We start from the raw sequence: 52981 nt of genomic DNA, 5'->3' as shown, positions 1-52981 counted from the left end.
TTCAGACTCACAACAATCCTCATCTCCAGCATAGTCCCATACTCACGCACTCCCTATGAACCAAACTTCATCCACGTCCCATGAACCCAGCCAACAAATCCCACAAACAACAACTGGAACCCAATGTCGTCACCTGTTTCAACAAAGCCGAGTCTCACAAAGTCATGCAGCAGTACTCATCCTGCTCCCCAGCAATCTTCCGGCCCTATCCATCCAGACCCAGAGCACTGCAGCCCGTCTCGCCACCCCTTGCCCCAACCCCCTTGCCTCATCCCCTCTTGTCCCCATCCCCTCTTGTCCCCATCCCCTCTTGTCCCCATCCCCTCTTGTCCCCATCCCCTCTTGTCCCCATCCCCTCTTGCCGCCCCCCCAGCCCTGCTCGCCCCCCCCAGCCCTGCTCGCCCCCCCAGCCCCGCTCGCCCCCCCCAGCCCCACTCGCCCCCCCCCCAGCCCCGCTCGCCCCCCCAGCCCCGCTCGCCCCCCCCAGCCCCGCTCGCCCCCCCAGCCCCTCTCGCCCCCCCCAGCCCCTCTCGCCCCCCCCAGCCCCTCTCGCCCCCCCCAGCCCCTCTCGCCCCCCCCAGCCCCTCTCGCCCCCCCAGCCCCTCTCGCCCCCCCAGCCCCTCTCGCCCCCCCCAGCCCCTCTCGTCCCCCCCAGCCCCTCTCGCCCCCCCCCCCCCCCCACAGCCCCTCTCGCCCTCCTCGCTGCCCCACCCTCTTCACCCCAGCATCGCCGCCAGCGCAGGGCTGCGCCGCCCTCGTCGGGGCCCCGCCTCCCTCACCCTCCCAATGCACCCCCACTACACTGTACTACGCTCCCACTTCACCTCACTACTTCCCTACTGCCCCACAGTCACCCCCCCCCGCCCCCCCCCACCCCCCGGCTACCCATCACATCCCTGTCTCCCTCATCGCAACCGTGCCTCCCTCATCACAGCCCCACCCCTCATCGCAGCCTCAGCTCGTCTACCCATTTCCCCATCCCCTCATCATTCCCCCACCAACATATCCTCATCCCTCTCCTCAGTGCCCCGTTTCCATTCCCCATACACCTGCCCTCTCACCACAGCCCCAACCCCTTACCAAACCCCCGGCTCCCCTCACTACCCCCCCACCTCTCTCACTACACCCCCAACCGCTCTCACAACACTCCCGCTCCTCTCACCATACCCCACCCCACTATCTACACCCCCTCACTGCACTCCCACACCCCCTCACTATACCCTCAACCCCCCTCACTGCACCCCCCCGCCCCCCTCACTGCACTCCCACCCCCTCACTGCACCCCCCCGCCCCCCTCACTGCAACCCCCGCCCCCCCTCACAGCACCCCGCCGCCCCCCTCACTGCACCCCCCGCCCCCCTCACTGCCCCCCCCGCCCCCCCTCACTGCAACCCCCGCCCCCCTCACTGCACCCCCCGCCCCCCCTCACTGCACCCCCCGCCCCCCTCACTGCACCCCCCACCCCCCTCACTGCAACCCCCGCCCCCCCTCACTGCACCCCCCCGCCCCCCCCTCACTGCACCCCCCGCCCCCCCTCACTGCACCCCCCCGCCCCCCCTCACTGCACCCCCCCGCCCCCCCTCACTGCACCCCCCGCCCCCCATCACAACACGCCCCCACCCCCCATCACAACACGCCCCCACCCCCCATCACAACACGCCCCCACCCCCCATCACAACACGCCCCCACCCCCCATCACAACACCCCCCCCGCCCCCCCAACACCCCCTGCCCCCCCCCACAACACCCCCCCGCCCCCCCTCACAACACCCCCCCGCCCCCCCCTCACAACACCCCCCGCCCCCCCATCACAACACCCCCCCGCCCCCCCATCACAACACCCCCCGCCCCCCCTCACAACACCCCCCGCCCCCCCTCACAACACGACACCACCCCACCCCCCTCCTCGACACCCCCCGTCACGACACTCCCCCTCCCCCTCTCACGACGCCCCCCTCCCCCTCTCACGACACCCCCCTCCCCCTCTCACGACGCCCCCCTCCCCCTCTCACGACGCCCCCTCCCCCTCTCACGACGCCCCCTCCCCCTCTCACGACGCCCCCTCCCCCTCTCACGACGCCCCCTCCCCCTCTCACGACGCCCCCCTCCCCCTCTCACGACGCCCCCCTCCCCCTCTCACGACGCCCCCCTCCCCCTCTCACGACGCCCCCCCTCCCCCTCTCACGACGCCCCCCTCCCCCTCTCACGACGCCCCCCTCCCCCTCTCACGACGCCCCCCTCCCCCTCTCACGACGCCCCCCTCCCCCTCTCACGACGCCCCCCTCCCCCTCTCACGACGCCCCCCTCCCCCTCTCCGACGCCCCCCTCCCCCTCTCCGACGCCCCCCTCCCCCTCTCACGACGCCCCCCTCCCCCTCTCACGACGCCCCCCTCCCCCTCTCACGACGCCCCCCTCCCCCTCTCACGACGCCCCCCTCCCCCTCTCACACGCCCCCCTCCCCTCTCACGACGCCCCCCCCCCTCTCAGGAGTAAGCCCCCCTCCCCCTTCCTACAACACACTAAACTCCCAAGCTCTCAACAACCCCCACCTCATCACACCCCCCACCGACACGCCCACCCCATTCACACAACAAAACCCCTCAGCACTCACCCACCAACCCCCTCATCACACCCCCCCAACCCCCTCATCACACCCCCCACCCCCCTCATCACACCCCCCCACCCCCCTCATCACACCCCCCCACCCCCCTCTCACCCCCCCACCCCCCTCATCACACCCCCCCAACCCCTTCATCACAACCCCCACTCACCTCACCACACCCCCCCACCCACCTCACAACCCCCCCCCACAACACCCGCCCACCCCCTCACAACATCCCCCATCCCGCTCACAACATCCCCCCACCCTCCTCACAACACCCCTCACGACACCCCCCACCCCACCTCATGACACGACACCACCCCACCCCCCTTCTCGACACCCCCCTCCCCCTCTCACGACACCCCCCTCCCCCTCTCACGACACCCCCCTCCCCCTCTCACGACACCCCCCTCCCCCTCTCACGACACCCCCCTCCCCTCTCACGACACCCCCCTCCCCCTCTCACGACACCCCCCTCCCCCTCTCACGACCACCCCCCTCCCCCTCTCACGACACCCCCCTCCCCCTCTCACGACACCCCCCTCCCCCTCTCACGACACCCCCCTCCCCCTTCACGACACCCCCCTCCCCCTCTCACGACACCCCCCTCCCCCTCTCACGACACCCCCCTCCCCTCTCACGACACCCCCCTCCCCCTCTCACGACACCCCCCTCCCCCTCTCACGACACCTCTCACGACACCCCCCTCCCCCTCTCACGACACCCCCCTCCCCCTCTCACGACACCCCCCTCCGCCTCTCACGACACCCCCCTCCGCCTCTCACGACACCCCCCCTCGCCTCTCACGACACCCCCCTCCGCCTCTCACGACACCCCCCTCCGCCTCTCACGACACCCCCCTCCGCCTCTCACGACACCCCTCCGCCTCTCACGACACCCCCCTCCCCCTCTCACGACACCCCCTCCCCCTCTCACGACACCCCCCTCCCCCTCTCACGACACCCCCCTCCCCCTCTCACGACACCCCCCTCCCCCTCTCACGACACCCCCCTCCCCCTCTCACGACACCCCCTCCCCCTCTCACGACACCCCCCTCCCCCTCTCACGACACCCCCCCTCCCCCTCTCACGACACCCCCCTCCCCCTCTCACGACACCCCCCTCCCCCTCTCCCGACACCCCCTCCCCCTCTCACGACACCCCCCTCCCCCTCTCACGACACCCCCCTCCCCCTCTCACTACACCCCCCTCCCCCTCTCACGACACCCCCCTCCCCTCTCACGACACCCCCTCCCCCTCTCACATCACCCCCCGCTCATCACACCCCCCCCACCCCCTCATCACCCCCCCCCACCCCCCTCATCACACACCCCCCCCACTCCCCTCATCACACCCCCCACTCCCCTCATCACACACCCCCCCACCCCCTCATCACACACCCCCCCCACCCCCCTCATCAACACACCCCCACCCCCCTCATCACACACCCCCCCACCCCCTCATCACATCCCCCCCACCCCCCCCAATCACACCCCCCCCACCCCCCTCATCACATTCCCCCCCATCACATCCCCCCCACTCTCTTCACCACACCCACCTCACCAGAACATACCACCCCCACTCAGCACATGCCCCCCACACCTCACCACACATCCCTCACAAGGCCCCTCCCCATCCCACCCCCTCTCCACCCCCCCACTCTCCACCCCCCATCTCTCCACCCCCCCATCTCTCCACCCCCCATCTCTCCACCCCCCCATCTCTCCACCCCCAACCCCATCCCTTCCTCTCCCCCTCCCCTTCCTCTCCCCCCCTCCCCCCCCTCTCCCCCTCCCCGCCCCCTCTCCCCCTCCCCCCCTCTCCCCCCCCTCCCCCTCTCCCCCTCCCCGCCCCCTCTCCCCCTCCCCGCCCCCTCTCCCTCTCCCCCTCCCCGCCCCCTCTCCCCCTCCCCGCCCCCTCCCCGCCCCCTCTCCCCCTCCCCACCCCCCTCTCCCCCTCCCCACCCCCTCCCCTCCCTGCTCCCCCTCCCCGCCCCCTCCCCGCCCCTCTCCCCCTCCCCGCCCCCCCTCTCCCCCTCCCCGCCCCCCCCGCTCCGCCCCCCCGCTCCCCCTCCCGCCCCCCGCTCCCCCTCCCCGCCCCGCTCTCCCCCTCCCCGCCCCCCCGCTCCCCCTCCCCGCCCCGCTCTCCCCCTCCCCGCCCCCCCGCTCCCCCTCCCCGCCCCGCTCTCCCCCTCCACGCCCCGCTCTCCCCCTCCCCGCCCCGCTCTCCCCCTCCCCGCCCCGCTCTCCCCCTCCCCGCCCCGCTCTCCCCCTCCCCGCCCCGCTCTCCCCCTCCCCGCCCCGCTCTCCCCCTCCCCTCCCCACTCTCCCCTCCCTCTCCGCCCCTGTCTCCTCATCCCTGTCTCCTCTCCCCCTCCTTTCCCCCTCCCTGGCCCTTCTTCCCCTCCCTGCCCTGTATCCCTACCATTCCCTTTCTTCCCCTGCCCTCGCCCCCCTCCCCTTCCCCTCTCCTGCTCCCCTTCACCCCCTCCCCCTCCTGCTCCCCTTCACCCCCTCCCCTTCACCCCCTCCCCTCAGCATCTCCCTTCCAAATACCAGCCTTCTCTCACCAGCCTCATCCCCGATCCCCTCCTTCCACACCCAGCGGCTTCACCCCCACCCGTTTCATCCAAAGTTCTGTCCACTTAACTGCAGCCCATCTCCTCTCGCACCACGCACCAGCTCCCTAGCCCTGCCACCGCTCACCCTTGCATCACGCCTGCCCCATTGCACTTGCAACCTTTAGTACACTTGTCACCCGATCTCACATTACCCTACCATACTATTCAATCCCACTTCACACCCCCTAGTTCTATCTTTCCCTCTGTCTATTTCAGATCTAATTCTGTTCTGTCTAGGCCTGGGCAGCCACTCAAGGCATTTTAGCTCCATTCTCTTAATACACCACCATGCCTGCTCGCTTTGGCAATAAACTCTAATGCCCTCAGGGGACTCTAACCACACCCTCCTGCCCTCTGCAACCATGTGCCCCCCGCCGATCTGCAAATGTGCCCCGCCGTCTGCAACCACCCCCCCCACCCCTCTGCAGCCGCCCCCTGCCCTCTGCAACTCCCCCCTCCATTCTGTGTAACTGCCCCTGGCGACCGCGCGCCCTGCATTCTGTAGCCACATCCCATTCCTTTTACCATGCCACCATCCTCTGTGGCCACACTCTGCACTGGGTAGCCATGTTCTCCTGCCATTTGTAACCACGCCACTCCCCTCGGTGGCCCATCTGCCATCGGTGGCCACGTCTCCCCATTACACTGGCCTCACGCTCTGCAGCCACACCTTGCCCTCTGGAACCAGGCTCCACCCTTTTCCCCCCTCCTGAATCGCACCCCACCCGCCCTGACCCCTTCAAGCCTCCTCCCTACTGTCCCCTCTGTGTGACCACTCCCTCACACTGCCCTCCTCATACCCATCCCCTTTTGAACCCCTCCCCTCTTCCTAGCCTCCTCTGACCCTCTCACGCCCACTCCCCGCCAGCCACCCCTTTCTGAACTTTGGATATCATGTCTTCGTCCATTTTGACAAACATGCTTTCACTACTATTTTGGAAAAGAATTTGGAGCTGGAGTCATTCATGTAACCTGTTGAGCCTGCTCCTCCATTTAGCATAATCTTGGCTTCTCCTGGGCTTTAGCTCCACTTTCCTGCTTTCTCCTCAAACCCTTAGATTTTCTGAGAAACCACAAATCTATCTCAGCCTTGAATATACACAGGAACGGAGCATTCATAATCCACTGTGGTAGAGAATGCCGAATATTTACAACCGTTTGAATGACAAAACTTCTCCTAATCTGTCTTAAATAATTGCCGTCTTCTTCTGAGACTGTCCCCAGATTCCAGGCTCCCCAGCCAGGGAAGCATTCTCTGTGTGAATTCTGTCTACCTTTGGAACCTTTCATGTTTCCGTGAGATCACCTTTCCATTTTCTAAATTCCATAGAACCCTGACAGTGCAGAAAGCAGTCTCTCCACAGAACTCAACAAAAATAGGCCCAATTTCTTCAGTCTCCCATCACAGGACAAGGGACCAACCTTGTGAATGCTCAGTGTACTGGCTCCACTTTGCACACATCACTGCTTAAATCTGGAAACCAAAACTGTATACAGTATTCCAGGTATGGGCTTGCCAGTGTCCTTTACCACTGTGGGAAACTATTCTTATATTCCAATTCACTTGCAATAAAGGCCAACATGCTGCTTGCCTTCCTATTGCTTATTGTACCTGCCTGCTAACTTTGTGTTCGCTGTATGAGTATACCTAAGATGAGGTACTATTTTCTAGTGTCATGCCTTTTAAAATATATTTTGCTTTTCTTTTATGATCAAAGTGAAGAACTTCACATTCCCACCATGCTGCCCACGCACTTAACTTATCTACAACTCTTTGCAGACCTTTTGTATTTACCTCATAGCTTTGTATTGTGAGAAAACTTAGATACTGCTTGGGTCACTGTGGAGTATGCACATTCTCCCCCTGTCTGCGTGGGTTTGCTCTGGGTGCTCTGATTTCCTCCCACAGTCTGAAAGACGTGCTGCTGAGGGCATTGACCCGAACAGGAGCTGGAATGTGGCAACTAGGGGAATTTCACAGTAACTTCATTGCGGTGTTAATGTAAGCCTTACCTGTGACTAATAAATAAATAAACTTTGCTTTTACTTTACACATTACATTTGGGCCACAATCTTATCATTTTGCCCAGCCGAAGGGTGAGGTGAAGCCAATAAGATCACGAGAGCCGAGAAATTGGCTTCATTTCTCACCTCTCGTGATTAACACCAGATGTCCAATGAGATAAGTGACGTGTGTGAAAAGGGCATGAGGTTGATTGTAATATTTAAATTCCGTTTAAATTAGAATTAAAATATTATAAGTGAGCCCAGGACACAATCATCTAGGCTCACTTGCCCCTGCAGCCTTGCTGGTGAAGATTGTCACCGGTGAGGATCACGTATGATCCTCAATGATATCCCATCAGCCAGAACCAGATATGAGGGAACACCAGTGGGACCAGAGGCCATGGAAGCCCAACAACACCCTACCCCCCCCCCCCCCCCCCCCCCCCGAAGGTTGGGGAGCAAGGGGATTGCCCCCTGGCACCGTTGCACTGGGCATGCTGACACTGGCAGTACCAAGGGAATGAGACCTGAAGGGGGCTGGCTGATCTCGGTGTGGAGGAGACACATACTGCACTCTTTGCAACCGTGATCGGGGTTGGGGGAGGTGGTGGACGTGCTGTGCATTCCGGAGCCACGATCGGGGTTGGAAAACGCTGCGTACTCTGCAACCCGGATCAAGGCAGAGGTGGCATACACTGCATACTCTGTAACTGGTGATCGGGTGGCCCATGCGCGGGGGCTGTGAATTGGCCATGGAGCCTGCAATAACAGGGAGGGAGGTGCGTGCAAGTTGGGGGATCGGACAGACCATGCGGGGGTTGGGGTCGGAGCAGTGGGTCTGGCCAGGGGGTGGTGATGGGGGATCTACCACGGAGTCCTGCGATAGTGGGGGGCAGAGTGCAAATCAGCTACGAAGGTCAGCAGTAGCTGGGAGAGGCAGGCAGTGATAAACAGATACCTGTGTTCACAGAACATGTAGATCCAAACATGTGCAATGGCCTTCTCTGCTGCAAGCTGCCTGCTTTTGGCAGGCGTTTGCCCTGCCTATTCTCCCTATTGGCAGGATTTTACTTTTTTCCCCCACAGAGTAAGATTGAGATTCTAATTTTTACTCGCCCAAAAAAAAATCCTCTGCATTTTTATGCTTGTTTGGCACTTCGAATTTTTTTGGTAAGATCGCCCCTTTGGTCTTTTTTTATTATTATAGATTGTGACTAGCTGAGGCCCCAGCATAAACCTTGCAATACTCCAGATGTCACAGCCTGGCAACTTGAAAATACCTCATTTATTCCCATTCTTTACGTCCTGCCCATTAATCAATTCTCTATCTGCGCTAATACATTACCCCTAACTTCATAAGTCCTTATCTTACCTCTTATGTTTTACCTTATTAAATGCCTTTTGGAAATCCATTGTATACTGAATCTACTATGCTTTTCTCAGTGCATTTTTACGACTTCTTTAATAATTGATTCCAGCACTTTTCCACTGACTGATGTTAGGCTAACTGGCCTGGAATTCCCTGTTTTTGCTGACTGTCCTTTCCACAATAGCAGTGTTACGTTTGCTTGCTTTTAGTTTACTGGGATCATTCCAGAAGCTAAGTAATTTTGGAAGATTATAGCCAGCACATATGCTATCTCTGCAGCTATCTCTTTAGAACCTCACCTGTTGGCCTTCAGGTCCTGGGATTTGTCAGATTTTAGTCCCTTAATTTTTGCCAATGCTTTTTCTCTGCTGATACTAATGACCTTAATTTCCTCATTCTTTTTATCCCTTATGTTATCCTGTAATTCTCATATGTAATTTGTATCTTTCGCTGTGAAGAAAACACAGAATCTTTGTTTAATGACTCTGCTAACTCTTCATTCACCCATGATAATTTTTCAGGTTTCGATTTCTAAGGGACCAACATTTACGCTAGGTACTCTCTTCCTTTTGACACGCTTGTAAAAGCTGTTGTCTATTTTTTTACCCTGACGAATTTGCTCCCTTATTTTTTCCTTTTTATCAATTTTTTGGTGGCCATTTTGCCATTTTCTGAAACACTCCCAATCCTCAGACTACCTCTTAGTCATTGTAATGTTATGAGCTTCTTCTTAATTAAATACTGCCCTTAAACTTCTGAGTAAGCCATGGGTGACTCTTTCTTGCTGAGTTTTGGTTTTTCAGTGGAATGTCTATTTGTTAAATATTTGGAATTGTTTCTTTAATTTGTTTCCCATGCTTTATTTATTGTCATACCTATCCACTTATTGACCCAGTTAACCATAGCCAGTTTTTCCTTCATACCTCATAATTGGCATTTTTGACTTTGTTCAAAACTTTTTCTTTCTTGTCAGCCAACTTCATGACTGCTGCCACTATCATTTTTATACGATGGGTTTCAATTTTGCTGGCAAAGTCTATTATGTAGTACTTCCCCATCCTACCCCTACATTGTCACCACCTGCATCCCTGCCACCATGGAATCTTTTACATCTATCTCAGAGGATGAGCCGTCTGAAAGAGGGCATCTTGGATGGTACAGCACTCCCTCAGTACTGCACTGCAATGTCAGTCTATGTGGTCAAGTCTCTGGAGTGTGACTTGAGCAGACAGCCTTGTGACTCAGGTGAGAGTGCTAATACTGAATCACAGCTCAACATCCTGATTACACTTCAAACATATTACTGAAGTTGTGATAAGGTGCAATATAAATGTGAGGTGTTTCTTAATACTAGTATTTTTCACTGTCCACATGAACACAGTAGGAACGTTTCTCTTGCTCTTATTTGTATTTGACTTTAAATCCCTGTGGCAACACCAAGTAGTACTCAGAGCAACTCAAAACCAATTGCAAAAATATACACAAAAAATATGCAATTCTTGTGGCCCCTGCTGTTTACAGCTTTTTTTGTAATGAGGCAGTGATAGTTGGCTCTATGGTCAGCAGATATTAACATGGACCTACCCTTGGTTTAGTCAAATATGCAGATGTTTAATAAAGAATGAACCTGCATTTATATAGCGCCTTTCACAGTCTGGGGGCCTTCAGCAGTGCTTTTTATGTTTAGTAATTGAGTAAAACACAATGGCAGACAGCTGAGGTCCAATAAACAGCAACGAAGGCTGGAGATTCATGTTGGGTATTACGCACCCCAACTGACCATTTTCTGTGCAAAAGGGGGAAAGATCAGCAGTGTACAAATTCCTGATATAATTGGGATGCCAAAGCAGGTGGATGTCTCCCTTTTGAGGCCAAGACAGCCTTGTTTGCAGTGTTTTTGGAGGGGCTAGAGAAATGGCTGGATTTGGGGAACTAAGTCTGTAATGGTTAAGAATCTTGGAATCCCATGTCATAACATTTGTCTTTTTGTGTCATTTAAACTACCATCTTTGAATGTGGCTCATCGTAGGTAATAGGACACTCATCCAACCAAAATATTGGCATCAACTTCCCATCATGTGGAGTATAGTGAGCAGAATATGGAGTTGAGCAAGAACATCAAAAGGACAAATTATGCTGTAGTGAATGACTGAGTAACTGGAGAGACGACTGGGACTCAGAACAAATCTGGACTTCTACAGTTTAATCTCCTGTTTGGTGAATGAGATTGAGGGGAGAAGAGATTTGCCTTATCTCCCACAGGACATGTTGATATAACATTTCACTATTTTAAAGAGCTGTGGGTATACATGAAACAAGCCCACAATAAATGTTTTCATCTGTAGATATCTGCTGAATGTTTCAGCAATTTAATATCAACAATAAACTGAGACCATGTGCTGGCTAGGTGTAATTCTTTTAGTTCTGGCAGCATCTCATCTTCAGTCCAGTGCTTGGTGTTGATGTATATAATGCTGTACTTTGGTGTATTCATTAGCCTAGTGCAGATATACTTTTCAACAGTCTTAACCTATTTCTTGCAGATTATTTTTATACAAGGAACCCAGACGAGGGTTTAGAAAAGCACCAAAAAAAAACGAGCCTCGGAAAGTGGAGCCCGATGAAAAAGCCCTGAAGGACTTGGCCACACGTGTGAATCAGACGAGCAAAAGCAGCCTTACCCCATTGTTGGATAAGCCTGTCTTATCTCAGTCATCATCACACTCATTCAGAAAGCTCATCAAACCTTTTCTGTTTACTGTTGGGGTAAGTTAGAATTGAAGATGAAGTTATTTCCTCTTTTGAAGACTCTTGAGAACTGCTGAGGTATTGTTCCATAAGGCGGCGCAATTGTTAGCACTGGTGCCTCACTGCACCAAGGACCTGGATTCAATTCCGGCCTTGGGTGACTGTGTGGAGTTTCATGTTCTCCCATGTGTGATTGGAGTTTGCACATTCTCCTGTGTCTGTTTGTGTTTCCAATGGGCACCCCGGTTTCCTCCCACAGTCCAAAGATACGCAGGTTCAGTGGATTAGCCGTGGTAAATGCAGAAGATTATGGGGATAGGGTGGAAGGCAGGATCTGCATAGGATGTTCTTTTGGAGAGTCGATGCAGGCATGATGGGTCCATTGGCCTTGTTCTGCTTAGGGATTTTGTGGTTCTACGAGTTGACTACCCCTTTGGTGGCTCTCCTGAATGTTCATTCCTCGCATTTGAGTCTGAACAGTGCATGCCATTAAGCCTTTAGATGACTGGACATCTTGTCGTGTTTGCATGGGGCCATGTAATGTTACTGCATGTTGATCAGGAGCTCAGGTTGGCCATTTCCTCTCCCTAACCTGGAATGCTGAGATCAATTTTTTGTGGGAACACGTGTCAGCCATTGAATCTAGTGCTCCATGGTATTTTTGTGATGGCATATTCAAATTGCAAATTCCCCACATCCTTACTTTTCAGTGAAATATTCTCCTTTCACACATCTCTGTGGATTCTGTTCCTCCAACCGTCTGGAATAGTGCACTCTACATTTTCACAAAACTTTGCTGTGTAGAAGATTTTCCCAGATTTCCAACCAGTTTAGCTCAAATTCTAAGTGTTATGACCCAGGCCAAAGAGTCCAAAGTATTTTGTGAAATTAGCCTAGACCCTAAATTTTATATTTGATATTGGCATTGGTGAGCATAAGGTGTTTCACTTCAAGTATGATTCACGTGACCCACTAAAAAGCTTTTATCGAACTATGTTTATTTAAGAACACAGTTAAAATATAACAAAAGAAAATAGCATAACTTTTACCAGTTACAAGATTTAAACATGCCACAGTATAACTCAAAACAACTAGCTATCTCTGTTGTTCCAAATTAAACATCATTCCACAGACATACACCCTTCTTCAGACTTGATACAGAAATAAGTATGCTATTGCGATGCTGATTTTTCAGCTTTGTAACACCTATGGACTGAAATCCAGGCTAGCTGTTTCCCGAGAAGGGTATATCCTCAAAACAGCAAAACCTCAGAGAGAGAAACTTAATCTCTGGTATCTTCGAGAAACAGACACAGAGAATAGAAACTCCAACTCCAGAGAGAGAGAAAACACTGCTGTCTCTCTCAGCTTCAAGCCACTTGTGAAAAACAAAACTAAAAATGAAATGCTCTGTGAAAAATAGCTGTCCTTAGCCACATGACATGACCTGTCAATCACCCAATCAAGCTCCACTCAGCAATCTCAAGGGAACGATCAAAACCACAGAACACTGCATTAGTTCAGATTAAAATCAATACATCAATTATACTGCCTCAGTAACAACAAAGGACATTGGCTACAGCCAACACTGTGCCAACAAATAATTCTGCAGACAAATATGATTAAATTACGTTTCTTAAAGGCACAGTATCATCACACTTCCTCGCTTAAGGAAAAAAGAATTATTAATATTCAAAGATGGCTTCATTTCTCAAAACCTGTTAGTGTCACACTACTAGTACTCTACAATAGGTATATATACATTTTATAAGATCAAAACATGCAAATATAACAGTAGTACAATCCATTTCAGTCCTTGCCTTCCACCATTGAACATTCCTTCTTTCTTTTCTCGACAAGCTGCTTTTGTTCAGGTACTTCTTGTTCCTCTCCAAAATCATCACATAAGATGTCCCCTTGTTCTGGAGGGTCAAGTTGAACACTATTTTATCAATTTCCTTTGTTCTGCATGCCTCAATTAGATCACTTCTTAGCAACTCATCCTCAGGGAATATGACACATTTATTCTGTGTTCTCTCATAATTCAGTCCTTCCAAATTAGATTGTATCCTAGGGAAATAGAGTGAATCTTCTCCAGAGTCGTATCCACTTTTTAACTTGCTCTAAAATTCTCCCAAATGAATCTGCCCACAGCCCCATGGATGCAGTGTTTCTTCCTTAATTTCGTACTCTGTTACCATTAATGAAGTAAAAAGTCTGACAACACCAGGTTTTAGTCCAACCGATTTATTTGATGATAGACTCACAAGCTTTCGAGGTTTCCCTCTTCGTCAGGTGACCTGACAAAGAGGGAAACCTCGAAAGCTTGTGAGTCTATCATCAAATAAATTGGTTGGACTAAAACCTGGTGTTGTAAGACTTTTTACTGTGTTTACGCCAGTCCAACGCCGGCATACCCACATCATGACCATTAATGAAGCACAGGGCTATGTTAGTTTGATCATTTTTCTACCTGTGGACATTGCCATTTGATTGTAGCTTCCAAATTTTGTTCATCTGGTATTGCTGATCTGATGGAGGGCAGACAAGTCAGCACAGAATTCTCAGCCCTCCTGATCTGCAGGGCCTAATGGCTTTTTCCTGTTTCAAATAGTTCTTGCATATATTGCACATTTTCCATTATATGTTTCTAATCTCCAATTAATCTCTGGTACCTTCCAGAAACAGACACAGAGGATAGAAACTCCAACTCCAGAGAGAGGGAAAACAATGCTGTCTCTCTCAGCTTCAAGCCACTTCTGAAAAACAAAACTAAGAAATGAAATGCTCTGTGAAAAATAGCTGTCCTTAGCCCCGTGACATGACCATTGTGCCCACATTGTGAACTTCCTCAAATGCCGATGAGGGGTGGTTTAGGAGGAGATGGTGGTTGAAACATCCTGGGTGAAAGGTTGAAAGCCCCTTTATATAGAGGCCAAGCGTTTTCATTATTCATTAGAGGAAGATGGAGGGGGCATGTAGACTTAGCTTCTCTTCCATTGCACCTTAGTGATGTCACATACTATGACCTTTCAGCTGGTGCCTAGACTGAACCTTTATGTTATATTATTGACCTGAGCCCTTCGCTGGGTATCCTGCTGTATGGACACTGGTCTATTTACCTTGCATCATGTATTATGGGACTTGCTGCTTTACCCAGTAGATCGTACTGTTGATCTTATACTTTGACAGGACAACAGTACAATTGAACATAGTGGGAGAAAAAAACTGGGCTAATCTAGCAATGCTGCTAATTTTAAATGCTATGTATTAAACTGAGTTATCAGTTGGACACTGAGCACTAACTTGTGTAGTTCACAGGATCCTCATTTGGGGTAGCAGCCATCTGGCAGTATGAGTCTCTCAAATCCAGAGTTCAAAGTTACTTCAATGACCTCCGACTGGATTGGTTGGAAAAGCATCACCCACCCAAAGCTGGTGACATCAGAAAGCAGGTAAATAGTTTGTGAAATTTGCTACTTTGCTTTTTTTTAGTTCATATTTAAGCTTCTGTTGAGTTATAGACTCATAAGAACATGAGAACATAAGAAATAGGAGCAGGAGTAGGCCATCTAGCCCTTCGAGCCTGCCCCGCCATTCAATAAGATCATGGCTGATCTGTTGTGGCTCAGTTCCACTTTCCCGCCCTCTCCCCATAACCCTTAATCCCCTCTCTTATCAAGAACCCATCAACCCGCTTCTTAAAAATATTTAGCGAGGCAGCCTCCACCACTTCAACGGGCAGAGAATTCCAGAGATTCACCACCCTTTGAGTGAAGAAGTTCCTCCTCAACTCCGTTCTAAACCGCCTCCCCTTTATCTTGAGGCTGTGCCCCCTAGTCCTACTGTCTTTTTTGAGCGGGAAGAGTCTCTCCACCTCTATCCTATCCATCCCATTCATCATCTTATACGTCTCAATGAGATCTCCCCTCATTCTTCTAAACTCTAACGAGTACAAGCCTAGTTTATTCAGCCTCTCCTCATAGCTCAATCCCCTCAACTCCGGTATCAGCCTAGTAAACCTCCTTTGCACTCCCTCCAGGGCCAAAATATCCTTGCGCAGGTGCGGCGCCCAAAACTGCACACAGTACTCCAGCTGCGGCCTCACCAATGCCCTATACAGCTGCAGCAAGACCTCCCTACTTTTATATTCAATCCCCCTCGCTATGAAGGCCAGCATCCCATTCGCCTTCCTGACCACCTGCTGCACCTGCAAGCTGGGTTTTTGCGACTCATGCACAAGGACCCCGAGGTCCCTCTGCACCGTCGCCTGCTGCAGTTTTTCGCCACGTAAGTAATAGTCCTTCCTACCATTCTTCCTACCAAAGTGGACCACCTCACACTTGCCAACATTAAATTCCATTTGCCATTTCCTGGCCCATTCGCCCAGCCTATCTAGATCCTTCTGCAGACTCTCCACACCCTCCGCACAATTTGCCTTTCCCCCAATCTTGGTGTCATCAGCAAATTTCGACACCCTGCACTCGGTTCCCTCCTCCAGATCATCTATATAAATGGTAAATAGCTGAGGCCCCAGCACCGACCCCTGGGGCACCCCACTAGTCACCAACCGCCAATCCGAATAGCACCCATTGACCCCCACTCTCTGCCTCCTATTTGACAACCAATCCTCTATCCACGCTAACACCCTACCCCCAACTCCATGTCCCCTGACCTTCTGCAATAACCTCTTGTGAGGTACCTTGTCAAACGCCTTCTGAAAATCCAGAAAGACCACATCCACCGGCTCTCCTCTATCCACTGCCCTAGACACATCCTCATAGAACTCCAGTAAATTTGTCAGACACGACTTCCCTTTAATGAAACCGTGTTGCGTCCGCCCTATCAAGCAATTCCCTTCAAGATGTCTCGCAATTTCCTGCTTAATGACGGATTCTAACATTTTACCTACCACAGACGTTAAACTAACCGGCCTATAATTCCCCGCCTTTTGCCTGGCACCCTTCTTAAACAACGGCGTAACATTAGCCGTTTTCCAATCTTCCGGCACTTCCCCGGAATCCAGCGACGTCTGGAAAATAACCACCAAGGCATCCACTATCACCTCCGCCATTTCTTTCAGAACCCTCGGATGCATTCCATCCGGTCCTGGGGACTTGTCCACAATCAGCCCCTCCAGTCTGTCGAGCACCACCTCTCTAGTAACAGTAATGTCATTAAGACCCTCCATTCCTACCACCTTTCCATCGCTAACACCCGGCAAATTATTCACGTCCTCCTCCGTGAAGACAGAAACAAAAAAGTTATTCAAGACCTTAGCCATATCCCCATCCCCTACCACTAGCTCCCCTTTCTCATCCTCTAAAGGACCAACATTCACCCTAGCCAGCCTCTTCCTTTTTATATATTTATAAAAACTCTTGCTATCCTTTTTTATATTAAGTGCTAGCCCAGCCTCATAGCTTCTCCTACCCTCCTTTATCAACTTCTTTGTCAATCTTTGTTGACATTTAAACCTTTCCCAATCCTCTTCTCGCCCACTACTCTTAGCTACTCTAAATTCCTCCGCTTTTAATTTAACACTTTCCTTCACCTCCTTCGTTATCTCTTGATCATTATGTTTACTTCTCAGATTTTATTTCCTGGATGTGGGAGATTAGCTGTTTTGAGGGAAGTCAGGCTGCTGCTGCCACTTTCACAGGCCAAGGAATAAGTCAATGCATGCTCATCCTCTCACCCGCTGACTAGCATTTGTGTTTAGTGGATTGATGACTGGTTTTCAAGTGACATTAAGATGTCATTGAATCAACGCTGTGCTAATTTAGTGAGTAGAGAGACACAATGATCAGAATGGTCCAAATTAATGCCATTGGTGATGGGAGAAATATTTGTTAGTTTTGAATAGACTGAGGAAAACCAATTAATCTCCGAATGGAAGTGCTTCTGTGCACATACAAGAAGTTGGGTTAGGATGGGATAGATTTCGAGCTGAAGCTGTTTATTGTGTTTCACTCACAATTCTAATCATGAATAAATTTTTGTATTTTAATCACTATACTTGGGAAACTTAATGCTCACATAAATGGAGAAGCAGGTATAACCAGTGATTGCAACTTCCACTAGAACATCAGGAGCAGGAGGAAGTCATTTTGCTCCTCAGGGCTGTTCCGCCATTCAATTAGATCATGGCTGATCTTTTCGTGGACTCAGTTCCACATAGCTGCCTGATCACCATCATCCATAATTCCTTTACTGTTCAAAAATCCATCTACCTCTGCCTTAAAAACATTCAATGAGGTAGCCTCAAATGCTTCACTGGCCAGGGAATTCCACAGGCAAGCATTGTTTTTAGATAATACTGCAATTAGGAATAGTGCCTTGAATAGGTTAATAGAAATGGCTTTTACTTGAACACTTCAGAAACATTTCCTGATGATTCCTGATTTCATTCTAGAAATGGGTGAGTGAAAATCAATTTTGAGACATAAGAACAGGAAAGATTTGCATTTATATAGAACCTGTTACAACCTCACGATATTCCAAAACATTAAATGGAGGAGTCAATAAAGTTCTTTTGAAGTGTAGTCACTGATGTACTAGAAGAGATGTTACATCTACTGCAAGGTTCCACAAATGTGGGAATGACCAGTCAATCTGTATCAGTGATTTTGGTTGAGGGATGAATATTAGCTGGGATGACAATGAGAATGCCTCTGCTCATCTTTAAATATTGTAAGGGATTTTTTGTATATATCTGAGAAGGAAGATGTGGCTTTGCTTAATTTCTCATCTGAAAGGCTCCCTCAGTAATGCATAGGAGTGTCAGCATGCGTTTGGTCCTCCAGGTTCTACAATGGGACTTGAGCTCCCAACCCTGAGATTCAGGTAAAAGTGATTCCACTGAACCACAACAGATAAATAATAAATGAACTTTAAAATTTTATGCCCCATCCTGTGAACACTCCATCCTGTGAATGAGCCAGCATGTTCTGTACAAGTCTCCTGGCTTACAAGGATTATTGGACACCACGCTCAGAAGCATTGTCTGTGAATTGTAGTGGTTGTTCGACAGTCTGTTGCAGTTGAGGGTTACTTTATTTTACTTCCTTTGTTTCTGAATGGACCAGACAGGGTACCAGGAAATTGTCTCAAGGAGGAATGCTCCCAGTTATGGATTTCTTCCATGGCCCTAGAGATAGGTAGGAGCCTCTGGGAGTTAAACACTGTTCCAACTTGGAACTGCCAAGTGATGCTATCCTGCATCCAGTTTTACTAAGTTTATAGCACAGTGCCATGTCTATTATTTTTATATTAGTGAGGATTAGTGATGTTTTTTAATCCACATCAGATTTATTATTACATATCAGGGCTGTTGAGAGTTGGATGTCTGCGAAAGGCCTGAGGAAGGCAGTGTAGCAACCATTTCTAAGAGGGAGACAGATAATTCCAGGCTAGTTAGCTTACTATAGGTAGCCAGGAACATTTTACTGCCTATCATTAAAGATAAAATTGCCATATGGCTGAAGAGAAAACATTAGGGACCTAATTTTACCATTGCAGGTGTGAAAACTTGGTAGAGTCAAGCGTAAGGTCATTAACGTGATCCACATGCACGCAGGTGCTCACTTTACCAAGGCCTGAAAATGGTCATGATCTAATTCGTGCCAGAACAGGCGCAACAGCGATTTAAATGCATTTACATACATTTAAATTGAATTACTGGGCTGCCCTCCCAAGTTAACCAGCATTTCCCCCTTTACCATCACATTTGCACATCCAGATTTGGCGCGAAACAGCAGACCTGCTCGGCAAAGATCTGTTTTAGGTGCTCCAGCTTCTGAAGAGCTAAGTTCAGGGTTTCCAACGGCTCTCTGACTCAGATCAGTGGTGGAGGGGGAGGCGGGTCTGACCATTCTCTGGTGAGGGTGGGGCAGGAGAAGGGAGGCCTGATCATTTTCTGGTGGAGATGGGGGGAGGAGGAGATGGGTCAGATGTATCTCTGGTGGATGGGAGTAGGGAGGCCTGATTCTCTCTGGTTGGGGAGGCAGGTGTAGCAGAGGGAGGCCAGATTGTTGTGTAGTGGTGGTGAGAGGGTCGGGGGGGGTGGAGACAGAGGAAGGCCAGATCGTTCTTTGGTTGGTGGGGAAGGAGGGAGGCCGCTGCCACTCTGTGGGCGATTGGTGGGGCAAAGAGGGTCAGAGGGTTGTGATCTAGGTAGCAGGGGAGATGGGTGGATAAGGGGGACAGTTATATTGTGGGGGTGGGGTGATATCTGTGGGAGCCATTGCTCCCACTTTTCGCTCCCAAGCCGCTTTATCTCCTTTTTGCCTGGGAACGATGTGACAGCAGCGCGTTTTTCAAATTTTTTTTCTCACTGCACATGCGCAGTTCAAAGCTCCGATCGTTTGGGGCGTGCTAAGCCCCACCCACAGCATGATTTAGACTCGCGATTTTATTTTCAAGCTAAGTGCTAACCATTATGTCACCATGTCAGTGAGAAGTGAGCTTTGGTGATGGAGTTAAGGCAGATAAATAAGTTTTCAGTGTTCTAGGATGAGTTTCAATGGGAATATTACGTTACGAGAGGAATTTGCTTTGACGGGAGAATTTCTGTTAATAAAGAGATGGACTTCTATGTGTTGATTCATTACAGCAACACATTTAGTCATTTAATACCTGGAGTCTGCTTTGCCATTTAATGAGACCATAGTTGATCTGTGGCCTAGCTCCACATAATAAGAACATAAGAAATAGGAGCAAGAGTAGGCCACCTGGCCCTTCGAGCCTGCCCCGCCATTCAATAAGATCATGGCTGATCTGTCGTGGCTCAGTTCCACATTCCCGCCCTCTCCCCATAACCCTTAATCCCCTCTCTTATCAAAAACCCATCAACCCGCTTCTTAAAAATATTTAGCGAGGTAGCCTCCACCACTTCAACGGGCAGAGAATTCCAGAGATTCACCACTCTTTGAGTGAAGAAGTTCTTCCTCAACTCCGTTCTAAACCGCCCCCCCTTTATCTTGAGGCTGTGCCCCCTCGTCCTACTGTCCTTTCTGAGCGGGAAGAGTCTCTCCACCTCTATCCTATCCATCCCATTCATCATCTTATACGTCTCAATGAGATCTCCCCTCATTCTTCTAAACTCTAACGAGTACAAGCCTAGTTTATTCAGCCTCTCCTCATAGCTCAACCCCCTCAACTCCGGCATCAGCCTAGTAAACCTCCTCTGCACTCCCTCCAAGGCCAAAATATCCTTGCGTAAGTACGGCGCCCAAAATTGCACACAGTACTCCAGCTGCGGCCTCACCAATGCCCTATATAGCCTCAGCAAGACCTCCCTACTTTTATATTCAATCCCCCTCGCTATGAAGGCCAGCATCCCATTCACCTTCCTGACCACCTGCTGCACCTGCAAGCTGGGTTTTTGCGACTCATGCACAAGGACCCCGAGGTCCCTCTGCACCGTCGCCTGCTGCAGTTTTTCTCCACGTAAGTAATAATCCTTCCTACCATTATTCCTACCAAAGTGGACCACCTCGCACTTGGCAACATTAAATTCCATTTGCCAGTTCCTGGCCCATTCGCCCAGCCTATCTAGATCCTTCTGCAGACTCTCCACACCCTCCGCACAATTTGCCTTTCCACCAATCTTGGTGTCATCAGCAAATTTCGAAACCATACACTCGGTTCCCTCCTCCAGATCATCTATATAAATGGTAAATAGCTGAGGCCCCAGCACTGACCCCTGAGGCACTCCACTAGTCACCATCCGCCAATCCGAATAGCACCCATTGACCCCCACTCTCTGCCTCCTATTTGACAACCAGTCCTCTATCCATGCTAACACCCTACCCCCAACTCCATGTCCCCTGACCTTCTGCAATAACCTCTTGTGAGGTACCTTGTCAAACGCCTTCTGAAAATCAAGGAAAACCACATCCACCGGCTCTCCTCTATCCACCGCCCCAGACACATCGTCATAGAAGTCAAGTAAATTTGTCAGACACGACTTCCCCTTAACGAAACCGTGCTGCGTCTGCTCTATCAAGCAATTCCCCTCAAGATGCCTCGCTATTTCCTCCTTGATGACGGATTCTAACATTTTACCTACAACAGACGTTAAACTAACCGGCCTATAATTCCCCGCCTTTTGCCTGGCACCCTTCTTAAACAACGGCGTAACATTAGCCGTTTTCCAATCTTCCGGCACTTCCCCGGAATCCAGCGACGTCTGGAAAATAACCACCAAGGCATCCACTATCACCTCCGCCATTTCTTTCAGAACCCTCGGATGCATTCCATCCGGTCCTGGGGACTTGTCCACAATCAGCCCCTCCAGTCTGTCGAGCACCGCCTCTCTAGTAACAGTAATGTCATTGAGACCCTCCAGTCCTACCACCTTTCCATCGCTAACACCCGGCAAATTATTCACATCCTCCTCCGTGAAGACCAAAACAAAAAAGTCATTCAAGACCTCAGCCATTTCCCCATCCCCTACCACTAAGTCCCCCTTCTCATCCTCTTAAGGGTCCAACGTTCACCCTAGCCAGCCTCTTCCTTTTTATATACTTATAAAAACTCTTGCTATCCTTTTTTATATTTAGCGCTAGCCCAGCTTCATAGTTTCTCCTACCCTTTATCAATTTCTTTGTCAATCTTTGTTGACATTTAAACCTTTCCCAATCCTCTTCTCGCCCACTACTCTTAGCTACTCTAAACGCCTCCGCTTTTAATTTAACACTTTAACACATACCCATATTCTTTAAAATCTTAGAATAACAAAAATCTATCAAGCTCAGATTTGAATTTAATTTTGTATGAAATGCTGTTTGCAGAAAATAATTCTAAATCTTTACTACCTTTTGGGTTTTTTAAAATTAATTTATGGGATGTGGCAATGCCAGCATTTGTTGCCAACATCTAATTGCCCTTGAGAAGGTGATGGCAAGTTATCTTTTTGGACTAATGCAGCTCATGTGGTGTTGGAGCACCTACAGTGCTATTAGTTAGTTCCATGTTCTTGATCCAAAGATAGTGAAGGGATGGTGGGTAACTGGCAGGTTATGGTGTTCCCATGTATCTGGTGCCCTTGTCCTTCTAGATGGTAGTAGTTACGGGTTTGGAAGGTGCTGCCAAAGGAGCCGTGGCATGTTGCTGCAGTGCCTCTTGTCGATGGTACACACTGCTGCCACTGTGCGCCGGTGGTGGAGGGAGTGAATGTTTAAGGTCATGGGTGAGGTGCTGATCAAGTGGGCCACTTTGTCCTCAACGATATCGAACTTTTTAAGTGTTGGAGCTGCACTCATCCAAGCAAGTGTCGAAGTGTTTTCTAATTTCACTCCCGAAAGATCTGGCTTTAATTTTTTTGATTATACCCTCCCAAGTCCTAACTCCCCAACAAGTAGAAATAGTTGTGCTTTACCTACCCTAGCTGTTCTCCTTAAAGATTTAGGTAAAATTGCACAGTAAGCTTCTAAATTCCAAGGAATACAACCTTAGTTTGTGTAATCTTTCCTCATAACTCTTGTAGTTAGCCAAGTATCATTTTGGCAAATCTGTTGCACTCCCTTCAAGGTCAAACTGCCTTACTAAGACATGGCTCTTAGGTCTGCTCACAATACTCTACGTATGGTTTAACTGGAATTTTGTATATCTGCATCTCTTTGCATTCTGGTCCTCTAGACATAAAGGGCAGTACCCCATTAGCCATTTAGACTGTTTTCTCCACTTGTCCATGACATTTTAATTTTCTATGTTTGTGGACCTCCAAGTCTCTGAATTTTACTGTTTCTTGCCTTTCATCATTTAGAAAGTACTCTGCTCTATCCTTTTTTGGTCCAAAGTGATATTGAATCCATTTGTCATAGTTCTACCCATTAGCTTAATCTATTAACTTCTCTCTGTAATGTTATGCTTCTGTCTGTGCTGCTTACTATGGCGCCATTGTATAACAATCTGCTCTCAGATATTTCAAAATCAATTGTTGCTGTGTTTTAGGTGAACCAGTGGTGGAACAGCCTTACTGAGGGACAGAGGACCGTCACAGGTTTGTGTTAAATGCAGTGGATTCGTGAGAGAAAGTGGTGAAGAATACTGAGGATATAGTTTTCATTCCCAAGTCCACCATTCACCTCGGCCATCTCCGCTATGATGTTTTACTTCTTTTTTAAGATACATGCAGAATTATTTTGAGATTTTATTGCAGATACCAAGTCATTTTTAATGATACCCGCTTGAGTCAAAGATTAGGATGAAGGGTAATGATAGTATCTTCAAATGCTGCAAAAGGATGTTCCAAACTGAAAGTGCAGAAGTTAAAATTCTGCAGACCTTTTTTTGAGCAATAGCAACACATGCTGCATTTTCTTTCACTGCAAGAGCCCGTTTGTTGCACTACTGTTGCATTCCAATTTTAATGTTTGCCACTGCAACATTGTGCTGTGGAAAATAAGTGATATCTTTTTGCACCATGTCAGTGAAACCACAGGATGGGGCTGTGCCATTCAAGACAGAATTTCCACACAATTCAAAACTTATCAGCCTTCTATTAAAAAATTGGTGTTGATTTTTAGTTTGGGTGACATTGCCTCAGCTATCCATTACACAATTCACCCTATTTCAACTTCCAAAAGCAATATCTGATATTGCCTGATCTAAGTTGTCTGCCAACATCAGAAATATCCTCATCAAACCTTTCAGCTGTGATTCTGATCTTCATATGTTGAAACCATTAGTATCATAGAATGGTTACAGCTTAGAAAGAAACCATTTGGCCTTTCCTGCATGTCCTAGTTCTTTACATGAGCAGCACAGCTGCTCCCACACACACACCCCTCCCACCAGTAGCACAGTGGTTAGCACTGCTGCCTTACAGTGTCAGAGACCTGGGTTCAATTCCTGGCTTGGGTCACTGTCTGCATATTCTCCCCGTGTCTGCATGGATTTACTCCGGGTGCTCCAGTTTCCTCCCAGTCTGAAAGACATACTGGTTAAATGCATTGGCTGTGCTAAATCCTTCCTCGGTGTACTCAAATAGGTGCTGGAGTGTGGTGACTAGGGGATTTTCGCAGTAACTTAATTGCATGTTAATGTAAGCATATTTGTGACACTAATAAATAAACTTGAAAAAACTTTAAACCCATTTCCCTATAACCCTGCGATTTTTTCTCTCTTCAGATAATTATCCAATCCCCTTCTTAAAACCATGATTGAATCTATCTCCATCTTCAGGTTGCACCTTCTAGATTCTAACCAATTGCTTGATTTTTCACCAGTCACCTTAAATTTGTGACCTCTAGTTCTCAACCCTTCTGCCTGTCAAAACAGTTTATCTTTGTTTTCTAGACCCCTTATTGATTTTGATGATCTATCAGTGTTTCAGCCTGGCATTGCAGAAGTCCATTCAAGCTGCTGCTTTCACTCTTGTTCATATTGAGTGTCCACAGATCTCCCGATGTCGGACTGTTTCCTTCCTACTTTGCCAGATCTTGTGATATGCATCTCCATTCTTAACTCTGTGCCTTGACTCTACTCGTCAACCTGGACCTGCCTCAGATCTGTTCCTAACTCCAGCAAGCCTGTTTCTATTTATCCTCGTGATGGACCTTCTGCTTTCTTCCTCGACATGGGCTGCTCTCTCCTGTGGCGCGGGCCTCCCTTGGTTATTTCTTTAGGCCTGACCCTTCTTCAGCCCACCTATTTATAAGTATATTGTTGATGCAGTTAACACCACAGTTTGCCCTGACCTGTGGATAAAGTGCCTGGAAACTCCAGAGAACATTCTACAAATATGTGAAGAGTAAAAGGATGAGATGTGAAGGAATAGGAACTATAAAATGTGAAGATGGGAAAGTTTATACAGAACCGGTAGAAATAGCAGAGATGCTTAATGAATACTTTACCTCGGTATTCATGGTGGAAAAAGACCTAGGTGGTTGTACTGCAGGCTTGTGGCGGACTGAAAAGATTGAATATGTGGGCATTAAGAAAGAGGATGTGTTGGAAATTTTGACTAGCATCAAGATAGGTAAGTCGCCAGGACTGGATGGCATGTATTCCAGATTACTGTGGGAGGCAGGGGAAGAGATTGCAGAACCTCTGGCGATGATCTTTGCGTTGTTGATGGAGATGGGAGAGGTTCTAGAGGATTGGAGGATTGCGGATGTGGTTCCTATATTCAAGAAAGGGAATAAGGATAGTCCAGGAAATTACTGACCGGTGAGTCTAATCTCAGTGGTTGGTAAGTTGATGGAGAAGATTCTGAGGGACAGGATTTATGAACATTTAGAGAAGTTTAGTATGCTCAATAGTAGTCAGCATGGCTTTGTCAAAGGCAGATCGTGCCTCACAAGCCTGGTTGAGTTCTTTGAAAATGTGACTAAACACATTGACGAAGGAAGAGCGGTAGATATGGTTTATATGGATTTGAGCAAGGCGATCGATAAGGTCCCCCATGCAAGACTTCTTCAGAAAGTGAGAGGGCATGGGATCCAAGGAGCTGTTGCCTTGTGGATCCACAACTGGCTTGCCTGCAGAAGGCAGAGAGTGGTTGTAGATTAGTCTTTTTTGCATGGAGGTCGGTCACCAGTGGAGTACCCAGGGATCTGTTCTGGGACCCTTGCTGTTTGTCATTTTCATAAATGGCCTGGATGAGGAAGTGGAGGGATGGGTTGGTAAGTTTGCTGATGACACGAAGGTTGGTGGTGTTGTGGATAGTTTGGAGGGATGTCAGAAGTTGCAGAGTGACATAGATAGGATGCAAGACTGGGTGGAGAAGTGGCAGATGGACTTCAACCCGGATAAATGTGTAGTGGTCCATTTTGGCAGGTTAAACGGGAAGAAGGAGTATAATATCAAGGGTAAGACTCTTAGCAGTGTAGAGGATCAGAAGGACCTTGGGGTCCGGGTCCATAGGACTCTTAAATTGGCCTCGCAGGTGGAGGATGTGGTTAAGAAGGCGTATGGTGTACTAGCCTTCATCAATCGAGGGATTGAGTTTAGGAGTCGGGAGATAATGCTGCAGCTTTATAAGACCCTAGTCAGATCCCTCTTGGAGTACTGCGCTGTGTTCTGGTCGCCTCATTACAGGAGGGAAGTGGAAGCTATTGAAAGGGTGCAGAGGAGATTTACAAGGATGTTGCCTGGATTGGGTGGCATGCCTTATGAAGCTAGGTTGAGGGAGCTCGGTCTTTTCTCCTTGGAGAGACGAAGGATGAGAGCTGACCTGATAGAAGTGTATAAGATGTTGAGAGGTATAGATCAGGTGGATTCTCAGGCTTTTTCCCAGGGCTGAAGTGTTTGCTACAAGATGACAGAGGTTTAAGGTGCTGGGGAGTAGGTACAGAGGAGATATCAGGAGTGAGTTTTTCACTCAGACGGTGGTGGGTGAGTGGAATTGGCTGCCATCGGTGGTGGTGGAGGCAAATTCGATAGGGTCTTTTAAGAGACTTTTGGATGAGTACATGGGACTTAATAGATTGAGGGTTATAAGTAAGCCTAGTAGGTAGGGATATCATCAGCACAACTTGTGGGCTGAAGGGCCTGTTTGTGCTGTAGTTTTTCTATGTTCTATGTTCATTGTGGCATATTGAGGGGTGTAAAATGGAAATCTCTGGGTGTGGGGGTTGGAGTTTTACCTGTTCAAATCAAAAACTCCTGTGCAGCTAATGGCCTTCTGCATCAAATGTCATTTAAAAATAAATTACTGAGACAAAGTCTTTTACTTGATATTTTTATAGATAGCCTATAAAATTTTAACCCCTTCGTGGGCTAAGACCAATTCTACACCCACCTCAGCTGAGACCAGATAATTCAGTGCTAACCAAGGGTGGCTCCACCTGCTCTCTATGGCTCAGTTACCTTACATTCCACCTGGAAATCCTATTAAAACTCCATTTTAAAGAAAAGGCTGTGTACACAAAATGTAGGCTACCCCTGAAATGGATCCACGGTTAAATTTGCATGCAGCAGGATATAGCAAATAGCATGAGATCAGTGAGTAGTTTAAAAACAGATAATGCTGGGAACACACCAAGTCAGTCAGCTTACTGCGTATACAACATCCTTCTGAGAACTGGAAAATAATCTTACAATTGGTCTTAGCCCATGAAGGGGGTAAAATTTTATAGACTGTCTATAAAAATATCAAGTAAAAAACTTCGTCTCAGTAATTTATTTTTAAATGACATTTGATGCAGAAGGCCATAAGCTGCCCAAGAGTTTTTGATTTGAACAGGTAAAACTCTAAACCTCACACCCAGAGATTTCCATTTTACCACCCCTCAATATGCCACATGTTCTCTGGAGTCTCCAGGCACTTTATCCACAGGTCAGGGCAGACTGTGGTGTTAACTGCATCAACAATATACTTATAAATAGATGGGCTGAAGAAGGGTCAGGCCTAAAGAGATAACCAAGTTTGTTCGTGAATCAGGCCTGTGTTGATTGTACCCACTTGTGGAGTTCTCCATTAATAGTCCCTATCTGAATTGTACCCCCTGATGTGAGTCGGTCCATTGATCACTCTGCAACCCATTCCACTTCTTGTTGTCGATCTGTAAATTGATCACACCTGTAGCTTAGTCTGTTAGCACTTTGGCTTTGATTGTACCAACAGTTGTGGATCTGCCCACTGAAGCCAGCAATTGAATATATTACTGGTGATCTATCCATTAATCATTGCTCCATCATCTATTTCTGTGCCTTTCTATATGTTTAGGCGTAATATGCTTCTCCTAGTAATAGCTGTAATTGGATGTAGTGATCTGTGCTGCAGAAGCAGCATTTTGGATGGTGCCGTGAGCTATGCTACTGATTGATCACTGCCTTGCTCCAATACTGCCACTTCCTCTTAAGTAGAAGTGTTTGCCGGAAGTGATGCCTGGAGTTCACTATTACTGTACAAACAGGCATCAATCTCAAGTTACAAATTTCCACCCAATTTTTCACCTCTGCCTGCTGGGGTAACAGCAGAAAAGTGGTACTAACCCAGTAAATCCCATTTACCTTTTTCCTGATGTTAACAGGCCTGCTGTTACTTCAGTATTTGGTGTTTTTATTTTGGAACACCTCAACTTTGGTTCATGTTAAAACAGTGTTGTGAAAGTTTGAAGATGGAGTCCTAAGCTCTCCGAACATGCCTGATTCTCAGCAGCTGTCACACATATTGTGGAAATGATTAAAACCCAAAGCTTATCCCTGTCTGTCAACTCGTGCACCTTGAGTGCTGCTTCACTGATTTACTCAGCAATTAAATTGTTGCAGTCTCTGAAGTAATTCTGTTCTTTTGCAGGGATTATAGCCACCAATGCTTTAGTGTTCTGTTTGTGGAGAGTTCCTTCGATGCAGCGAACCATGGTGAAATACTTCACCTCTAATCCTGCTTCCAGTAAGTGTGACAAATATTCAGGATTTATAGTTTACACCCTTCAGGATTTACAGCCATTTTCAATTTGCTTTCCAAGCTTTCTTTGCACGGTTGGAGCTTAACCTTTGTATCTTCTGAAAGACACACTTTCAGTCAAGTACTTTTTATAAGTTATCTGAATATATAATGCAGAAAATGTGGATATGAGAAAGGTTAGACCATTGAATCCAGCCCTGACTTAAATGACCATAATCTTTGGTTGTTGCCTCTGTCGGTTCTATAACAGATCCTGGAGTGTTTGATGGGACAATGATGCAGGAGCCCCCCACCCTGCTGTATCTGTTGTGGCAATGTTCGAGGAGACCATGAGAAGTGGGGTGGGTCACCTGTTTTGGGAATGTTTGAGGAGATGTGGAAGTGAGGGGTCATTTTGTATCTTGTCCGGGAGTGCTTGAAGGTACAGTGCAGAGGAAGCTTAACCATGTGTCTAACACAAGTATAGGAAATGTAGAGGCAGCATTATTCTATCAAACTTCTGATCTGGAGCAGGATTGTTTGCTCTTTACAGTATGTCGTTCATTCTGCATCTGACCTGAAGTACTTACTGGAACAGAAAAACATAAGAACTAGGAGCAGTAATAGGCCATCTGGCCCCTTGAGCCTGTTCCGCCATTCAATAAGATCATGGCTGATCTTTTCATGGACTCAGCTTCAATTTACTGCCCATTCACCATAGCCCTTAATTCCTTTACTGTTCAAAAATTTATCCTTGCCTTAAAAACATTCATTGAGGTAGCCTCAACCGCTTCACTGGGCAGGGAATTCCACAGATTCACAACCCTTTGTGTGAAAAAATTCCTCCTCAACTCAGTCCTAAATCTGCTCCCCCTTATTTTGAGGCCATGCCCCCCTAATTCTAGTTTCACCCGCCAGTGGAAATAACTTCCCTGCTTCTATCTTATCTATTCCCTTCATAATTGTTTGTTTCTATAAAATCTCCCCTCATTCTTCTGAATTCCATGATTGTAGCCCCAATCTACTCAGTCTCTCTTCATAAGCCAACCCTCTCAACTCCAGAATCAACCTAGTGAATCTCCGCTGCATCCCTTGCACTGCCAGTATATCCTTTCTCAAATAAAGAGACAAAAACTGTGCACAGAACTCTAGCGTGGCCTCATCATCACCTTATACACCTTAACCTCGCTGTTTTTAAACTCCATCCATCTAGCAATGAAGGACAAAATTCCATCTGCCTTCTTAATTACCTGCTGCACCTGCAAACCAACTTTTTGTGATTCATGTGCAAGGACAGCAAGGTCCCTCCGCACAGCAGCGTGCTGCAATTTTTTAAATACTGGTCCATTTTGCTGTTATTCCTACCAAAATGGATGACCTCACATTTACCAACATTGTGCTCCATCTGCCAGACCCTTGCCCACTCACTTAGATTATCTATATCCCTTTCCAGACTTTCAACACCCTCTGCACACATTGCTCTGCCACTCATCTTAGTGTAATCTGCGAATTTTGACACACTACATTTGGTCCCAAACTCCAAATCATCTCTGTAAATCGTAAATAATTGTGGTTCCAACACTGATCCCTGAGGCACACCATTAGTCACTGATCGCCAACCAGAAAATTACCCATTTACCCCCACTCTTTGCTTTCTGTTAGTTAACCAATCCTCTATCCATGCTAATACATTACCCGTAACACCGTACACCTCTATCTAATGTAGCAACCTTTAGTGCAGCATTTTGTCAAATGTCTTCTGGAAATCCAGATACACCACATCCCCAGGTTCCCCACTGTCCACTGCACATGTAATGTTCTCAAAAAATTCCACCAGATTAGTTAAATATGGTCTGCCCTTCTTTAACCCATGCTGCATTTTTCCAATGGGACAATTTATATCCAGATGTCTCACTATTTCTTCCTTGACGATAGGTTCAAGCATTTTCTCTATTACAGAAGTTAAGCTAACTGTCCTGTAGTTACCCACCTTCTTTCTACCTCCTATTTTAAACAGTGGTGTTACATTCACTGGTTTCCAATCTGCGGGAACCACCCCAGAACCCACTGAATTTTTGTAAATTACCACTAGTGCATTTGTTATTTTCACCGCCATCCCTTTTAGTACCTTGAAATGCATTCCATCAGGGCCAGCAGACTTGTCTACCTTTAGCCTCGTTAGCTTGCCCAACACTACCTCTTTCGTGATCATAGTTTCTAGGTCCTCACCTTCTAGTCATCAATTTTTAGCATGTAGAAAGGCCTTATGTTGTCTGTAATCATAGAAACCCTACAGTGCAGAAAAAGGCCATCTGGCTCATTGTGTCTGCACCAACCCCCACAATCCCACCTAGGCCCTATATCCCTACATATTTAACTGCTAATCCCTCCACTCTACACATCTCAGGACACTAAAGGGCAATTTTAGCATGGCCAATCAATCTAACCTGCACATCTTTGGACTGTTGTGCAGGTTAGATTGATTGGCCATGCTAAATCCAAACTGTGGCTGACCTGTTCGGTTTTGGGTACTAAAGGCCATTAGATATCTGTTAATATATGTATATTTGCATTTAGGGATGCACCCAAATTAGGTTGCAGGCCAGCGTGGTTGTTACAAACCACGCTGGTGGCTTTTGCAAAATTGAAGGTCTGAACATTAATTACAGGCTTTACTGATTTTTCTTTCCACTTGATCACACTTCAAGCAGTTATTCTTCACTTTCATATCAGCAAGCAGGAAGAGAGTGAATAATGATGTCTGCCTCTTATGGGATCCTTGCTGGAAAGTAAGGGAGAGAATGGAGGGGCATTTGTTTGTTGCAGATTGTAATGTCTGCTCAAGGCTGTGACACTGGTCTGAAATCTGTTCTTTCAGCAGTTTGTATAGAACGAAACGTGTGGATCAAAGAAGTAGTGTTGTACTTTTAAACATATATTTTAAGGAAAATATGTTATTTAATTTGAGATTCTCAAGTGTTCATGACTGATCTGCTACTTGTGCACTAATGCTGGGTCTATGAGCTTCAGTTCATGTTTCAGACAGGCTATTCTTGGTTTGCATTATTGGGATAAATCCTGAGCACTCATATTTTAGTTATAGTGTACATGAAGGGACAGCATGGTGGTACAGTCATTAGCACTGCTGCCTCACAGCACCAGGGATCAGGTTCAATTCTAGCCTCGGGTGACTGTGTGTGGAGTTTGCACATTCACCTCATGTCTACGTGAGTCTCCTCCATGTGCTCCAGTTTCCTCCCACAGTCCAAAGATATGCAGGTTAGGTGGATTGGCCGTGCTAAATTGCCCTTAGTCACAAGATGTGTAGGGTAGGGGGATTAGCTATGGTAAATGTATGAGATTACTGGGATAGGGCAGAAGGGTGGGCCTGGGTAAGATGACTGGAATGCTGACGCAGACTTGATGGGCTGAATGGCCTCCTTATGTACTGTAGAGATTCTATGAAGTTTAATATTAAAGCTACAGTGTTACAGTTCGAAGTTACCTGGATTTTTCAGTTAAACATGATTGAAAGGCACTGACATTTGCTACCTTTTGCAACTGTTCACAGACGTTCAGTAAAGCTTTTGTGTGGAAACCTATGATATTTAGACATTTTTGTGTGTTGTCCTCTGCAGGGGATCAAGGACCTGTGCCCTATTGTATTGAAGAATCTTTACACAGAAACACACAATCTATCTCAGGAAGTGTGATTTAGGGGAAGCAAACTAAGGAGCTTTGGATTCACAAAGAAATTTAAATTAAATTCTGAAAAATCATAATTATTTAAAATTTGAAGGAATGAAGTTCCAAAGATGTAAAAATCAATTTTCAATGGCAAGAGATTGTTTGGTAATAATTAAACTAAAAATTCACTTACACTTGAATGGTCAAACCATAACTCATTTTGGCTGAGGACCACATCTTCACAGATTTCATGCCAACTCTCTTGGTGAGGTAACAGTGTTGCAAAGCTTATGAAGACACAGGGTTTAACAGCACATATCTGAATTCTAGAACTTGGTGTCTGATTTACTCTAATAATGGGGGTGCTCATCGGCTCATCATTATTTTTAACCACAAAAATCTGGGACATAATGCTAACACATCCTAATGTTAAAGTTACAATGTAACTGCACGCTGACTCTGAAATTACAATGTACTTGATTCCTATCATGATTTTGTGTGGTAAGTATTAGAACATAATTTTATTGCTCCCTGCACATTTGATTTGGACAAGTATAATTGTAGTTATTTTCATTCCCATTCTCTGACTCGTGCTTTGTGCTACTGATTTAGCATTAATGATGTTGCACCACTCAGTTGCCCCCATAGATGGGAGATTTCCATGGAGAATGCCAAAATGACTGTAAATCACATTGCTTTGGTCAGTGTTTGGGCTGTCATTGCACAAGAATGTTTGTAATTCATGGTAGTTTTTCTTCTTGTTTAAGAGGCGTTGTGCTTACCCATGGTCCTGTCAACGTTCAGCCACTACTCATTCTTTCACATGGCAGCAAACATGTATGTGCTGTGGAGTTTCTCCTCCAGTATAGTGTCACTTCTCGGGCAAGAGCAGTTCATGGCTGTCTACCTATCAGCAGGTAAAACACTTCTGTACTGCGACTTCTGATCTGAGCTAGGTTTGAACAAGCTGCTTTTCATTCTGATATTTTTCCCTGCGCAATTTATGTTTGTGTAAGTAGGACATTCATTTTGAAGCCCTGAGCAAGAATTAAGTAGATTAAGAGACAGTACAAGGAGCCTTTGTTTCAACAAAGATTTTAGGAAGAAGGAAAGTCTATACCACTGGTGTATTTCAATTTTGGGGGTGCAAGTGGAAAAAAAATCAGAGTGGCAAAGACAATAAGGAAAGAGACACAAGACCAGTAGAAAAATTGGCTTTTTCTTCTGTATCCTGCCCAGGAATGTGAGATGATAGTATTTCCCTAGATTTGACAACAAGATTTGATTCTTGGAGGAACTTTACAGAATTGCTTTATAAAATATTAACAATAAGAAGTGTTTAGTGGATATGGTGAAACCTCGCAACAGGTAACATTAGTGTGAGGCTTTTGAGGTTGGAGCAGACATTGAGTGGCAGAGTATCAAAAGATTAAAAAGAGCTGGTGGAGCTGTCATGGATAAGAGATGGGGCAGATGGAAGAGAAGATACATGCCCGGAAAAAATCCTGACTTATTGGGGTGCCTGGTGATGGATTGGAGGGAAAGAGTTAGGAGACGTCATCAACTATAACAGAGGTGAGGCATCTGAGATCAAACTACATAGCCCTCAACATAGCTTTGTGCAAAGAACATATAGTAACATGCTGTTTACATGTGCATAGTGACAGATTCTAAAAAGGGATTTAAAGATATCCAAAGCCTTGAAAAATCAAAGTATTTGGACAAATGACCATATTTTCAAGGAGGGAAGGTGGACCAAGTGTAGTGTAAGGGATAAGTAGATTTTGACTTTAAGCATAATAGGGTGGGAATAAAATTTTATGGTCCACACCTTAAGGATAATGGAAAGGTACCAGACGAATCAGAAGTCTAATTGGTATCTAGAAAGTGGACGATTTGATATAAATGTTAAATATAAAAGTTGATGCCAACCATCACAGTATAGCAGAGTGGAGCAGGTTCTACCAAGAACAGTGAGTCAACTAGGGAAAGGGATGGGGTCTGCAATTTTCCCTACAGCCAGCAGAACACTGTTAACTTATTGGAACAGAAAGAAAGATCAGAAGAGCGAGCACAGCTATCGTTGAGTGAATATCTCTATATATTGAGTTATATACACAGCTATATATGATTGAACACAACTGTGTTTAAGTGACTGCAGTTGCCAGCCAGGCAAAAGTATCAACAATGCTCAGGGTGGTTGATTCACAGTGACAAATAAAACAGTCTTTAACATAGATTGTGATTTGTTGCAGAGTATTCTGCAGTTAAATAGATAAAGGGCTCAGTGATGAGGGGACGTGGTGTATGAGTTTGTAGTGGAGTTCAGGCAACATATTTGAGTTAGTGGTGGAGGCAAATGGGGCACACACAGTGCATGTGAAATTGGAGTTGTCCTTTCTACCATCAATTCCTTTCTCAAGGGGGCTAAGGCTTATTAGAGAATCATTATTTCTATCCTGCCTAAGATTGAATAGCTTAATAAAGCACAGCAGTGGATTTAGGACCTGGCTCATCTTTATATTCAGCTCCATGTTATTTCTGTACCATGTCAGCAGAAGAATATAGAGTTATATTTTTGTAGGATTTAGTAAGTTCATAATTTTCTAGAATCAACCTAAGCCCTGATATTTTTCTCTGACCAATTTATTCCTGCATTTTTTTTCATTTGTTACTTAACCAACACTCTGTTTATTTGTCAGTGAGGATGTTAATTGCTCTTGTGATTTTCTAGGTGTTATTTCCACATTTGCCAGTTATGTCCACAAAACCGCAACTGGCCGCTTAGGAGCATCACTTGGAGCTGTAAGTGACCCAAACGTTTTGGCAAGCTTTAAATTGTTTTTATAAAGTTGTGTCCTGGTGTAATATAGTAGGGATGTCCCAGGAGCTATAACTGTGCTGTAGTAAACAGTTCCTTCTATTGAAAAGATATTCTTAATGAAATATTGAACATCTCAAGGCTGAAAAAAATCCAGAGCCATCTGGAACACCTTCCTTCTAATCAACAATGTATCTCACGACAAGAGACTTGTCAAATAAGACCATGTAGAAATTTATGTCAGTTATTCCTGCAGCCTTTCTTGGTAACAATTATGATGCTCCTGTGCCCTCTATATCTCCATCAAGTATTGCTTTTTTTATGTCCTGCCTATTTTTACTGCTTGTTTGTTTGTATTAAATCAAAAAACCTGACTCATCTTCTGTTTAGTAACTTGGTTACTTCAGTCTTGTTTCCCAACCTGGTTAGCACCCTATAGCTTTTAAAAGCCACAATCCGTTCTCTTAGCATGTGCCGCCTTCTCCTGAAATCTGCTTCATAAACATTTAATCGTTTAATGTTCCTGTTACTCTTTCCTTTTCGTTACGGTGGACCTGATGATCTTAAGAACACTGTTCAATTTTTCCTCCACTCTGCCATTGCTTTTTGAATCACATAAGACGGATTCACAGAATTTTTACAGTGGAGAAGAAGACCATTTGACCCTTTGAGCATGCACTGGCTCTCTGATGGAGCATTCTACTGAGTTCCATTCTCCTGCCCTATTCCTGTAACCTGGCACGTTATTTCTTTTAAGTTAGCAATCCAAGCCCCTTTTGAACATCTCAATCAAGCATGCCTCCACCACCCTGTCAGGATGTTTATTCCAAACTCCAATTACCCACTGGGCAAAAAAAATTTCCTCACACCAATTTTACACCCATTACCAATTATTTTGAATCACCTGAGTGCCCTTCGGCTGGGCAGATCCCTAGCTTGAACACTGCCCTGTATGCAAAAGTTTAACTGCAGAGTTCTCTGTGACATGCTGAAGCAGCATTCCCAAAGCTTGTGTTAGAGGCTGTGAGGAGACATTGAGTGTGAAGGCAGTTTACAATCACTTGGTGATGTACAGCATCAACAAACACGCAGCGTCATTTTCATCAAACTGCCTACTGAAAGTTTTGATATGCAAATATTGACAATGTGGGTCAGATCTTTGATTTTTGTTTTCGCCTACTATCTTTTCTTCACTCCAGTCTGGTGCAATAATGACCGTGCTTGCTGGAGTCTGCTCCAAAATGCCTGAAGCGAAACTGGCGATCATCCTGCTGCCAATGTTCACCTTCACAGCCAGCAGTGTAAGTTGGTTGGTTGCACCCATTAGTTGCAATTTATTTATTGCCTGGAAAAATGGGATGTATCTTTCTAGTTATTGCTCACATCCTATCACCTAAGAAATAGGAGAACGATGGAATCGACTCATGCACAGAAAGAATTCAGTTATTAGTTCTTGGAGTGTGATTGACACTGGCAAGTCAGTACTTATTTCCTGATAGCATTCTGAGTGAAACAAAGATTGGAGGTGTAGTGGACAGTGAGGAAGGTTTTCAAAGCTTGCAGAGGGATTTGGACAAGCTAGAAAAATGGGCTGAAAAATGGCAGATGGAGTTTAATGCAGACAAGTGTGAGGTATTGCACTTTGGAAGGACAAACTAAAGTAGAACAGACAAGGTAAATGGTAGAACGCTGAAGAGTGCAGTAGAACAGAGGGATCTGGGAATACAGATACATAATTCCCTAAAAGTGGCATCACAGGTAGATAGGGTCGTAAAGAGTGCTTTTGGAACATAGGCCTTTATAAATCAAAATACTGAGCATAAGAGTTGGAATGTTATGGTGAGGCTGTATAAGACATTGGTGAGGCCGAATTTAGAGTAGTGTGTGCAGTTTTGGTCACCTAATTACAGGAAGAATATTAATAAGGTTGAAAGAGTGCAGAGAAGGTTTACAAAGATGTTGCCGGGACTTGAGAAATTGAGTTACAGAGGAAGGTTGAATAGGTTAGGACTTTATTCCCTGGAGATTAGAAGAATGAGGGGAGATTTGATAGAGGTGTATAAAATTATGATGGGTATAGATAGAGTGAATGTAAGCAGGCTTTTTCCACTGAGGCCAAGGGAGAAAAAAATCTAGAGGACGTGAGTTAAGGGTGAAGGGGGAAAAGTTTAAATGGAATATTAGTGGGGGCTTCTTCACACAGAGAGTGGTGGGAGTGTGGAGTGAGCTACCAGATGAAGTGGTGAATGCGGGCTCACTTTTAACATTTAAGAAAAACTTGGACAGGTACATGGATGAGAGTTGTGTGGAGGGATATGGTCCAACTGCAGGTCAGTGGGACTAGGCAGAAAAATGGTTTGGCACAGCCAAGAAGGGTCAAAAGGCCAGTTTCTGTGCTGTAGTGTTCTATGGTTCTAAAAATGAGTGACAGGTGAGAAGATTGGATAGAATATAAAGAACAGCAAAGAATTTCTGTGGCCGCAATTGAGACTCCAGGATGGCGTGTTGCTTCCCTGGAGCCAAGGTCAAGGATGTCTCTGAGCAGTTGCAGGACATTCTTAAGGGGGAGGGAAAGCAGCCAGAAGTCGTTGTACATATTGATACCAATGACATAGGTGGGAAAAGGGATGAGGTCCTGAAGTGTGAATATAGAGAGTTAGGCAGAAGGTTAAAGTGCAGGATCTAGAAGGTAGTGATTTCTGGACTACTACTGGCGCCACGTGCTAGTGAGAGTAAGAATAGGAAGATTAGGCAGATGAATGCGTGGCTTGAGAGCTGGTGGGAATTTAGATTTTTGGATGATCGGGATCTCTTCTGGGGAAGGGGTGACCTGTTCAAGAGGGATGGGTTACACCTGAGCTGGAGATTGACTAATATCCTGGTGGGGAGATTTGCTAGAGCCACTCAGGAGGGTTTAAACTACTTTGGCAGTAGGGAGACAGAAGACAGCACTGAAGTTAAAGGAAGCACATTAAATATTAAAGGCAGTATCAGTAATCCTCCTACAGACAGATCAAGTAAAAGCAAAATAGAGAGCACAGGGAGTCCAGATTAAACTGCATTTATTTCAATGCAAGAGGCCTGACGGGCTAGGCTGATGAGCTCAGGGCATGGATGAGTACATGGGACTGGGATATTATAGCAATTACTGAAACAAGGTTAAGGGAGGGACAGGACTGGCAGCTCAATGTTCCAGGATACAGATTCATTCAGAAAGATAGAATAGGAGGTAAGAGAGGAGGGGGAGTTGCACTTTTGATTAGGGAAAACATCATGGCAGCACTGAGAGGGGATATATCTGAGGGTTTGGCCACTGAGTCTATATGGGTAGAACTGAGAAATAAGAAGGGGAAATTCACTTTGATAGGATTGTAATATAGGCCCCCAAATAGTCAGCAGGAAGTTGAGGAGCAAATATGTAAGGAGACTACAGATAGCTCCAAGAAAAATAGAATGGTAACAGTAGGGGATTTTAACTTTCTCAACATTAACTAAGACAGCCATAGTATTAGACCGTTGGATAGAGAGAAATTTGTTGAGTGTGTTCAGGAGGAATTTCTCATTCAGTATGTGGATGGCCCGACTAGAGAGAGGGCAAAACTTGACCTCCTCTTGGGAAATAAAGAAGGGCAGATGACAGAAGTGGTAGTGAGGGATCACTTTGGGACCAGTGACCATAATTCTATTTGTTTTAAGATAGCTATGGAAAATGATAGGCCCAAAAGTTAAAATTCTAAATTGGGGCAAGGCCAATTTTGATGCTTCCAGACAGGAATTTTCAGAAGTTAATGGGGGGAGTCTGTGGGAAGACAAAGGGACGTCTGTAAGTGGGAGGCTTTCAAAAATGTGTTAAACAAGGTTTAGGATAAGCACATTCGTCTTAGAGTGAAGGGCTATGCTGGTAGAAGAAGTAGGGAACCCTGGATGACTCAGGATATTGAGGCCCTGGTCAAGGAGAAGAAGGAGGTGCATGCCATGCATCGGCAGCTGGAATCAAGTCGATCCGTTGAAGAGTACAGAGGGCGTAGGGGTAGAATTAAGAGAGAAATCAGGAGGGCAAAAAGGAGACATGAGATTGTTTTAGCAGAAAAGGCAAAGGAGAATCCAAAGAGCTTCTACAAATTTATAAAGGGCAAAAGAATAACTAAGGAGAGAGTAGGGCCTCTTAAGGAACAACAAGGTCATCTATGTGTGGATCCACAAGAGATGGGTGAGATCCTAAATGAATATTTCTTATCAGTATTTACTGTTGAGAAAAGCATGGATGTTAGGGAAGTTGGAAAATAAATAATGACGTCTTGAGAGTACATATAACAGAGAAGGAGGTGCTGGAAGTCTTAAAGCACATCAAGATAGATGAATCCCCGGGACCTGATGAAGTGTATCCCAGGACATTGTGGGATGCTAGAGAGGAAATTATGGATTCCCTAGCAGAGATGCTTGAATCATCGATAGTCACAGGTAAGGTGCCTGAAGATTGGAGGGTGGCAAATGTTGCGCCTTTGTTTAAAAAGGGCTGCATAGAAAAGTCTGGGAACTACAGGCTGGTGGGCGTCAAAACTTCAGTAAGTTGTTCGAAGATATTTTGAGAGACATGATCTACAGGCATTAAGAGACGCATGGATTGATTAGGGAAAGTCAGCATGGCTTTGTGAGTGGAAAATCATGTCTCACAAATTTGACTGAATTTTTTGAAGGGCAACCAAGAAGGTAGATGAGGGCAGTGCAATTGATGTTGCCCAAATGGATTTTAGCAAGGCCTTTGACAAGGTACCGCACGGTTAAATCTCACGGAATCCAGGATGAGGTAACTAAATGGATACAAAATTGGCTTGATGACAGAAGATAGAGGGTGGTTGTAAATGGTTGTTTTTCAAATGGAGGCCTGTGACCAGCGATGTGCCTCCAGGATCGGTGCTGGATCCATTGTTATTTGTCATTTATATTAATGATTTGGATGAGAATATAGGAGGTATGGTTAGTAAGTTTGCAGATGACATCAAGGTTGGTGGCATAATGGACAGCGAAGAAGGTTATCTAAGATTGCAACGGGATCTTGACCAATTGGGCCAGTGAGCTGACGAATGGCAGATGGAGTTTAATTTAGATAAATACGAGATGATGCATTTTGGTAGATTGAACCAGGGCAGGACTTACTCAGTTAATCATAGGGTGTTGGGAAGAGTTAAAGAACAAAATGATCTAGGGGTACTTGTTCATGGCTCATTGAAAATGGAGTCACAGGTCGACAGAGTAGTGAAGAAAGCATTCAGCATGCTTGGTTTCATTGGTCAGAACATTGAACAGGCGTTGGGACGTCTTGTTGAAGTTGTACAAGACATTGGTAAGACCACACTTGGAATACTGTATACAGTTCTGGTTACCCTATTATAGAAAAGGAATTATTAAAGTAGAAAGAGTGCAGGAAAAATTTATTAGGACGCTTGATGGTTTGAGTTATAAGCAGAGGCTGAATAGACTGGGACTTTTCCTCTGAAGCATAAGAGGGTGAGGGATGATCTTAAGGAGGCCTATAAAATAATGAGGGGCATAGATCAGCTAGATAGTCAATATCTTTTCCCAAAGGTAGGGGAGTCTAACACTAGAGGGCATGGGTTCAAATGAGAGGTTAGAGATACAAAAGGGTCCAGAGAGGCAATTTTTTCACACAGTGGGTGGTGAGTATCTGGAACAAGCTGCGGGAGCTAATAATAAAGGCAGGGACAATTTTGTCTTTTAAGAAGTGTTTCGATGGCTATTGAGGGATATCAGCCAAGCGCAGGCAATTCAGACTAGCTTAGGGGTTTAAAAAAAAGGACTAGCATGGAGAAGTTGGGCCGAAGGGCCTGTTTCCATGCTGTAAACCTCTGACTATGACTATGACTAAAAGATTGATAAGGAAGGAAAAGTATGAGAGAAAGCTAGATCGAAATATAAAGACAGACAGAGTTTCTATAAATATTTTTTAAAAAGAGTAAATAAAGTAAGCCTTGATCCTATAGAAAGTGAGCCTGGGTAATTAGTAATAGAAAATAAGGTGATTTCAGATGAATTGAACAGGTATTTTGCATCGATCTTCACTGAACTATGAGGAGAGGCTGAATAAACTAGGCTTGTACTCGTTAGAGTTTAGAAGAATGAGGGGAGATCTCATTGAGACATATAAGATGTTGAATGGGATGGATAGGATAGAGGTGGAGAGGCTCTTCCCGCTCAGAAAGGACAGTAGGACTAGAGGGCACAGCCTCAGGATAAAGGGGGGACGGTTTAGAACAGAGTTGAGGAGGAACTTCTTCACTCAAAGGGTGGTGAATCTCTGGAATTCTCTGCCCGTTGAAGTGGTGGAGGCGGCCTCGCTCAATATTTTTAAGACGCGGGTTGATAGGTTTTTGATAGGCAAGGGGATTAAGGGTTATGGGGAGAGGGCGGGAATGTGGAACTGAGCCACGACAGATCAGCCATGATCTTATTGAATGACGGGGCAGGCTCGAGGGGCTGGATGGCCTACTCCTGCTCCTATTTCTTATGTTCTTATTAAAAGTAACATCCCAGAAATAGCTGTAAATCAGGGACAAAGGAATTTAGAAAAAATACAATCACCAATGAAGTGATACTGAGCAAATTGTTGGGTCGGCGAACTAACACTTCCCTGGATCTTGATGGACTTCATTTTAGGGTCTTAAAAGAAGTGGCTAGTGAGATGGTTGATGTGAGAGAGAATGGAGCCAGGTTTTGCGTGTGGATGACCCTTCATCTGACTTGAAACATTGGCTCTATTCTTTCTCCACAGATGCTGTCGGATCTGCTGAGCATATCCAGCATTTTCTGTTTTTGTTTCAGATCCCAGCATCCATAGTATTTTGCCTTTATCCATTGAGATGGTTGATGAGTTGGTTTTAAGTTTCCAGAATTTCTTTGATTTGGGCAGGTTCCATCAGATTGGAAAATGGAGAATGTAACTCCTCTATTCAAAAAGGAATGGAGACAGAAAGCAGGAACCTACAGGCCAGTTGTCTTAATATCTGCCACAGGAAAATTGAGAGAAGCTATTAGAAAGGACATTATTATAGGGCACCTATTGCAAAGATAGGTAGGAAAATAAGATGTGAAGAGGACATAAGTCAGTTAAGTGAGAGGGCAAAGATCTGACAAATGGAAGTATAATGTGGACATATGTGAAAATCTTCGTTTTGACAGGAAGAATAGAAAAAAAAGAGTATTATCTAAATGGAGTGAGATTGCTGTGAGGTGCAGAGGGATTTTGTCGTCTTAGTGCATGAGTCCCAAAAGGCTAATGTGCAGGTACAACAAGTAATTAGGAAAGCTAATAGAATGTTGTCATTTATTGCAAGACTAATTGAATTCAAAAGGTTATGCTTCAGTTATACAGGTATTGGTGAGACTACATCTGGAATACTGTGTAAATTATTACTCTCATTTAAAGAAGGATGTAAACATGTTGGAAGCAATTCAGAGAAAGTTTACTACTCTTAATACCTGAAACTGTCTTATGAGGAAAGGTTGAACAGACTAGACTTGCACCTGCTGGAGTTTAGATCAAAACCTTTAAGATCCTAAGGAGACTTGTAAGGATGGAAAGGATGCTTCTACTTGTGGGACAATCTAGAATTAGGAGTCACTGTTTAAAAATAAGGGGTTGTTCATTTAAGGCAGATAAGGAAAACTATTTTTTCCCTCAGAGGATTGTGAGCTGATAGAACTCTCTTCCTAAAAAGATGGAAGTAGAGTCTTTGACTATTTTTAAGGCAGAGCTACATAGATTCTTGATGAGCAAGGGGGTGAAAGGATGTCAGGGATGGGTAGGAATGTGGAGTTGAGGTTACAGTCAGATCTGTCATGATCTTGTTGAATGGTGAAGTGGTCTGCTGCTGTTCTTAATTAGCATGTTCCCTTCTCAGAAGGACATTAATGCAGTGATGAAGTGTTACAACAGTCCCACAGGTTTCAGGGTCCATTCCCAGATATGTTGAATTCAGTTTCTCAGCTTCACAAGGTGGAATTGAAACTCATGGCGTGTGGGTTGCTCGTCAAATACCATACCTGCTAGGCTGCTATACTATAGAACTATTCATACTGCATTCCTATACAGTATCTATACTTCTGTGGATGTTAAGTAAAATGAATAAGAATGAGTATTAGCCATGTGGAACATTCATGGCAGCTCTTTAAAGTAAATCACCCTTTAGCAAGATTTGCTATGCCTGGCAGTGCACTATATCAAAACTGTTAAGTGTATTTGAAAAAGAAAATACTGTACATTTTAGGAAATAATAAACATTCAATCACTTTTGCCTGAATATTAAGATATGACATAATGGTTTGCACAATGTCTTGCTCTCAACATAACATGCAAGAAAGTGGGTGAATGACTGGGTTCAGTTAACATTCTGACCTTTGAATCTTGTTGAGATGGTTCTTATTGTTTTTTAAAAAATCATGATATATTACATCTGTTTCCTAAATATAACCACAAGCTAAGGTGGATATTTGCAGCAGTGTTTTAGCTGGTTTTCTCTGTTGCAGGCTCTAAAAGCAATTATTGCCATGGATACAACAGGCCTGATTCTGGGATGGAAGTTTTTCGACCACGCAGCTCACTTGGGTGGTGCACTTTTTGGAATGTGAGTCTGCAGTTATTTCAGTTTCGTTGGTTATTTTCTTTTGATCTGTGGTAAGACTGCAGTGGGCACACCAAGCTGTCTGCGTCATGATATTGTAATGAAAAGATACGTCAGGTGACCTGGCAATCTTGGTTTCAAAAGACAACGGTTGGAAGAAATTACTAATAAATTATTTTGAAGATCAACAGTGTACTCATTTGGAAAGTAATCAGTGACCAGTTAAGGCACTGGTGGGACGATGCAACTATAGTCTATAAGTGGTTAGACAAAAGCTCACATTTAATGGATGAGGACGAAAAATATTGGGTAAGAATCAGAGCTGGGAAGATTACAGAACGATCAAAGGGGTGTAGGAAAATAATAAGTGCAAGAAAGAGTATTCGGGGGCTGAGGAGGAGAATATTTGATAAGTCTCTCAAAAGAAAGGGTAGGAAATATGGAAGTAGGCATTATAATAACAGAGGAAAACAGGATTAGAGCAGAGAGGGACTACTTAACCGTTGCACACGATCACAGAAATACAAAGAAAACTAGAGATTAGCCCAGGGGAAAAACAGTTGGTATAAACAAGATAATGAGATTGAAACCAAACAGACTTCTAGCTACATTTCTTCCCAAAAAAAGGAAATTGGAACTATTTTAATTATAATCTCCCAGTGTTCATTGGATTAATAATAGCACTGGGAATGAAAAGTTAGGAAATTTTGCATATTCTATTGAAAATGGAGCAAATTACTAAGTTAAAGGCAGCGTGATGGCACAGTGGTTAGCACTGCTGCCTCACAACGTCAGGGACCCAGGTACGATTCTGGCCTTGGGTGACTGCCTGTAAGGAGTTAGTACTTTCTCCCCATATCTGCGTGTGATACTTCCTGGCGCTCTGGTTTCCTTCCACAGTCCAAGGATGCACAGATTAAGCGGATTGTCCATGCAAAATTCTCCCAAGATATGTAAGTTAGAGGCATGAGCGAAATAAATGCGTGGAGTTATGGGGATGGCCGTGGGTAAGATGCTATGTTGAGAGTCGGTGCAGACTCAATGGGCCAGTGGCCTCCTTCCGCACTGTAAGGATTCTATTCTATGATAAGTATTTATTGGATTCAATTGTGGCTTTCAGTAGTGGATTGAATAATTATCTGAAGAGAAAACAAATTGCAGGACTATGAGGGAAAGATGGGGGAGTGAGACTAATTGCATTGTTTCTGCAGAGAGCTGGTGCAGACATGATTAGTTGAATGGCCTTCTATGTTGTAACCATTCTATGATTCTATTCTGTTCTAACAATGACAAAACATTTCTGCTATGAACAAATTGTTTAAGAGAACAAATGGATTTATAAAAGATCAGTTATATCCACCAGTTATATCTATTAGAATTCTTCAGCATTAGAATCCATGGATGTCCTATCCGTGAATTTTCAAAAGACATTGTTAACTGACATTGTGGATCAGAATTGCTTACGTGAATGAAACATTTGTTGGAGCATAGGAGGTTGGACAAAAATGGGGGAAAAAAATAGACGTTCCCAAATGTTGGAAACCTGTTTTTCACACAATAAAGGAACGCAGGAACAGAAGTAGACCATTCAGCCCATCTAACCTGCTCCACTATTTGATGCAATCATGGTTGATCAGACACTTTAGTGTCTTACACATACTATCCCCATAACCCTTTATATTATAATTAATCAGAAATTTATCAATCTCTGCTTTAAACATAAAACGACTGAGCTTCCACTGTCCTCTGGGGTAGAGAATTCCAACAATTCACAACCTTCTGTGTGAAGAAATTTGTCCTCATCTCGGTCTTAAGTGGCATCCCTCTTATTTTGAAATTGTGCCCCCTAGTTCTTTATTCCCCAATTAAGGGGAATAAAGATCTTATCTGCATCTATCCTGTCTATTCCTTTAAGTATTTTGTAGATTTCAGTGAGATTACCTCTCATTCTTTGAAACTCTAGAGAATACAAACTTAGGGTTTGTCCAATCTCTCTTCATAAGACACTGTTGCCATCCCTGGTACAAGTTTGGTGAACCTTCATTGCACTCCCTCTCCGGCAATAATATCCTACCTGAGGTAAGGGGACCCAAACTGCACACAGAACTCCAGGTGCAGGCTAACCAAACTCCTATACAGTTGAACATTCTATTAGCCTTCCTATTAGCTTGCATGCTAGCCTTCAGTAACTAATGGACATCATAAAAATCAAAGGAAATGGAATTAGCAGTCGAGGGAAGTCTATTCAAGTTTGTGAATTATGCTAAGCTAGGTTAGTTGCTGAACTGTTAAGAAACTAGTAGCAATATGACATGGATTAAATAAATAAGTGAGCAATACTAACATATCAATGAGTGAAGTAGTACACTTTGGACATTTGAATGACAGATGGGAATGTAATCTAAATAGCTAATTTAGTACAGAGCTCGTTGAATCTTGTGGAATGTAGTATTGAGATTTCCACCTTGGAGAAATTTAAGCATTGATTCACTGGGGTGATACCTGCACAACCAAGTACTCCCAAGTCCATATCTCCCTCATCATTTGTCATAATGCACTTAAGCCCAACCTCACGAAAGCTCTCTGTGCTGCACCATTTCTCACACTAGCGCCCTGAAACCTCTTGAGTGGCATTGTCACTTAAAAGCTGAATTAGGGATTGTTTTGTGTTGTGAGTGTAAGGGGAGTAAGAACAACAGTTTATTCCCCTACTGCTTATCAATGAGAGGATTTCTTTATTTGTCTCACTGACATAGCCAGTGACAATCCCAGAGTTACCACCTCTGATCATTGGAATAACTCCTGTTCTAGCTGCTTTATTTTAAATCATTATAGTTTTCCCAGTGTGAATAACAAAAACATCATAATTAAATTTGTTTACATATAGCCCACCACCTCCCGTGCACAGCTGCTTGGAGACCTCAGGAATAATTACATCGAGTGTATTTTTTGAAGTGGCAATATCGCTTGCAGTATCTGCATCATTGAAGCAACTCTCTTCTTTCTCTTTTTCCAGTTGGTATATCTTTTACGGCCATGAGCTGATCTGGAAGAACAGAGAACCTCTGGTGAAGTTGTGGCATGACATGAGGACTAAAGGTCCTGGGAGTGGAGGACGTGGCCCCTCCTAAGCAAGAAGTTGCGTTTTAGAAAAAAAACTGATGTTCACTATGATTTTGGAGATGCACAGGATAGAGGCAATAACCAAACAAACTGGGCCCTGACTGGGGCAGAAATTGACATCAGGACCTCAAATTCAGACAAGGCTACAAACTACAGCACATTTTTAACTTCTGAAAGAGTATATTTAAAATGATTTCCAGAACTGTACGGTGAGAAATAAACAGGAGCATTTCAAAGAAAAGGTTTTGGCCAGACATTTTTCTCCCGCACTGCAGCCCACTTCCCCCCACCCCTCACCACCCCAAAAAAAGACTAATTTCAGGCCAGCTGTTTGAACAAAAACTCAACTGCTTGAAAGATTTCTGAATTTGAGATTGTTGTTTACAGTTTGCAATCCATCTCCATTTAGGTGAAATGTCACAATGTGCAGTCGTCAAAATGCTTCCTGTGATACACACCCATTCCTCTCTGAAGGCTCAGCAATGAAACTAAACAATTTGAAGCTTTTAACAAAATACAAGGTATTTTTTAGATTAACCAAGTGTACCTGACATTGGGAAATCCATCACTGTGATTTAAGATCCTCAGAGAGAATCATTGGGAAATTTGCAAAGTTGGTGTGTTTGTTTGCCTAATGAAATGAATTAGGGATAAAGCCCTTAACACAAGTCTCGAGATCTCACCCAAGACTAAAGTGCATCCAGGGGGTACCACTGGAATTTAAACAGCTAAGCACATGCAGCCCACTGACTTACAGAACTGGTAGCTTCCCACTGCTTTTCCAGCTAAGATCTCTCTACCTGGTTTGGCTGTTGGTTTGCAGGGTTCTCTGGAGCTACGGGAAGAACTTCAGTCAGAGTGGCAGGTTTAAAAATGGAAAATATTGGGGATTTAATTTCACATCTAATTATTGCTTTTACAGCATAGAATATTTCAGTCCATTGTCAATCATTATTTAGTGATTGGCAAAGAAAGCTTATGGTTTGCTGTTCTTACAGTTTAAAGTCTGAGACTGCTCTTTTCTTACTTTAAAGTAAAGTTTATTTATTTATCAGTCACAAGTAGGCTTACATTAACACTGCAATGAAGTTACTGTGAGAATCCCCTGGTTGCCACATTCTGGCACCTGTTTGGGTTCACTGAGGGAGAATTTAGCATGGCCAATGTACCTAACCTGCACATCTTTGGACTGTGGGAGGAAACCACATGGGGAGATTGTGCAATATCCACACAGACAGTAACCCAAGCCGGGAATCAAACCTGGATTCTTGGCATTGTGAGGCAGCAGTGCCACCTTTTTTCTGGTTTTGCCTGTTTTTTAAATAGGTGAATCTGGGTATCTTTTTGCATCATATATCGGCTCAGATGTATTTTTTTAAAGGACCACCGGACCCCCTTGGTCTCTTTCTGATTGGTTGCTAGCCATTTTGAGCAGGCGAGCAGCCTAACTGACAGGCCCATTCCCGAATGTGCAAAGGATGAAAGGGTTTCTCAGTGACTCAGTGTGTAGGGGTATGACAGGCTTTCAGAGGTGGTCCACTTCATGTTTCCCCCACCATGTTGCATTTTAAGTAGAAAATGTTCAGTGAGCTCTGTAATGCATGTAACTGCTCACCATAACTCCAGTGCTGAAACATTCAGATGCTGAGAATGTCATCACTGAATGCTAATGTACTACAGGTAACATATCTTGATTTGTTACTTCATAAAGGAACAATGCCATCTGAATGTTCAGCCATCTTGTTAATCTCATCATGTTACTGGAAAAAAATCATCAATATAGCACAGTTTCAGAAAAGTTACCCTGTATTTTTATGATTAGGAAAGCTGTATCAAGTTGAATTCACTACTCAAATTATTGCCATGCCAAGTTTCAAAATCAGTCAGATTTTTTAATGCCATCCCCATGTTTTACTTGGCATATCTTTGTAGAAAGACTGGAAAAGAGCAAGTAAAGACAAATCAGGTTGCTTTTCTGGTTTAGCCTGTGTTTCAAATAGGTGAATCTGGGTATCTTTTTACATCATATATTGACTCAGGTGTATTGTTTTAAAGGGCGATCACTGGGAAGAACAGAAGGAAGTGCTGGTGTATATAAAATACAATCTAATAATAAAATTAAATGGCTTAAGTATTCATTTCATAATCTTCAGAAGAAATACAAGGTAAGAGTTGAGCACAACATTGGTATCTGAATTTGAATGCGTATTTCCACATCCCCCCCACCTCAATCCGATTTTTCCCTATTGTCTATTGTCTAGTTTATGCTTAATATGAAGATGATGATTCAACCCCCACTGTGATTTTGATGTTGTAATACCTTCCATAGTGAAATATCACCTGGACTAGTAGTTAAATTGATTAAAGAACGAGCTAACATATAGATTGCACTTTATTGAGTCCTTAGGATGTTCCAAAGCACTTTATTAATGGACATCTTTTGTAAAAACAGTCTCACGTGGTGGCCACTTTGCTCTCACAAGATCTTCCAAAAAGCACATGAATGCATCAGGGAAGAATGTTTGTCATGACATTAGGAACGCTCATCAAACAATTGAGTCTTGTGACTGCCAGGTTCTAGGTTACAATTCCATCATAACACCTCCACTAGTGCTAGCCTGTAGTGTCAGTCTAGATTATATACTTAAGGATGTAATGGTATTGGAACCCAGCATTTTCTGTTTTAGAGGTAAGGGGTGCCACCTGCTAGGTCATACAACTAAATGCTGTAAACAAAGTAGTCATCGCTGTCGCCAGATATTAAAGGTTTGAGACTGGGAACATATCAAGTGTAGAAAAACTCTTGTTTCTCGATTGCAGAGTTTCCATACAACTTCTTTATATTCCTGTGCTCCCAGCAACTACTAGGGTCTCATATTCAAAACGTCTGCAGACAACACAGTTCCTGTGGTTGTGCCCTGTAATAATACAAGATCGTTCTTTTTAAGATTTCAGTGAAGTGCTGGAATCTATCAAATTGTGTAATTATTATTACTGTACTGCTGCACTGTGTTGCTTTGCTGTTTTCCAGTGAATTGTCCCATTGTTGTGCTGCTCAGTTTTTGAGAGTTTAACCTTGCTTCCATCCATATTATGCTTAACTGAGTGAGTTTATTAAAAGTATGAAATATAGAATAAATTCAGTGCGTTCCGGTATGGTTTTTCAATGGAAGCTCTTGTCCGAACTATGAAACAAGGTTAATTGCTCACCACAGCTATCATCAACTTAAGCCAACAACTGTTCAGCTTAATGCAGTGGCTTGCTGCTTACAAGTAATCCATATGCACTTAAATAAACAAGTCAGTTTAATAAGTGAAGAAGAGTTTTATGGTATCTATTAACACATACAACTCTTATTTCACAGTTGTGTATTAAGCAGTGTTGCAAACCTTGAGAATTATAGGCACAATATTCGTACTTTATGCTATCAATTGATTATGACTGTAAATAAAGCAGGTTACAAATTAACTCCTGTTCCCCCTTTGAGTGGCTATTTGCTGCTACGCAGTGTTCCTTGAAAAAAAACACTGCGAGTTCCATGGAATTTGGAGTGAATCTTTCATAAGAATGGCTATATCACTCACTGTTTGAAAATGGGCCTATATATGGATCACTGAATCAAGGAATTTTATGTAGCATTTACAGCACAGAAACAGGCCATTTACCCCAAAAGATTAATGCTAGTGTTTATGTTCCACCTGAGCCTTCTCCCCGGAGCAAAAAGAGAAAACAATTAATAAAATAATGGGAACAAAACAAGGTAGAAGAATTGAACTCATACTTTGGTTCTGAGTTCACAAAAGGAGGCATGAATAACCTTCCAGAAATGTTAGGGGATCAAGGATCCAGTGAGAAGAAGCTCATTTGTCAATTGCAATCCCATGCTACAAGTTTGTTGATCTTTACACCCTAGATATGACTTTAACACTACATTTTGCACTCCTTTCCTTCTCTATGAATGGTATGCTTTGTATAGCATACAAGAAACAATACTTTTCACTGTATGCCAATACATATGACAACAATAATCAAATTAATGCATTCCTAACTATACCTTCTAACATGGTGTCATCCACAAATTTTGAAATGTTACTTACAATGTCCAAGTCTTTTATGTAAATTGTGAACAATAGTCTATCCATGATATTTGTGGAACAGTGCTTCCTATCTTTTGCCAATTTGAGGTAATTATCTTTAACTACTGCTCCTTCACCAATTAATTATAATTATTAGTACATTGACTAGGAGAGTGATGGCCTAGTGGTATTATTGCTAGATTATTAATCCATAAACTCAGCTAATGTTCTGGGGACCCAGGTTTGAATCCTGCCACGACAGGTGGTGGAATTTGAATTCAATAAAAAAAATGTGGAATTAAGAATCTACTGATGACCATGAAACCATTGTCAATTCTTGGGAAAACACATCCGGTTCACTAATATCCTTTAGGGAAGGAAAACTGCCGTCCTTACCTGGACTTGTCTACGTGATTCCAGAGCCACAGCAATGTGGTTGACTGTCAATTGTCCTCTAAACAAGGGCAATTAGGGATGGGCAATAAATACTGGCCAGTCAGTGATGCCCATGTACCTTGAATGAATAAATATTAAAAAAGTCACTAGGCTAGGAGCCCAGTAACGCAGTGGGTAATGTCCTTGCCTCTGAGTCAGAAGCTCTGGGTTCAAGTCCCATTCCAGGACTTGAAGAGAGGTATGTTCATAATGTGATCAAACAGGTTGGCCTCGTTTGTCCCGAAACCGTAAAATTCCTCCTGAGATCAACGGACCTTTCCATGGTCTGCCCCTTGTCCACTCCGAATCCCATGGTGGGCAAGACGATAATTCCAGCCATAAGTTCATTCCAAGGAAGAGGAAGCATGTTAAGGGGAGGACGAGGCAACCATGGCTGACAAGAGAAGTCAGGGATAGCATTAAAGCAAAGGAAAGATACTGTGAGGTGAGGAATAGGGGGAAACCAGAGGATTGGGAAACCTTTAAAAGCAAGCAGAGGACAACTTAAAAAACAATAAGATGAAAAATGACGGTAAGCTAGCCAGTAATATAAAAGCAGATTACAAGAGTGTTCTTAGATCTATGAAAGGAAAGAGAGAGGCAAGAATGGACATTGAACTGCTGGAAAATGAGGCTGTAGAAGTAGCAATGGGGGACAAAGAAATGGCAGAGGAATTGAATGGGTACTTTGTATCATTCTTTATGGTGGAAGATACCAGCAACATACCAGACCTTCAAGAGTCAGGGGGCAGTGGTAAATGTAATAGTGGCCATCGCTAAGGAGAAGGTGCTAGAGAAGCTGAAATGTCTGAAGGAGGATAAATTTCCTGGACTGGATGGATTCAGGGCTCTAAGGAGATAGCTGAAGAAATTGTGGAGGCATTGGTGATGTTCTTTTAGGAATTACTGGAGTCAGGGAAGATCCCAGAGGACTGGAAAAAGGCTAATGTAATACTCGTATTTAAGAAGGGAGCAATGCAGGAGATGGGAAATTATAGGCCAGTTAGCCTGACCTCAGTAGTAGGTAAGATCTTGGAGTCCATATTGCAGAGTACTTGGAAACACATGATAAAAAATAGGGCTGAGTCAGCATGGCTTTGTCAAAGGGAGGTCATGTCTGACTAATCTGTTAGAATGCTTTGAGGAGGTAATGAAGAAATTAGACAAAGGAGAGCCAGTGGACGTGATTTATTTGGATTTTCAGAAAGCCTTTGATAAGGTGCTTTACAGGAGACTGCTAAATAAATTAAGAGCCAGTGGTGTTAGAAGCAATGTACTGGCATGGATAAAAGACTGACTGACTGACAGACAGAAGGCAGAGAGTGGGGAATAGGGGTCCTTTTCAGGATGGCAGTGGTGACTAGTGGTGTTCCACAGGGGTCAGTGTTGGGACCACAACTTTCACTTTATACATTAACAATCTGGAAGATGGAACTGAGGGCATGGTTGCTAAATTTATGAATAATACAAAGATATGTAGAGGGACAGGTACTGTTCAGGAAGTGGGGAGGCTG

The 52981-nt window shown here is 45.1% G+C and overlaps 1 protein-coding gene across 1 annotated transcript; it reads left to right on the top strand.

Moving 5' to 3' along the window:
- The first annotated feature begins 7160 nt into the window (after positions 1–7160).
- parlb (presenilin associated, rhomboid-like b) lies at positions 7161–50424 on the top strand. Its single transcript, XM_080185390.1, has 10 exons — positions 7161–7222; positions 11140–11362; positions 14659–14799; positions 23303–23351; positions 28596–28691; positions 33140–33289; positions 35107–35177; positions 36393–36494; positions 43738–43835; positions 46849–50424. Exons 1-10 carry the CDS (start codon positions 7176–7178, stop codon positions 46961–46963), a joined length of 1092 nt encoding a protein of 363 aa, XP_080041516.1. The 5' UTR covers positions 7161–7175; the 3' UTR covers positions 46964–50424.
- The last annotated feature ends 2557 nt before the right edge of the window (positions 50425–52981 follow it).

Source organism: Carcharhinus amblyrhynchos, chromosome 3, assembly GCF_965287045.1.
Source record: "Carcharhinus amblyrhynchos chromosome 3, sCarAmb.v2.hapA, whole genome shotgun sequence".
Taxonomy (NCBI): domain Eukaryota; kingdom Metazoa; phylum Chordata; class Chondrichthyes; order Carcharhiniformes; family Carcharhinidae; genus Carcharhinus; species Carcharhinus amblyrhynchos.
This window is presented reverse-complemented; position numbering and strand designations above follow the sequence as displayed.

Coding starts and splice junctions, on each gene's coding strand:
- parlb (XM_080185390.1), top strand. CDS start 7,176: ATGTGGCAACTAGGGGAATTTCACAGTAACTTCATTGCGGTGTTAAT. Junction 35,178..36,392: donor TAGGAGCATCACTTGGAGCT/GTAAGTGACCCA, acceptor TCTTCACTCCAG/TCTGGTGCAATAATGACCGT. Junction 43,836..46,848: donor GGTGGTGCACTTTTTGGAAT/GTGAGTCTGCAG, acceptor CTCTTTTTCCAG/TTGGTATATCTTTTACGGCC.